At 53.9% G+C, this 70,240-nt stretch overlaps 3 long non-coding RNA genes across 3 annotated transcripts; all 3 read right to left on the bottom strand.

Annotated features, from left to right (window-relative positions):
• Positions 1 to 5,756: 5,756 nt before the first annotated feature.
• LOC134526039 (uncharacterized) lies at positions 5,757 to 9,600 on the bottom strand. Its single transcript, XR_010073881.1, has 2 exons — positions 9,380 to 9,600; positions 5,757 to 7,437 (listed from the first exon to the last, which is right to left on the bottom strand). It is a non-coding gene; the product is annotated as an uncharacterized LOC134526039 (long non-coding RNA).
• Positions 9,601 to 32,318: 22,718 nt separating this feature from the next.
• LOC134526035 (uncharacterized) lies at positions 32,319 to 36,163 on the bottom strand. The gene is made up of 2 exons (XR_010073877.1): positions 35,943 to 36,163; positions 32,319 to 33,999 (listed from the first exon to the last, which is right to left on the bottom strand). It is a non-coding gene; the product is annotated as an uncharacterized LOC134526035 (long non-coding RNA).
• Positions 36,164 to 58,893: 22,730 nt separating this feature from the next.
• LOC134526036 (uncharacterized) lies at positions 58,894 to 62,739 on the bottom strand. The gene is made up of 2 exons (XR_010073878.1): positions 62,519 to 62,739; positions 58,894 to 60,575 (listed from the first exon to the last, which is right to left on the bottom strand). It is a non-coding gene; the product is annotated as an uncharacterized LOC134526036 (long non-coding RNA).
• Between the last annotated feature and the right edge of the window lie 7,501 nt (positions 62,740 to 70,240).

Genomic DNA, 70,240 nt, shown 5'->3' with positions numbered 1-70,240 from the left:
TTAATACCCAAGGAAGGAATCTAATACATCAAGAACTAATAGTGAAAATTTTAAAGGCGTTAAGAAAACCAAAGGAGATAGCAGTGGTACATGTGAGAGGACACCAAAAGGGATTAGATTATCGAACCAGAGGGAATAACCTAGCCGATAGAGAGGCCCAGGAAGCAGCCCTGAGGACTCACATCGCTAAAATTAATGTAGTACAAGTACAAGGAGACATTAGTGAAAAAGAACTAGAGGAGAAAGAAAAGAAATTTACCCCTGAGGAACAGGCAAAATTAGAGAAAATAGGAGCTAAGTTAGAACAGGGAAAATGGATGCTGCCCGACGGGCGAGAGATGTTGCCAAAAGCTTATGCCAGGCAAATATTAGAACGCTTACACACACAAACACATTGGGGTACAAAGGCGATAAGTGATCATTTCCTTAAACAATTTGGCTGTATTGGGATTTTTGAAATAGCAAAGCAAATCAGGCGAGGATGTTTAACTTGTCAAAAAGTAAACAAGAAAGTGTTTCGACAAGCAGCCATGGGAGGAAGGAAAACAGCTTATAGACCTTTTGAAAGAATACGAGTCGATTTTACTGAATTGCCTAAGGTAGGGAGAATAAAATATTTACTAGTACTAGTAGATCATTTAACACAATGGGTAGAAGCTTACCCTGTAGCGCGAGCTACGGCACAGATGGTAGTAAAAATCTTATTAGAACACTTAATACCTAGATATGGGATAATCCAGTATATTGATTCTGATCAGGGCGCACATTTTACTTCTAAAATAATAAAATTATTATGTCAATCATTAGGTATTCAATGGGAATACCACACTCCGTGGCACCCACAAAGCTCAGGGAAAGTAGAAAGAATGAATCAAACAATAAAACAGCAATTGGCTAAATTAATGATTGAGACACAGATGTCCTGGACGAAATGCCTACCATTGGCACTATTAAACATAAGAACTAAGCCACACAGTGAGACTGGATTATCGCCATATGAAATGTTATATGGAATGCCTTACTCCCAAGGGATGCCCCTGGGGAACAATGTGGTTGAAGATTATAGTATCCAAAAATATATAATATCCATTGGAAAAAGGTTAAAAGAACTACGAGAGATTGGGATGATGGCTCAAACACCACCATTAGGATTTGACACATGTGTCGTGAGTGAAAGGTCCAGTGAAGGAGTGGAGAGTCACATCTGAGCCCGGAGAAGCCAAGCTAACCATCAGCCGAACTTAAAGAGACCTTCATCAAGAAGCATAAGCCAAGTTGCTGTGGGAATTTCATTGTAACTACTCCTGTAGAATTAGTGGACAGGGATAAATACCTATTAGGAAAGGTGATTTAGTCCATTGTGTAAACGGTGCTGTTTATTTTTAAGGGCAAAGTGTTCTACATGTTTTAAAATATATCATTTTCCAAAAAAGAAGTCAAGGATCTAGGAAACAGTTTAGAATTTTTGTGCATTCGCTGTGGGGCCACCACTCCCCTATATAACCTACCATGGGTTAGGCTTTATTGTTGTCAATTTAATCAAAGAGTGCTTCTTGATTAAAGGTTACCCCTTAAAAGATTAAGGAAGAGGGCAAGACCGGAGGGGAACGAGTGGTGCGGCTTGAAAGGTCTGCCAAGGGCTGCAACCCCTTCGCGCTGTGACCGCCGATCACTATGGCCCTGACCGGACCGCTTCTGGTCCTCTTTGGGGTAAGCTCCTTGACTCTGGTTATGGCAAACAACTGCAGCCAGTGCGTAGGAACTACTAGGAGGGGACGGGTAAGTTCCCAGACTTTGGTTTATAATATCGAAATAAAAGAAAGAATAAGGGAATCGGTACAGCACAGACTACTATTTAACTCATTTTATCATGAAATAGAAACAGGAGTGGAATATGAAATTCCCACAGTTGCTAAAAATCTCTTTGTAAATCTTGCTGAAAACATTGCTAAGTCATTAAATGTAACTAATTGTTATGTTTGTGGTGGAACAAGCCAAGGTGAACGATGGCCATGGGAGGCTATGGAGAGCAACATTAGTAATCCTCAAATATGGAAAGCAATGCGAGACAAAATACCAAGATGAGAACTGCTTTGTACCAAAATCGCTTAGCCTTGGATTATTTGCTAGCACAAGAGGGAGGTGTTTGTGGGAAGTTTAACCTTAGTAATTGTTGTTTAGAAATTGATGATGAAGGGGAAGCTGTAAATGAACTTGTAAAAGAAATGAAGAAAATTGCACATGTCCCAGTTCAGACTTGGACTGGAGTCGACCTAGAAGGATTCTGGGAAAACTTTACGGGAGGTGATTGGCTTACTAAAATCGGGATTGTTATATTGGGGGCATTTGCAGGATTGTTAATAATTCCATGTTTTATACCTTGTTTTATTAGACTAATACACTCAGTTATACAAGGAACGCAGATGGCTACAGAACCTGTTGATTCAGAACCAGGGAAAGAGAAAACTCTTTCCCTGATGATACTAAAGACAAAAGAAGATTCGAAACTAACACCCATTCGGCAAGTATTAACTCGGTTGGCAACAAAAACACGAATCAATGCCATAGAAAAAGAAAATGGGGGATTGTGAGATGTGCTTAACTGATTCGTGTCAGTGTGGAACAGTGTTAGGGCCACAGGGTGAAGTGTGACCTTTGACTGTTTTGTCTGTCTGGCCGCAGATGAGACGGTGTGTCTGTCGTGTCTGTGTTTTGCAGGAGCCACCTGGCGAACATTCTAGAATACCACCTTAAACTGGTCCTGTTGTTATCTGCATAGTGACCTGTAAGGGGGGGGATACACCCATTTTTGGCAAGGGCCAACCATTTTAGAGGCAGTTATGAATAGGTATTAGTATAGGAGATATAAACCAAAAATGGGGTCTGTAAGGTGTGTGTCTTGGTTGGGCAGGGACCCCAGGCACACCCAGCGCTGTTTGCTTGCCTTTGTTCCTTTAATAAATTATAAATTCTAATTGGAATCCTGTTTGCGATTAAATCATTTATCACAATGGGGTGAAATCCTCTTGGCAGCCGGTCACCAGTGGTGGCCCTCAGGGCTCAGTTTTGGGGCCGGCTTTGTTTAATGTCTTTATCAATGATGTGGATGAGGGGATTGAGTGCACCCTCAGTAAGTTTGCAGATGACACCAGACTGGGTGGGGGTGTTGATCTGCTTGAGGGTAGGAAGGCTCTCCAGAGGGACCTGGACAGGCTGGATCGATGGGCCAAGGCCAACTCTATGAGGTTTAATAAGGCCAAGTGCCGGGTCCTGCATTTCGGTCACAACAACCCACAGCAACGCTACAGGCTTGGGGCAGAGTGGCTGGAAAGCTGCCCGGCAGAAAAGGACCTGGGGGTGCTGGTGGACGGCCAGCTTAACATGAGCCAGCAGTGTGCCCAGGTGGCCAAGAGGGCCAACAGCATTCTGGCTTCTATCAGGAATAGCGTGGCCAGCAGGAGCAGGGAAGTGATGGTGCCTCTGTACTGGGCACTGGTGAGGCCCCACCTCGAGTGCTGTGTTGAGTTCTGGGCCCCTCTGCACAAGAGGGACATTGAGGTGCTGGAGCGTGTCCAGAGGAGAGCTACCAGGCTGGTGAGGGGTCTGGAGACCAGGGCATATGAGGAGAGGCTGCGGGAGCTGGGCATGTTTAGCTTGGAGAAGAGGAGGCTGAGGGGAGACCTCATTGTCCTCTACAACTCCCTGAAAGGAGGGTGGAGAGAGGTGGGGGTTGGCCTCTTCTCCCAGGGGAATAATGACAGGACCAGAGGAAATGGCCTGAACTTGCGGCAGGGGAGGTTTAGGTTAGATATTAGGAAGAATGACTTTACTGCAAGAGTGGTCAGGCACTGGAACAGCCTGCCCAGGGAGGGGGTTGAGTCACCATCCCTAGAGGTGTTTAAGAAATGTCTAGATGTGGCACTTCAGGGCATGCTCTAGTGACAGAGATTGTAGGTTGTTTGGTTGGACTCGATGATCTCCAAGGTCTTTTCCAACCATGAAGATTCTGTGCTTCTAAGATCAGGAGGGGGATGCCCTCAGCGTAGGAGCTTCCTGGGGGAATGGAGATCCTCTAGGGGTCGGGCAGCAGATTCGGTGAGCCCTTTTGGGTGAGGGGACACTGCAGGGTTCAAACAGACCCAGAAGTTTCTGTGGGTTCCTGGGGCCGGCTTCTGAGCACAGCTGCCAGATGTGCCAACAGAGGTGATGCTCACCTGGATCTCCTACATGCAATCAGGGAAAAAAGGATCAGGGCTGTGATAATGGAGTGGCAGCCTTGGCTGCAGTGTCCATGAAGTAGCGGGTTCTCAGCTCCCCAGGGGAGCAAGCAAGGAGAGACACAGAGTGCAGACAGCAGGTCTCAGAGGGGAAGACTCTGAAGTAACAACCGAAAGGCCGCAAGAAGGTCTCCCCGGAGCCTTCTCTGCTCCAGACGGAACAGCCCCAACTCTCTCAGCCCGTCCTCACAGCAGAGGGGTTCCATCCCTCCGATCGTTTCTGTGGCATTCCTCTGGCCCGTTCTGTGAGGCAGCAGCAGGAATGCAGGGAGCTCTGCCTGGGGACAGACAGACTCGGCTGGGAGCTGAGGCGTCAACAGGAGAGGACAGAACAACCTGGGAAACTGGCAGCTTTGTGGCGGGTGAACGTCTGCTCCAGACTTCATACCAACAAACAAGCAACAGCTAGTCAGGGATGTAAAAGCCAGGGCTAAGAAGGTAGAGTTGAGGCTCCTGAGAGAAAGGAAAAAGGCCGAGAGCAGGAGACGTCTGGAGAGCAGGCTTTGGCCTGCTGGGGGACTGGCTTGGAAGAATCCTGTGGGATACGGCCCTGCGGAGAAGCAGGGTGCGGAGGGCTGCTTGAGGATCTCCTCTTCATGCTCCACAATGGCCCGCCTTGACATTCAGAAAGGACGGCGTGGATGAGAAAGAAGCTGCTGACAAAACCCAAGCCTGAAGAGGAAGCACAGAGGAGGTGGAAGCTGGCTGCCTGCCAGCCTCAGGGGTTTTGTGTTTCCATACCGGAGACAGGCAGTTGTGTGTGCGTGTGCTTGTTTATGTGGGGGGAAACTGAGGGATGAGGAGATCCTGGGGCCGGCTTCTGGATAGAGGATGTAAAACCAGCTCCTGGAGGGATCCATTTTCTCTGTGTGTCTCTACAGGTCTGTATTTCCCACTGACGTAGTCTGCCATACAGGCAGCGCACCGTACCAATACCCTCCCTGGTATTTTGGTGATGGTTGTCATGGTACTTCCTACTTGAGTCGGAAATTCTATTGAACTAGTACCTCCTTTAATTGTCTATCGTGGCCTGCAACTCCTCAGGTTATCTTGTGAGAGACAGCACCACCAGGGTGAGCCATCAGCATAGAAACATTGACAGCTGAGCAAATGGATCTTCATTCCAGGGCAATGGAGCTTCACTTCAGGGGAACCGTGAGAAACTCTGGGATATGGCCAAGAGAAACCTCCAGAAGTTTACAAGGAGAAGTGTCCGGTCCTGCACTGAGGGGGAGGAAGGTGCATCAGAGCCCGCTGGGACCTAACGTGCTGAGCAGTGGTCCTGAGGAGAAGGTGCTGGGAACTGGAGTGGCCCCCCAAAGAAAAGTGTCCCCCTGTGTGCAGCTCCCCATTTTGGAGGAGTGGGGAGGAACTGGAGAGTGCCCAGAGGAGGTCTGCCCAGCTGTGGTTCAGCGTATAGTGTCGGAGGATGTCGGAGTGGGAGACGGACCCGGAGTAACGATGGAGTCTCAATATGAGTATGATCGTTCTCCCTTTATTCAAGTTTTCACAGAGTATATATAGACAGGCAATAAGAGCACGCGCTAGCGGCAGCTATATGATTGGCTTACAGTCTCTTTTCACGCGCTGTCCATGCAGTTCATTCACAGATCAGATTGGTTACAAGAATTCACATAGTAAATTGCTTAGTCATTAGCACAACATGTTTTCTACCTTCTCAGTTCCCGTTTTTCCCATGTCCTAATTCCATTTTCTACCACCTGTTTTGCCCTTAATCTAATCTCTCACAGTAGGGAGGCTGGCTCACGTGACCATTTTCTCTCAGACACATTCCTACAATCCCCCCTTTTTCTTCTTGAGCCAGCCAGACCTTATGCATGGCATTTTCTATCATGTCAGTCACTTTGCGGAGAACACATGAGGCTACCATAATCAATAATAATATAACCAACAGTAGCATGAGCCCTTGCTTTAGTAAGTCTGATAACCATCCCGTTATACCCCATGAGTTTGACCAATCATCGAAACCATTTTTGACCGCTTTTAATTTGGACATGTTATCCTTGTTGTGACGCTCTTAGCAGGTTATATACTAAACACAATTAAAAACAGAATCAAAAAGAACCCTGCTAAGGCAATAAATACCTAGATTCCTAAATTTAGCCCAGAAAGCCAATTTCTTTGGATTTACCCACGAGAAATCCTTTTGTAATATTTCAAATACATTGCGGTTGCTGACAGCACGAGCGACCCTGGAAAAACAATCGTGGCAACATTTCGATCATCATAGTTACTGGTTTTGAAAAGGTATGTGACAAAAATACCCACTCTAATGCAGTCAGGCTCTTTGCATCATCCCACTGTCCTATCAGGGCATAAAGTTGAAATTCTTGTAGGAAGGTGTTCAATGTGTCTTGCAGCAGTAGTAGACTATATCTTATCTTTCAACATGCTGTGATGCCTTCGGAGCTGTTGGGGTTAATGAACATAAAACTTACGGGGGGGTGGGGGGGGGGGGCAGACACAGTGCTTCAGGGCATCCCCTGTACCTTCAAAGTGTGCTCATGTCTCTCTCCCCCTCTCTGACCCGAGACAGCCTCCTTATATCCTGCACTGGATTGAGTGGAGAAGTACAGGCTAGAGTCGCTGCATGCATGGCCAGTGCACACAGCGAGTCCCACCAGACTCTCCTGCGCTGGATCGAGTAGAAAAGTACAGGCCAGAGTCGCTGCACACGTGGCCAGTGTATGCAGCGAGTCTCACCAAACTCATGATCCAGCTTTGCTAACAGCAGCTGTCTGATACGTGACTACATTGTTGTAATCCCTTCTTGTTATCTTCTTCTGTGAAGGTCAGGTTCTCATGGATACACACATAGTTTTTAGAGCAACATATTCTACAACTCGTACAAGGATACGATGCAAAGCGGCATTTACAGCTGATCGTATAATGCTTATTAAACACGGCAAACAGCGTACTAAACATAACAGACAAATTCCTTCCACACAGGCAATGAGTATAATTTGCTTCAACCAACCCCACCCCCAAGTCCATCCAGCAAAGAGATTTCACCCCGTGGTCTCCACAAGTTGCTGGTTCGGTCGGTGCAGTTCCTGCAGCTGGGCATGGATGGATGTGGAGTGGTCACTTAGATTCATACAGTACAGTCCTTTAAAATCTTGACAACCATGTCTGTGAGCTGAAAGCAAAAAATCAGTAGCAGTTCTGTTTTGCAACATCGCATATCGAATACTATCTACATCTAGCGATAACTCAGAAATAGCTGTACTAGTAGCATTGTTAAACTTATCCTTGGCAGCAAGAGAGTCCTTGTTATCACGAATCCTTGGCAGCAAAAGAGTCCTTATTAGCAAGAGCGCATGCAGACTCCCTGTTCTTGCTGGTGCTGTGCTTTGATCTTCTTCCACAACAGGCCAAGATTCCCAAGCAGCTGGATAAGGTGTCTGTGAGTCCATTACAGGCTTATGTCATCCAAATGTTTTTCTTGCCAGCACCCGAGACTGAATAACAATTGGTGTGATATCTGTGTTTTCCAGCACCCAGGTGCGAGTCCCTTGAGTGTATTTACAGTCCTCCTCGCCGATTTTCCGTTGCTTTCCCATATTCCACCCCCTTGCTCAAGAGACCGCTTCTGCTGGGTTCATTTTAGTCTCGCAGGGTATAACACAGAGCAATCTACTAAGGCATGCAATAACATAGACACATAGGAAAAAACCAAAAACATATCTCTATGGTACTGCTTTGAACCAGGTGTCCTATTTCTCTTTTTCTGATGCTTTCTCGTAATGTGTAAGGCATACTTTTGTGCTAACGTGGCACATTTCCCATCTAATTGTTCCTGTTTGGTTTCTTTTTTTTTTTTTTTTTTCTTTTTTTTTTTTTCCCATCACTTACGACTGACATAAAAGTCTGCCTTTGCAACAAGAGCTCAGTTTCTCATTTTTCCTTAAGTTTCTCATTTTCATACAGAGCATCCTATAGATTTTGGCTCGACTCCTTTTCCCAATCAACCATGACCTTATAGACAAACAACAAACAACCAGCGATACGCCCTGCATGGGCAAGCCGTTCCCGAGAGTGTAAACGTGTCGGCTCATGAAAACTCCCCCAATATTTCAGGACTTCCATCGGTTCTACAGCCCATCCTGGTGTATCTACCTGGGGTGCGCTCGCCTTACGTCTAAACACTGTGTATATACAAACTTCTTCACTTGATGGAGTGTCAGCCCTAGATGCATACGAAAACAGTACCACACCGGGCAGAACACTTGCTCAAGTGGAGTCACCTAACGACACTGCACACAACAAAAAGCAAACAGTAGCACACATGCTGATCAGCAGGTATAAGCTGGCGCCCACACACACTTACACAGCAGACATACAAAACCAGCACTTCTATCTCAGGGAGACGACTGGGGAGGGGAGGGGGCGAGGCGGGCAATGTCAGGAGCAAACAGCTCCGGCTCTGTCCTTCTCTGCTGACATTCTGCCTCCTCCATCGGCCTCAGGTGGAGCAGAGGGGATCAGCAGGGGATCGTCCCGGACCTTCGGACCTGGCCTGTTCGATCCCCCTCCCATGGGTTGTAATGCTGCAAAAGCCCCGGCTGCTGTGGCTCGCTCCGCGTTCATATCTTGTAAGGTCGATAACACCAACCACCACGTCGTCGCTAACGGTGATGCCTCTTTGTCTCCTTTACTTATCATTTCCCACAGTTTTTTCCCAACAGCCTCCCATATTTCTGGTTTAAAAGCTGTCTGGGGCTCTGGTGCAAATCCGTTCTCTCTGCACCAGGTTAACAACCTTCGGAGCATACGCTCATCGTATTTCACCCCTCTCTTAGAGAGGATATGCAGGAGAAGTCTTAATATAGCCCCTTCTTCTTTTGTTACTTGTTGCCCCATCTCCTGCCCCGGCTTAATCAGTTTGAGCAACAGTTTCGCTGGTGTTTCAATCCCTCCCTTAGAGAGGATCCCAGCGAGTAGTGTGGCCGCAGCTTCTGTTTCCATAGCTGCGCCTGGGAGGTGAGGAGCGACCTCACGCCGTTGTCTGCTCCCGCTGATGCGCCCAAGCAGCACGTCTCCCAGCCGAAGTTTCCCACTCCCCTCCTCTAGCTGCTTACCGCAGTCTCGGAGAACTCAGTCGCGCTGAACCATCCTCTGCTACCAGATGTCGGAGGATGTCGGAGTGGGAGACGGACCCGGAGTAACGATGGAGTCTCAATATGAGTATGATCGTTCTCCCTTTATTCAAGTTTTCACAGAGTATATATAGACAGGCAATAAGAGCACGCGCTAGCGGCAGCTATATGATTGGCTTACAGTCTCTTTTCACGCGCTGTCCATGCAGTTCATTCACAGATCAGATTGGTTACAAGAATTCACATAGTAAATTACTTAGTCATTAGCACAACATGTTTTCTACCTTCTCAGTTCCCGTTTTTCCCATGTCCTAATTCCATTTTCTACCACCTGTTTTGCCCTTAATCTAATCTCTCATAGTAGGGAGGCTGGCTCACGTGACCATTTTCTCTCAGACACATTCCTACAGTATAGTGCACATGCGCTGCGTGGGGAGGCTGAGGAATGTGGGCTTCTTTGCCCCTTTGGCCCCATGGTGGAGAGGCTCTGGGCAGGACAGGGGTTGCTCGAAGGACGGTTTCAGAGATGATGGGGCTTTTCTTCTTCATGGGAGACCGCACGAGAAAGAAAGAATGCCAGAACTTGTAGCTTGGGAGGTTTAAACAGGAAACGGGAGAAAGAAACGTCACTCCAAGGGCAGCGCTGTGGAAAAGGCGGCCATCCAGAAAGAATGTGGATCAGCCCGTGGCTTTGTGTCTAAAGACATATCCCCGAAGGATGGCGAGACTTCAGAAAGCTTAGTGAGTTGCTCAGGCGGGAGCAAGGTGGAGAAGCAGGGGAGACGTCTGCAGCCTGCAGGGAACATGCCCAGGTGTGGAACACAATAGGACAGCCTGCGGTGGTTTCAACAGTGTGGGGCTGTTGAAATGTGAAAAGCCCCCAAGAGATCCAAGGTCTTAATCTCCGTGTCTGTGACTGTCACCTCTGCCACTGATGCCTATAAGGAGTACAAGAGCCTGATGGCCTCCCCGTCCCCACCTGGGAGCCTGGGAGGTGTCCTGCTGTCATTCTGCACGTGTCATTGCACCTCCCTTCCCACATCATCCGCATGGAAGAGCAACTTGGAAGACATCATCCTGTTTATGGAACAGGTCATCCTGAGTGCCATTATGTGGCACATGAAGAACAACCAGGCGATCAGGCACAGTCAGCATGGGTTCATGAGAGGCAGGTCGTGCTTGACAATCCTGATCCCCTTCTAAAACAAGGTGACCCGCTGAGTGGATGAGGGAAAGGCTGTGGATGTTGTTCACCTGGAGTTTAGTAAAGCTTCTTGACACAGTTTCCCACAGCGTTCTCCTGGAGAAATTGGCTGCCCATGGCTTGGATGGGCGTACGCTTCGCTGGGTGAAAAACTGCTGGGACAGCCGGGCCCAATGAGTGGTGGTGAATGGAGCTCAATCCAGTGGGCGGCCGGTCACAAGTGGTGTTCCCCAGGGCTCAGTACGGGGGCCGATTCGCTTTAAAATCTTTATCAATGATCTGGACGATGGGATCGAGTGCACCCTCAGTAAGTTCACAGATGACACCAAGTTGGGTGTGAGTGTCGACCTGCCCAAGGGTAGGAAGGCAGGAGAAGAGGAAACGGCATCAAGTTGCACCAGGGGACGTTTAGATTGGACGTCAGGAAAATTTTTTACACTGAAAGGGTTATTAAGCATTGGAACAGGCTGCCCAGGGAAGTGGTGGAATCACCATCCCTGGAGGTATTTAAAATTAGGCGGGTAGACGTAGTGCTTAGCGACATGGTTTAGTGATGGTTTTTGTCAGTGGTCACATCCCTATATGGTGTATGTAGGTGTTTGCAGCCTTGTGCAGGAGGAGTTGGGCATATTAGAATCCAAGCATCATAGAATGGTTCAGGTTGGAAGGGACCTAAAAGATCATCTAGTCCAACCCCCTGCCGTGAGGAGGGACGTCTTTCACTAGTTCAGGTTGCTCCAAGCTCCTGACCTTGGACACGTCCAGGGATGGGGCATCCACAACTGCTCTGGGCAACCTGTTCCAAGGTCTCACCACGCTCATCATAAAGCATTTCTTCCTTATGGCCAACCTAAATATAACCTCTTCCAGTGTAAAGCCATTGCCCCTTGTTCTGCTATTACAGGCCCTGGTAAAAAGTCTCACTCCATCTTTCTTGGCCTATGACCACTGTGATTTCATCTGCAAACACTGTGGAGAGAGCCCAGAGATCTCCCAAGACAGGGTTTGGAGGCCTCAAGCACTTGACCAGTATCTAGAGGCTGAGAGCCCTGGGCTCAGTGGTTTGGAGACTGGGGACGGTATAGGAGGAGCCTGAGCGTGCTGGAAGGGTGCTTTCAGAGCTGGCGGAGCTTTTCTTCCTAGTGGAAAACAGCCTGAGAAAGAAAGAACTCCCCAACATGCAGGTGGGGAGGTGCAGCCTGGCCACGAGGAGAAAGAAACGTCACTCCAAGGGCAGTGCTGTGGTGCAACACGCCACCCAGAAGGAGTCTGGATCAGCCCAAGGCTTTGTGTTTCAAGGAAGAGCCAGGGAGGATGGAGAGATCTCAGCAAAGGAAGGTGACAGCAAGATGGGGCAGCCGGGTGGATGACTGCAGCCTGCAGGGAAAGAGGCAGAGGTGATGGGACACCGTAGGACAGCCTGTGGTGGAGAAGATAGAGGGATGTGGCAAAGCTGGAAGTCCCCTAACAGAGCCAACCTCTTCATGTCTTGGGCTACGGCTGTTGTCTCTGCCACTGATGCCTCTGAGACAACCAGTCCTTCCAGCACTGGGGTCTCGTTGCCTCCTTGTCCATACTCAGGAGCCTGGGAGGTGTCGTACCATAGTCCTGCCCTTGGCATTGCACATCTCCACATCCCACTGTCCCAGGAAGAGCCCTGAGGAAGGAGTGAGGGAGAGGATCTCCCTTCCTGGGGGCTGGGGGTCAGGCCTTGGCCCTTTGGGCGATGGAGTCAGGGCTTGGCCCTTTGCATTAATGAAACACATCCACGTTTACCCAGCATCAGAGTCACCTTCAACTTGCTTTTCCCGACCTGCCATCGCTGCCTCCAGTTTTCTGCTGTAACCGGACCCTGGGGGCAATTCCTCAGTGGTGTCCCTCAGTGGGACCCATCAACACCACAAGAAACTTTGGAGTTTGAACCCGACTTTGACTCCTTGAGAGGTTCCTTCGACTTCCTCGCAGCGTCGGAGGTTCACGGACTCGGCCTCGAACCCACCAGAGGGGTCATTAAAACTCCTTGGGCTGGTCCTCTGCGTCTGAGCTGGGCTGGGCTCCTGGGATGGAGGGAGCTCACGGCAAGCGGGCAGCGCTGCAGAGAGACAGCTCTGCCCGGGAGCAGCTCCTCTGCCAAGCGCAGCAGGGCTGAGGGCACTGCCAGGGTGTCTCAGGGAGATGAGCAAGGCAGAGAGAGAGCTTGAAGGTGTCAGGATTGGGAGGACGACTGAGAGCTCACTGGAGGAGAAATCTTTGCAGCCCTTGACAGGGTAAGTCTGCGGGTGCAGGGCACTGCAGGCGGAGTTGCTGGAGGCATCTCCTAAAGCTGGCACAGCCACAGCTTACGGGATCTGTACATGTGGGAGCTCTTGTCAGGCACTTTGAATAGCTGTGAAGGTGGGTGTGCAGCCAGGGGTGCCCAGGGCTGTCCTTCAGAGCAGGCTCCCTGCACCCCAGGGGTCTGTGTGCCGGGGCAGGGACTCTGCCACCTGCCAGGGTCAGCTCTCAGCCTGCCTGGGAAGCCCACCACATCACTGTGGGGAGAAGTTCTGCATGGAAGGAGCATCCCCCGGCGGGGCAAGGTCCTGCTGCTGAGAGGGTTCTGCGTGGCTGAGGGCTGCTCACAGCTGCAGATCACTGCAGGACATTCCCTGGAGACTTCCAGAAGCACAGCAAGGAGGGGGCCAATGGTGATGATTTTTGGTCTGGTGTCTTCTAACATCTCATTGGATTCTTTTCCAGCCTAAAGGTTTCAGCAAATCCAGCACCTCATGCTAAGTAGAGCTAAGCAAGCAGCACAAATCACACCGAATGATAATCCTAAATCATTTATTCTACTTAAAACGTATGTATTTATGCTGAACAATTAATATCCCGCAAGGAGAAGGAAGGAGCACAGGGTCTCCCCGCCCTGCTCAGCCCTGGGCAGCCCCAGCATGACGTCAGAGGTGACACCACTGTGAGGTCACAGCTGGCTGCCTGCACAGCGCTGTGGCGTGTGGGGCAGGAGCCCACAGTTGCCCTGTGGCTGCGGCCCTGGACAGGCTCCTGCTGGCTGCGGCGAGAGGCTGCTGCTGGAGCTGGTTTTGGGGACAGGACACGCTGCTGGGGCTCAGCGGGGAGCCTGCCTTTGCCCGAGATGGCGAGGAGAAAGGCCCCCCAGACAAGACGCCCAGGGGCCTCCAAAGGCTCCTTGGGGACCAAGGGAAACCAACGGCCGGCAGGGTGAGAACGGGGCTGCGCTGCCGGGCGGGCTTCCCGGGGCGGGGGACTGCTGCTGCCAGCTCGCCTCCTCTTCTCCCGGGGCAGGCCTGTCCCGCAAAGGGTGGGGAAAGGAGGGGGACCCCAGCCCTGCTGCCCGCTCTCGCTGCTGCTGGGACAGCCCTTCCTCTGGCAGGGGCCTCCGCTCAGGCTACTCCTCCCCGCCTCAGCTCCCGCGGCCTGGGGACGGTGGGCAGCCGGCATTTGTCTTTGTCCTCCCACAGGGACCCGAGCGCTGGCGTGGAGCTGGTGATGCGCCCTTCACCTGCCGGCTCAGCCGCTCAAGGGCCTGCCGAGGGGCGCGACAAGGCCACAGAAATCGCAAGTAAGCTCAGCACTGCTGCTTGCTCCAAAGTCCTCCGGGGTGAACGTGGAGAGCCGCGCTGTGCCAGAGCTCGGGCCAGTTGTCACAAGTGGCAGGAGAATCGTAGAATCATAGAATTGCCTAGGTTGGAAGGGACCTTTCAGACCATCTAGTCCAACCATCAACCTAACTGTGACAAAATTCATCACTAAGCACTATGTCTACGCGTCTTTTAAACACCTCCAGGGATGGTGCCTCAACCACTCCCCTGAGCAGCCTGTTCCAATGCTTAATAACCCCTTCTGTGTAAAAATTTTTCCTAATGTCCAGTTTAAACCTCCCTTGGCACAACTTGATGCCGTTTCCTCTTGTCCTATGGCCTGTTACTTGGGAGAAGAGACCGACCCCCACCTCTCTACACCCTCCTTTCAGGGAGTTGCAGAGAGCGAGGTCTCCCCTCAGCCTCCTTTTCTCCAGGCTAAACAGCCCCAGCTCCCTCAGCCGCCCCTCACAAGACTTGTGCTCCAGACCCCTCAGCGGCTCCGTTGCCCTTCTCTGTGCCTCAATGTCTTTTTTGTGGGGAGGGGCCCAAAACTGGCCACAGCACTTGAGGTGGGGCCTCACCAGTGCTGAGTACAGGGGAATGTTCACTGCCCTAGTCGTACTCACCACACTGCTCCTGATACAGGCCAGGATGCTGTTGTCCTTCTTGGCCACCTGGGCACACTGCTGGCTCATAGTCAGCCGTCTGTCGACCAACACCCCCAGGTCCTTTTTTGCCGGGCAGCTTTCGAGCCACTCCTCCCCAGGCCTGTAGTGCTGCATGGGGTTGTTGTGACCCAAGTGCAGGACCTGGCACTTGGCCTTGTTGAACCTCATGCCATTGGCCTTCAGCCCATCGATCCAGCCTGTCCAGATCCCTCTGCAACGCCTTTCTACCCTCAAGCAGGTCGACACTCCCACCCAACTTGGTGTCACCTGCAAACTTAGTGAGGGTGCATTCCATCCCCTTGTCCAGTGTAGGCTGCCCTGCTCTTTGCCCCGGGGAGGGCGTGCCTGGGACTCGGTGCCCACCTCCCCACACGGAGCTGAAATATGCCTGGCTGGGCATCCTAGAGAAGAGATCTCAAGGGGCAGGCTTAACTTTTCTCTGGTTTCTTTGCCCAGGGACGGTCTTCAGCCTTCCTTGCCTTCTGGCTGTTGCCCTGGTCTCTCTGTGGAGACATCTGCTGAGCATGTGCCTCTTGGCCGCGTACGTACGACATGTTTCTGCTGCGGATGGGGGGTAGAACGGGGGTGTCTGAGGGCCGGTGCCAGCAAAGGGCAGAGCAGAGGGTGCTCCCCAGCCAGCAGCCCGGGGCTCCCAGTGGGGCGCCTCAGCTTGGGCGCTGCTCGTGCTGTGGCCATTCTCAGGGGAGCCAAGAGCAAAGCCCCTCGGCAGCCATTTGCTGCAGCCCCAAGCTTTGGCTGCGGCAGGACAAACTGCCCCGTAGCCAGACGCTCGGGTGCAGAGCCAAGCCTCCGCAGGGCAAGGGTTTTCCCCAGCTCAGGCAAGAGACCACGCCGGTCTGTGGAGGCCTCTGGGAGGAAAGGCGGACAAGGCTCCTGCGCTTCCCAGCTCTGCGGGAAAACACTTGCCCTAAGAGGGATGTGTGTGATGGCAAGGGAGAACAGGCCTGCTTCCTCAGCCAGAGGGAGAGCAAGGTCCGCACCAGAAAGACTGCTGGAAAGCACTCTTCGTGTGCTCGACGTCTTTGCTTCCTGGGATGATCTTCCTGGAGACCTTCCTTTGGGGAAGAGCTGCCGGCAGCGCTGAACGATGTGGACAGAAATCGTGTTCCTGCTGGACGCTGCTCTGTCAGTTCTCTGTCAGCAGCAGGCTTCCAAAACGGTGTCTGTTTGGCCTGAAAAGGGAAATCCGCCTGTGAAGGGGTTTGTCCAAGGCTTGGATCATGACAGCACCAGGACTCCCTCTTTTTCAGGCAAAAGATGGCCCTGCAGAAGAAGGCGTTCTTGCAAGTCTTCTTGTTGCTCCCCCTGGCTCTTGGTGAGTTTTCATGAGCAACCATCTGAGAGCGACAGCCTGGCTGGGCTGGACGCCACCTTTCCTTTTGGGCCAGTATGTGCGGAAACTCCCGTGGCCCAAGTGCTTCCCAGGCAAGTCCTTGAGTGGGACTGCCTTCTGGGCTCCCAGTAAGACTGGTAGCCTCCCAGTCACACTGCTGCCCTGCCTACCGGACCACAGGGCTCACTTAGTCGGCACCTCTGCGAGAGACGGGGGTAGCTCTTTGCAAGCCTGACCTGGGGATTCCCAGAGGGCAGGGGCCATGCAGGGGGACCGATGGAGAGGTACCTCTCCTCGCCCAGCAGCCTGGTCTCGGTGCTCACTGGGGCAGTGAGGGGAAATGGGGAATAGCTCTGGGGCACCGAGCACACCTGAAGATCACGGCTGCGCAGTCCGCTCAAGCCCGGGCTGATGGCCCCCGGTCAGAGGTGTGTCCTCTCCCTGCACCCCACGTCCCCCGCCTCCTCAGCTCACCTGCTGCCCCAGCCCCAAGGCAACAGGGACAGACAACGCCACTGCAGGCATCGCCAGCACCCCCGGTAAAATAACTGTCTCTTGCTGATGTGAATTGCAGCTGCTGTTTACTGCGGGACCTCGCTGCCAGGCCTGAAGCCCCTGAGGTAAGCGATGTTTCCTGAGCTGGAATTGGGTCTGTGCAGAAGGGTCAGACGACCTCGTGTCCCTGCACCCATTTGCCTGAGAGCCGGGGCTCCCGCACGGCCCTTCCTGCCTTTGCCTCTTGCACCAGCTGCTGCGGAAGGGAAGCGCTGGCAAAGCAGGGAACGCACGCGTGTCTCTCCTCCTTGCTGAGCTCAGAGGCTCCCAGTGGGGTGGGCAGCTCTCTGACAACATCTGCTTTCCTGGTTCCTGCAGGAACTGCCCGGTTTTAATGGCGCAGCAAACTCAAAAGATGCAGCTAATGCTGGAGGAGGTGGCTCGGCTGAGGGCAGAGATCAGCAGCGTGAAGCAGGTGCTGCGGCGTGTTGGGGAAGGAGGCTTGGCTGGGCAGAAGCCCTTGGGGCTGTGGGTGTGTGGGACTGCTGACTGCAGTCAGCCAGCCTTTGCCCCAGGGGCCTCCTGGGCTGCACAGGCCCTTCTCCGGCCCCACTTTCACCGGCCGCTTCAGGCAGCGCAGGACTCCCTTGGCACGCCAGCACCTCTGGCTGCTCTGGCTGGGCTCCTCAGGCAGGGGTGGGACCCAGGCACGCTCACGGGGGGCCAGCCATCGCTGGCAGGGCTTGAGTCCACCTTCCACCTGCCCTGGAGAGTGTGGAGGATGGGGACGAGGGTGTGGGGACCCTCATCAACCCACCTCGGGGCCGTGGCCATGGCTGTGGACACAGACACTGTTCCTCAGTCCTGCAGCTCCGTGGAGAGGGTTTGCCTTGCCTTTCTGACAGTGGCCCTTTGCCGCTCCGGGCGCTAGTAGCCACGCTGAACGTTGATGTGCTCCTTTTCTCTGTTTGTTTATGGCGTTCCCAGGAAGTCGAGGAAATGAAGCAGGCAGCATCTGAGAGGGCTTTGGAAGCCTACGTGGAGATGTCTGACTGGGCCCTGCAAAGCTCTGGTATGGACACAAGCAGCCCCGTCTCCTTGCCCTGCGCTTGTCTGCAGCCCTCCCCAAAGGCGCCTGCGCTCCAGGCGCTGCTCTCCAAAGTGGGGGAGCTGAAATGCTTGGGGGGTCCCAGGGCAAGGCTGTGGCAGAGCAGCTCTCTCAGACTCCCTCCCAACCCTGCCCTCGGCATCCTCACGCTGCCTCTGGCGCTGCCCCCGCACGTGTTCCTGTGCGGACGGAGGGGCTCTCTTCCTCTCCTCAGCATTGGAAAAGGAGATGGCCGGGCCGTCCTTGGCTGCCCACGCAGCAAGCCCTCAGCTTGGGTCTGCTGCCATTCACATGGGCACCGTCTGTCTCCCAGAACCCTCAGACCTTCTCCTGCTGGCGCTGGGAGTGCAGCAGTCACCAGGCACGTGGCCGCTGTCATTCCCCTGCGCGGCTGGGCAGCCGGGCAGCCCACCAGCCTGGGACGAGGACAGGACTGACAGAGGCGCAGCTGGCCGGCGGTGTCAGAAATAGTGTCTGAGCACCAAGCCCTCCTCGTCTGTGGCCTCTTGCAGTCGTCTGCTTTCCCTTCCCTGCAGGTGCCAGCATTGACCTGCAGAGAACTTCGGAGACCTACACCTGCAAAAACGACTGGTTCTGGAGGTTTATTGAGTTCTTTTGCACTCCCCGCAGTCCCGATCGCATTTTGCAGGTATTGTAGCAGAAATCGAGAGGGAATTCTTTCCTTTCTTCCTGTGAAGTTGGAGACTGACCTCAGGGCTCTCCCTTCGGTCCAGTGTTGCGCCGTCTTGGGGGTGGGAGGCGAGAGGTGGGGGGTGCCCTGCAGAGCCCCTGGGCAGGGATGTGTTTCTGCAAGGCCCTGACTAGAGTGGTTTCGTAACCGCTGTTCTCCTCTGCTCCATAATACTGACAGCCCTGGCAAAGGTCGGTCAGGGAAGGAGGCCTCCTGCTTCTGTCCACTTCCTCACACACACCTCATCTTCAAGCTGAAATAGACCCCACAGACACACCGGTGCCTACGCTTCAAGCTACGTGGGCAGTTGTCTTGGCCCCAACACTCTCTCACGCTTCATTGCTCTGGCTTTCTGGTTGCAGCCGGATGTTTCCCCGGGAAACTGCTGGCCTTTCCCAGGGCATCAGGGCCAGGTGGTCATCAGGTTGCCAGCGCGAGTCCACCTGACTGCCATCACTGTGCAGCACATCTCCAAAGAAGTCTCTCCATCTGGGACTGTCACCAGCGCCCCCAGGGACATCGCTGTCTTTGTAAGTCTCTGCTGGGTGCTTCTGGTGCGGATCTGGTCCTGGGGGAAAGCCATGACAGGGTCTTCCTTGCTTTTGTGCCTCCTCTGAGGTTGGAGTCCCGGTCTCCTGAGCACTGCAGGGCCCTGGTGAGGCTCTAGGAGTCTCCTCCTAAGGGCTCTAGAGGTCTCCTCCCTCTTAAGACTTGTTCTGGCCAAGCAGCTCAGGGTTCTTGACTAAAACTCAAGCGGAGCCTGAGCTCCACCGTAACCAGGGCTAGACTAGGGCTAGAGCCCCAGGGGAGGGTGGGTAGGTAACAGGGCTGACCCAGCACCTACGTTCCCTCTTTGTCGGGACGAGTCTGAGCTGCTCTCCTTGTGCTTTGCCCCACAGGGAGTGGATGTGGACGGAGAAGAGGAAACTCTCCTGGTGACCTTCATGTACGATGTGGCAAAAGAGGCCATTCAGACCTTCCCTCTGAAGGTGCGATGCACGCACGGTGTTGGGGGAAGATGCCAGGGAGCAAAGCAGGTTTGCCTGCAGGGCCATGGCAGGAGGAGCGTGAATGCTTTCTCCCTGGGCAGAGGGGGCCTGGGTCACCGCCAGGAGAGAGCTGGTGGGGTTGGGAGGGCTGAGTGGCACGCGGTGGTGCTAGCAAAAGGAAAGTGAGGGCAAGGTCAGGCCCGTGGGAGCATGAGTCCCAAGAGATCCCTGGCTGCCTTCAGCAGAGCCCGCTGCACACGCAGCCACTGCACCCGAGCAACGTCTTTGTGCCGTGGAGAAACAGGGACGCCCGCTGGAGAAAGCCGTCGGGGAGCGCCCTGGCTCCATCCCGTGGCCTGCTGGCAGGCTGGACGGTGTCCTCTCCTCCCAGCATAGCATGCCCCTTCTCTCCCGCTGCTCTCACGCCTGCCCGCAGGAAAGCGGGCAGAGCAGACAGCGGGAGCTCGGGGGGGTGTCACACCAGCTGCCCCACGCAAAGGAGCACCTCCCCGGCCTCTCTGCCGGCACAGAGCGAGGCGCAGAAGAAGAGGCAGAGGGGAGGGAGGCTGAGCCCCAGCCGGGCCCATGCAGAGGGTGCCAGGTGCCTTCCCCCTCCCCGTGTCCCCAGCCTCCCCAGCACCCCGCTACCAGAGCCAGCCTCAGGTTTCCACAGCCGCTCCCACCCACTGTCAGGAGCTTGCTCCTGAGCAGGAGCAGGGCTGGTGGGGGGAGATACCTTGACTGCATTGTGGCTCTTAACACCTCCGATTCCTCTTCCCTCTTTTCCTCGCAGAACGCCCCGCATCCCAGAGCCTTCTCCTATCTCAAACTCCTTGTGAAGAGCAACTGGGGAAACCCAAAGTACACATGCATTTACCGAGTGCAGGTTCATGGGAAGATGGCAAAACCAAACAGCCTCAACTGAAACCAGAGACAGAAAAAGGACAAACATAAAAAAGAAGAAAAAGAATAATGTTGCTGCGACTCAGATTGGTGTAGAAGATTTGTCTCCTAAGTTGGGTGCACAATAAGGTCCATTGCAGGGAGGGCAGTCGTGGGAAAGCAACAGAAGATCGGTGAGGAGGATTGTTAATACGCTCAAGTGACTCACAGCTGGGTGCTGGAAAACACATATATCACACTAATTGTTATTCAGTCTCGGACGCTTGCAAGAAAAACACTTGCACTTCGATAACATAAACCTGTGATGGACTCAGGGACACCTTATCCAGCCACTTGAGAATCCTGGCCTGGTGCTGAAGAAGATCAAAGCACAGTGGGAAAACGATGCCTGTTTGAACCCTTTAAATGCCAGGCAGAACAGGGAGTCCGTGCGTGCTCTTGCTCACAAGGACTCTCTCGCTGCCAAGGGCTCTTGCTAACAAGGACTCTCTCTCACTCCACGGTGCCCGCAGTCCCTGCTTCCGTGCCTCTGCCCGGGTGTTGCTTCGGAGATTCCCTGGTCTGTGAGGTATCGAGAAGAAACTTGTTCTTTGCCTTTCATCCGTGGTTTTGTGGTTGTTCCTGCGTCCTGCCCGCATCGGCTCACACAGCGGGGTTACAACCAGGGACTGAGTCTGGTAAATAGGTAAACGTAGCTCCTTGTGAAGAACAAACAGCGAAGAATACCACATCCCCGAAGAGACTGGAGGGACCGATAACAAGCTCGCAAAATAAATGGGGGAGTTGCAAAAGCTGCTGCATTTATCTTCCCCAGTCCACACAAAGAGATTCCTCTATTATCAGCTCAAACCAGCCACCGTACACCACTAGGAACCACCCAAGACCTACCATGAAGCCCCTAACGGAGCTAATGTGCATGTGCCAAGGGGATGTGAATATGGAGATGAGTTCTGGAAATGTAATGAACGTGGCAATGAGTGCTGAGACATGTAACGACCACGCATATTCTGTATGGATGTAAGTCTCTGTGAATCTCACATTCAGTGGACATGTCAGGTGGAGAGATCCCCCACGTCCCCGGTGCTGAATAAAAGAATGCCTGCTTCTTAAGACTACATCGGTGTTAAGAAGTTCATTCCCGATTTCGGTGACAGTTTCTGGCGACCCAGATGGGACTCTGCCTCTGAATCTCGACAGATCCTTGGAATTGCAGGGCCTCCATCCGGCACCAAGGGATTCTCAGGGAGAACCTCCGATCCCCGGACCAAAGAGCTCCGAGCAAGGCCCCTGGAAAGGCAGACAGCTGTGTAATGTCCTCAGTCCCTCCAGCTGCTATACCAACAGCCCACCGATACGCTTTCGGGTCTTTGAAATACCCTCTCTTGAGCAAGTCTACGCCAAGGATGCACGCAGCGTCTGGGCCACTCACAATGGAGCGCTTCCGCCATTTATTCCCAGTTCGGCTCACTTTGGCCGAAGTACAGTCAGTTCTTGAGACCTGTCACACCAGAATCAGCAACAGATTTTGTCCCTTTATGAGTCAATGGCAATAGGGTACACTGTGCACCGCTGTCCACCATGTCTTTATGCTTTTGTGGCTCTAATACACGAGGACATCGAATCCACACAGCCCAATAAACTCGGTTATCCCTCTCCCCCTCCTGGCTGGAGGCAGGGCACCTCTAATGTTGAGGACAACATCTACAGTTAGCAGATGAGTTCCGACCCGGACCAGAGAACTGCTCCCTGGGCACTGGAGCAGCCACCCTCCTGGAAGAATTCTTTCTTCTATCTGTTTTACCTTGCAACTAGTGCCTGTAGGGCCAAGGTAGGTCCTTCATCCCACTTACTCAGGTCCTCTCCATAGGCACCGAGGTAAAACCACAAGGTGTCTCGTAGTGTCTTCTTTTCCTTCCAAGTCGGTCTCGTAGGAGGGCATCTTCTCCTAATGGCTGCGACATGGGTCCATGCAGGGGAAAAGCGGGATGTTTCTTCCATCCTAGACAGTTTCTCAAACAGTGTCTCCTTTTTCTCAATCATCTTCTCAGTTTTATCAGCTTCCCCGCTGCTGAGCCGGCCGGGGGCGGCGGCCAGGGAGTGGGGCTGCCGAGGGCAGCAGGGCCGGGGCAGGCGGCATGCCTGTGCGCTGCGGGGCCGAGCGGCACGCGCTCCCTGCCCGGCTGCGGCCCGAGGGCCCTGGGCCAGGCGCCCCAGGAAGGACGGGTTTGGGGGTGGATGGAGAGGGCCAGAGGGGCTGGAGACCGTCCAGCAGCAGCCTCAGCAGCATCCTCAGCAGGTCGGCCAGGAGGCTGGGCTCACAGGACAGCGTGTTCCACGTGGCCCTGGCAGTGCTGCAGAGCCAGAGCACACTGTCAGCAGGGCCACCTCGGCCACCACCCCTTCTGCCTGGGCAGGCCCCGGAGGTCCTGAGCTGCCCCTGAGGCTGACGGGCCACATACTTGTCACAGGGCCGGGAAACCCTCAGCAGGCCAGTGACCACCTCATAACTGTCGATGTCGGCCAGCCAGGGAAGGGTGAACGTCAGGATGTCCTGGAGCAGCATCCTGCTGACGCAGACCAGGTGCCTATCGATGACCTCCACGAGGTCGTTGACCTACTGGAGACAGCGGGCTGGAGCACAGCTATGGCCCCTGCTGACACCAAGAGCTGCTGCCCTCCTGCTGCCCTTTGCTGGCCTCAAGGGATGCCCGTCAGGTGCTGCAAGCCCTGGCCTCGGGGCGGGGGGAACGGCCCCCGCAGGGCACGCGCACAGGGCAACCCGGCTGCACACTGCCTACCCCGTATAGCTCTGAGCACGAGCCTCTCAAGACCAGCTCCAGCACCCTGCCAACCAGCAGGGTGTCAGAGACCCTTGGGTCTGCCATGTTTTTCAAGATGGCAAGGACAAAGTCGTTCATCTCAGACGGGAAGAAGGGGCTCCCAAGTAGCTGAGGGAGAGAGGGAGGGAAAAAGCGTCACACTGAGCGCCCTGGCTGCAGGGACCGTGAGCTCTGCCGGCAACCAGAGCTCGCCGGTGGCCAGAATGGCCAGAGCTGCTGTGCTGACGCTGGGCTAAAGCCTTGGACTACTCCCTGCAGAGAGCTGGTGGCTCCCCGCAGCCTGATGGGCGGGAGGCCGTGCCATCCCCCGCCGCGGCTGATGGGCTGGTTCATCCCAAGCCTCCCGCCAGCCCCACGGCCAAGTAGCTGAGGGAGAGAGGGAGGGAAAAGGTGTCGCACTGAGTGCTCTGGCATGGGTAGCGCTGGCTCTGCCCCATCCAGAAGAGATACCATCTGCCTCGCCCTAAAAGAACGGCCCCATTCTCTCTGTCCCTGAAACAGCCTTCTTCGCCTTTGTTACTCAGGAGAGAACTGAAACTTTCTCTTAGAAACGTAGGTCTTTCTTCAGGAAAGATGCAATGTGTCCGGGAGGATTCCAAAGGACAAACATTTTACAGAAGTAAGATGTTCCACCCGTCGTCTTTTCATTTTTTGCTTCTTCCTGTTCTGCTCGTGGCTTTAGGCCGACACGCCTGTACGCAGGGAGGTCAAAGGCCTGGCAGGGGAATGGCCGCCCGCAGCCAAGGCAGACCGTCAGCCCCCGCCCGGACCTAACAGCGCAACCCCCGTCTTTCTGCTCGGGGCCGGCGCCGGGCGCTGCCGTGAGCGGAGCGGGCGGGGCCGGGCCTGGCGGCGGGAAGGGCCTCCCCTCAGGGAACGGCGGGCCCGCGGAGCGTTCTGGGAGCCGTAGTCTCCCCGGGGCGGTAGGCCGGGCGCCATCTTGTGCGCGGCGGCAGGCCCGGCGGCGCGGCTCCCACGCCAGCCCCCACCGGCGGTAGGGAGCGGCAGCATTCCCGGGGGGAGCGGGCGCTGTTCCCCGTCACCTGTCGGGACCGGGTGCCTGGGCAGCGGAGACCCTCCCGCCATGGCGACGCCCGCACGCCCAGCTCCTCCTCGACCTTCCTCCCGTCATGCACCGCGCGTCTCCGCCTGTTCCGGCCCAGCGCCGCGCGGTGATTGGCCTCTCGGGCGTCCTACCCGGAAGCGGGCGCCGCGGCAAGAGATTTGAACGGCAGCGGCCGCCCCGGGAGGCGGCTGCCGAGCCGGTGAGTGTAGCCTCCGGGCCCCGCTGCCCCGCAGCCCGTTAGCGGCTCCCGGCGGGTCTGCTGGCGGCAGGACTCTGGGGGGGCTGGGCGCCTTTCGCCGGGCCGCGCGGGCGGGCCCGCGAAAGGAGGCGGCGGCGGCGGCGTCTCCTTGGGTCTCGTTCGTTGCCCCGCGGAGGATACCGCCGGGTCGGGCGTGCTTGCCTCTTCGGCAGCGCAGTCGCCCGCTCTCGCTGGCAAGCGTTAGCCAGGAGCCCCCGTCAGACGGTAGCCGCCTGTGCCCGGGGCCTGCGGGCGCTCGGGCTGCCCCGTCTGGTGAATTTCCCGCTGGGGGTGTAGCGCTTGGTCATCAGCGCAGGTCGCCCCCCGCCCCGGCCCGCGCTGGGCTGCAGTAAATGCGTTTTCCGTTCCAGAGTCTGCTCAGCGTGGAGAAGCCCAAAGGCCGGCTGCAGTTTCTCCTCGCAGGGGCTGAGAAGAATTGCCAGGTCCCCGTTGCTCTCAGAATGGCTTTAGGTGATTATGAGGAAATTCTCAAGTGCTACGAATCACATGAAAGGACTGGGACAGGTAGGCCTGATCCGTGGGCACAACCCGCTGCGCGCGCCCTGTCTGACCGCTCTCGTGCTTCCCTAAGCACACGTTAACTGTTGCTGTGGAATGCACGGGGCACGTTTCTGTTGTGTGTTTTGCGTGGCAGAGCTCTGGCAGTGTCACTGGAGGTGGGTGTCAGTGGTCGCTTCTTGCTCTAGTGAAGACGCTGCCCGCTGTGCGCGTGACACATTCGCTGCCCCTGTGAGATTACAGGCAAGAAAACACGTCCTCACGCTGAGCTTTCAAGGTCTCTTTTTCCGGTTCTAGGTGGGTTTGCTGATTATTTCGATGTTCTTCGGTGGCTCGACTCATGGGTGTGTGGGCACCTACGTGATGTACTTTCACCACTAGTTTCCCCAGCGGGTCAGCAATATCTTGCCATACTTGAGCAGCCCAGAGGGGTTTACCTCTGGGTTTGCCTGTGCTGCCAGTTGCTCTGCTTCCAGTGCCTCTGGCCTTCTTGTGGGGCTGCCACCACTGGTGGGGCCACTCTCCACCCCTCCCGGCGCCCCGAGCGTGCCTGGGGGAGGAACTGCCGCTCTGCTCAGCAGCAGAAGGCCCCACTGGGCCTTCCGTGGGGCCCTGCGAGGCCCGGGAGAGGCCCTGGGGCTCTTGGTGGGGACCGCTTGGCCCAGCTCATGCTCCTGAGAGGGCCGGAGAAGCCCTGGGGTTGCCTGGAGGGCAGCAGGGCCCTGCCCGTGCCCCAGACAAGCCCGGCTGCTGCGTCCGGGTATGGAATTGGCCATGTCCACCAGCTATCCCCAGGGTGTTCAGCCTCCTGAGCTGGGAGATAAGGATGGAGAGCAGAACAACCCACCCATAACCCAGGAGGAAGTAGCCAATGACCTGCTTCTGCACCCAGACGCACAGAAGTCTATGGGGCCGGATGGGATTCACCCAAGAGTACTCAGGGAGCTGGCGGGAGAGCTCACCAAGCCTCTCTCCATCGTTTATCAACAATCCTGGTCAACAGGGCAGGTCCCAGATGCCTGGAGGGTGGCTAATGTGACGCCCATCTACAAGAAGGGTCGGAAGGAGGATCCGGGGAACTACAGGCCTGTCAGCCTGACCTCGGTACCAGGAAAGATCATGGAGAGGATCATCTTGAGTGAGCTCTCACGGCAAGCGCAGGGCAGCCAAGGGATCGGGGCCAGCCAGCATGGCTTTAGGAAAGGGAGGTGCTGCTTAACCAACCTGATCGCTTTCTGTGACCATGTTACCCGCCTTCTGGATGCGGGGAAGGCTGTGGACGTTGTCTGTCTGGACTTTGGCAAGGCCTTTGACACCGTCCCCCACAGCATTCTCCTGGAGAAGCTGGCGATCCATGGCATAGACGAGTGTACTCTTTGCTGGGTTAAAAACTGGCTGGCTGGCTGTGCCCAGAGAGTTGGGATTCTAAATATGCGTATGGAGTAGTCCACACTTTTGGAAAAATTTGGGAGGAAAGAGGTTTAATTAATACCCAAGGAAGGAATCTAATACATCAAGAACTAATAGTGAAAATTTTAAAGGCGTTAAGAAAACCAAAGGAGATAGCAGTGGTACATGTGAGAGGACACCAAAAGGGATTAGATTATCGAACCAGAGGGAATAACCTAGCCGATAGAGAGGCCCAGGAAGCAGCCCTGAGGACTCACGTCGCTAAAATTAATGTAGTACAAGTACAAGGAGACATTAGTGAAAAAGAACTAGAGGAGAAAGAAAAGAAATTTACCCCTGAGGAACAGGCAAAATTAGAGAAAATAGGAGCTAAGTTAGAACAGGGAAAATGGATGCTGCCCGACGGGCGAGAGATGTTGCCAAAAGCTTATGCCAGGCAAATATTAGAACGCTTACACACACAAACACATTGGGGTACAAAGGCGATAAGTGATCATTTCCTTAAACAATTTGGCTGTATTGGGATTTTTGAAATAGCAAAGCAAATCAGGCGAGGATGTTTAACTTGTCAAAAAGTAAACAAGAAAGTGTTTCGACAAGCAGCCATGGGAGGAAGGAAAACAGCTTATAGACCTTTTGAAAGAATACGAGTCGATTTTACTGAATTGCCTAAGGTAGGGAGAATAAAATATTTACTAGTACTAGTAGATCATTTAACACAATGGGTAGAAGCTTACCCTGTAGCGCGAGCTACGGCACAGATGGTAGTAAAAATCTTATTAGAACACTTAATACCTAGATATGGGATAATCCAGTATATTGATTCTGATCAGGGCGCACATTTTACTTCTAAAATAATAAAATTATTATGTCAATCATTAGGTATTCAATGGGAATACCACACTCCGTGGCACCCACAAAGCTCAGGGAAAGTAGAAAGAATGAATCAAACAATAAAACAGCAATTGGCTAAATTAATGATTGAGACACAGATGTCCTGGACGAAATGCCTACCATTGGCACTATTAAACATAAGAACTAAGCCACACAGTGAGACTGGATTATCGCCATATGAAATGTTATATGGAATGCCTTACTCCCAAGGGATGCCCCTGGGGAACAATGTGGTTGAAGATTATAGTATCCAAAAATATATAATATCCATTGGAAAAAGGTTAAAAGAACTACGAGAGATTGGGATGATGGCTCAAACACCACCATTAGGATTTGACACATGTGTCGTGAGTGAAAGGTCCAGTGAAGGAGTGGAGAGTCACATCTGAGCCCGGAGAAGACAAGCTAACCATCAGCCGAACTTAAAGAGACCTTCATCAAGAAGCATAAGCCAAGTTGCTGTGGGAATTTCATTGTAACTACTCCTGTAGAATTAGTGGACAGGGATAAATACCTATTAGGAAAGGTGATTTAGTCCATTGTGTAAACGGTGCTGTTTATTTTTAAGGGCAAAGTGTTCTACATGTTTTAAAATATATCATTTTCCAAAAAAGAAGTCAAGGATCTAGGAAACAGTTTAGAATTTTTGTGCATTCGCTGTGGGGCCACCACTCCCCTATATAACCTACCATGGGTTAGGCTTTATTGTTGTCAATTTAATCAAAGAGTGCTTCTTGATTAAAGGTTACCCCTTAAAAGATTAAGGAAGAGGGCAAGACCGGAGGGGAACGAGTGGTGCGGCTTGAAAGGTCTGCCAAGGGCTGCAACCCCTTCGCGCTGTGACCGCCGATCACTATGGCCCTGACCGGACCGCTTCTGGTCCTCTTTGGGGTAAGCTCCTTGACTCTGGTTATGGCAAACAACTGCAGCCAGTGCGTAGGAACTACTAGGAGGGGACGGGTAAGTTCCCAGACTTTGGTTTATAATATCGAAATAAAAGAAAGAATAAGGGAATCGGTACAGCACAGACTACTATTTAACTCATTTTATCATGAAATAGAAACAGGAGTGGAATATGAAATTCCCACAGTTGCTAAAAATCTCTTTGTAAATCTTGCTGAAAACATTGCTAAGTCATTAAATGTAACTAATTGTTATGTTTGTGGTGGAACAAGCCAAGGTGAACGATGGCCATGGGAGGCTATGGAGAGCAACATTAGTAATCCTCAAATATGGAAAACAATGCGAGACAAAATACCAAGATGAGAACTGCTTTGTACCAAAATCGCTTAGCCTTGGATTATTTGCTAGCACAAGAGGGAGGTGTTTGTGGGAAGTTTAACCTTAGTAATTGTTGTTTAGAAATTGATGATGAAGGGGAAGCTGTAAATGAACTTGTAAAAGAAATGAAGAAAATTGCACATGTCCCAGTTCAGACTTGGACTGGAGTCGACCTAGAAGGATTCTGGGAAAACTTTACGGGAGGTGATTGGCTTACTAAAATCGGGATTGTTATATTGGGGGCATTTGCAGGATTGTTAATAATTCCATGTTTTATACCTTGTTTTATTAGACTAATACACTCAGTTATACAAGGAACGCAGATGGCTACAGAACCTGTTGATTCAGAACCAGGGAAAGAGAAAACTCTTTCCCTGATGATACTAAAGACAAAAGAAGATTCGAAACTAACACCCATTCGGCAAGTATTAACTCGGTTGGCAACAAAAACACGAATCAATGCCATAGAAAAAGAAAATGGGGGATTGTGAGATGTGCTTAACTGATTCGTGTCAGTGTGGAACAGTGTTAGGGCCACAGGGTGAAGTGTGACCTTTGACTGTTTTGTCTGTCTGGCCGCAGATGAGACGGTGTGTCTGTCGTGTCTGTGTTTTGCAGGAGCCACCTGGCGAACATTCTAGAATACCACCTTAAACTGGTCCTGTTGTTATCTGCATAGTGACCTGTAAGGGGGGGGATACACCCATTTTTGGCAAGGGCCAACCATTTTAGAGGCAGTTATGAATATGTATTAGTATAGGAGATATAAACCAAAAATGGGGTCTGTAAGGTGTGTGTCTTGGTTGGGCAGGGACCCCAGGCACACCCAGCGCTGTTTGCTTGCCTTTGTTCCTTTAATAAATTATAAATTCTAATTGGAATCCTGTTTGCGATTAAATCATTTATCACAATGGGGTGAAATCCTCTTGGCGGCCGGTCACCAGTGGTGGCCCTCAGGGCTCAGTTTTGGGGCCGGCTTTGTTTAATGTCTTTATCAATGATGTGGATGAGGGGATTGAGTGCACCCTCAGTAAGTTTGCAGATGACACCAGACTGGGTGGGGGTGTTGATCTGCTTGAGGGTAGGAAGGCTCTCCAGAGGGACCTGGACAGGCTGGATCGATGGGCCAAGGCCAACTCTATGAGGTTTAATAAGGCCAAGTGCCGGGTCCTGCATTTCGGTCACAACAACCCACAGCAACGCTACAGGCTTGGGGCAGAGTGGCTGGAAAGCTGCCCGGCAGAAAAGGACCTGGGGGTGCTGGTGGACGGCCAGCTTAACATGAGCCAGCAGTGTGCCCAGGTGGCCAAGAGGGCCAACAGCATTCTGGCTTCTATCAGGAATAGCGTGGCCAGCAGGAGCAGGGAAGTGATGGTGCCTCTGTACTGGGCACTGGTGAGGCCCCACCTCGAGTGCTGTGTTGAGTTCTGGGCCCCTCTGCACAAGAGGGACATTGAGGTGCTGGAGCGTGTCCAGAGGAGAGCTACCAGGCTGGTGAGGGGTCTGGAGACCAGGGCATATGAGGAGAGGCTGCGGGAGCTGGGCATGTTTAGCTTGGAGAAGAGGAGGCTGAGGGGAGACCTCATTGTCCTCTACAACTCCCTGAAAGGAGGGTGGAGAGAGGTGGGGGTTGGCCTCTTCTCCCAGGGGAATAATGACAGGACCAGAGGAAATGGCCTGAACTTGCGGCAGGGGAGGTTTAGGTTAGATATTAGGAAGAATGACTTTACTGCAAGAGTGGTCAGGCACTGGAACAGCCTGCCCAGGGAGGGGGTTGAGTCACCATCCCTAGAGGTGTTTAAGAAATGTCTAGATGTGGCACTTCAGGGCATGCTCTAGTGACAGAGATTGTAGGTTGTTTGGTTGGACTCGATGATCTCCAAGGTCTTTTCCAACCATGAAGATTCTGTGCTTCTAAGATCAGGAGGGGGATGCCCTCAGCGTAGGAGCTTCCTGGGGGAATGGAGATCCTCTAGGGGTCGGGCAGCAGATTCGGTGAGCCCTTTTGGGTGAGGGGACACTGCAGGGTTCAAACAGACCCAGAAGTTTCTGTGGGTTCCTGGGGCCGGCTTCTGAGCACAGCTGCCAGATGTGCCAACAGAGGTGATGCTCACCTGGATCTCCTACATGCAATCAGGGAAAAAAGGATCAGGGCTGTGATAATGGAGTGGCAGCCTTGGCTGCAGTGTCCATGAAGTAGCGGGTTCTCAGCTCCCCAGGGGAGCAAGCAAGGAGAGACACAGAGTGCAGACAGCAGGTCTCAGAGGGGAAGACTCTGAAGTAACAACCGAAAGGCCGCAAGAAGGTCTCCCCGGAGCCTTCTCTGCTCCAGACGGAACAGCCCCAACTCTCTCAGCCCGTCCTCACAGCAGAGGGGTTCCATCCCTCCGATCGTTTCTGTGGCATTCCTCTGGCCCGTTCTGTGAGGCAGCAGCAGGAATGCAGGGAGCTCTGCCTGGGGACAGACAGACTCGGCTGGGAGCTGAGGCGTCAACAGGAGAGGACAGAACAACCTGGGAAACTGGCAGCTTTGTGGCGGGTGAACGTCTGCTCCAGACTTCATACCAACAAACAAGCAACAGCTAGTCAGGGATGTAAAAGCCAGGGCTAAGAAGGTAGAGTTGAGGCTCCTGAGAGACAGGAAAAAGGCCGAGAGCAGGAGACGTCTGGAGAGCAGGCTTTGGCCTGCTGGGGGACTGGCTTGGAAGAATCCTGTGGGATACGGCCCTGCGGAGAAGCAGGGTGCGGAGGGCTGCTTGAGGATCTCCTCTTCACGCTCCACAATGGCCCGCCTTGACATTCAGAAAGGACGGCGTGGATGAGAAAGAAGCTGCTGACAAAACCCAAGCCTGAAGAGGAAGCACAGAGGAGGTGGAAGCTGGCTGCCTGCCAGCCTCAGGGGTTTTGTGTTTCCATACCGGAGACAGGCAGTTGTGTGTGCGTGTGCTTGTTTATGTGGGGGGAAACTGAGGGATGAGGAGATCCTGGGGCCGGCTTCTGGATAGAGGATGTAAAACCAGCTCCTGGAGGGATCCATTTTCTCTGTGTGTCTCTACAGGTCTATATTTCCCACTGACGTAGTCTGCCATACAGGCAGCGCACCGTACCAATACCCTCCCTGGTATTTTGGTGATGGTTGTCATGGTACTTCCTACTTGAGTCGGAAATTCTATTGAACTAGTACCTCCTTTAATTGTCTATCGTGGCCTGCAACTCCTCAGGTTATCTTGTGAGAGACAGCACCACCAGGGTGAGCCATCAGCATAGAAACATTGACAGCTGAGCAAATGGATCTTCATTCCAGGGCAATGGAGCTTCACTTCAGGGGAACCGTGAGAAACTCTGGGATATGGCCAAGAGAAACCTCCAGAAGTTTACAAGGAGAAGTGTCCGGTCCTGCACTGAGGGGGAGGAAGGTGCATCAGAGCCCGCTGGGACCTAACGTGCTGAGCAGTGGTCCTGAGGAGAAGGTGCTGGGAACTGGAGTGGCCCCCCAAAGAAAAGTGTCCCCCTGTGTGCAGCTCCCCATTTTGGAGGAGTGGGGAGGAACTGGAGAGTGCCCAGAGGAGGTCTGCCCAGCTGTGGTTCAGCGTATAGTGTCGGAGGATGTCGGAGTGGGAGACGGACCCGGAGTAACGATGGAGTCTCAATATGAGTATGATCGTTCTCCCTTTATTCAAGTTTTCACAGAGTATATATAGACAGGCAATAAGAGCACGCGCTAGCGGCAGCTATATGATTGGCTTACAGTCTCTTTTCACGCGCTGTCCATGCAGTTCATTCACAGATCAGATTGGTTACAAGAATTCACATAGTAAATTGCTTAGTCATTAGCACAACATGTTTTCTACCTTCTCAGTTCCCGTTTTTCCCATGTCCTAATTCCATTTTCTACCACCTGTTTTGCCCTTAATCCAATCTCTCACAGTAGGGAGGCTGGCTCACGTGACCATTTTCTCTCAGACACATTCCTACAATCCCCCCTTTTTCTTCTTGAGCCAGCCAGACCTTATGCATGGCATTTTCTATCATGTCAGTCACTTTGCGGAGAACACATGAGGCTACCATAATCAATAATAATATAACCAACAGTAGCATGAGCCCTTGCTTTAGTAAGTCTGATAACCATCCCGTTATACCCCATGAGTTTGACCAATCATCGAAACCATTTTTGACCGCTTTTAATTTGGACATGTTATCCTTGTTGTGACGCTCTTAGCAGGTTATATACTAAACACAATTAAAAACAGAATCAAAAAGAACCCTGCTAAGGCAATAAATACCCAGATTCCTAAATTTAGCCCAGAAAGCCAATTTCTTTGGATTTACCCACGAGAAATCCTTTTGTAATATTTCAAATACATTGCGGTTGCTGACAGCACGAGCGACCCTGGAAAAACAATCGTGGCAACATTTCGATCATCATAGTTACTGGTTTTGAAAAGGTATGTGACAAAAATACCCACTCTAATGCAGTCAGGCTCTTTGCATCATCCCACTGTCCTATCAGGGCATAAAGTTGAAATTCTTGTAGGAAGGTGTTCAATGTGTCTTGCAGCAGTAGTAGACTATATCTTATCTTTCAACATGCTGTGATGCCTTCGGAGCTGTTGGGGTTAATGAACATAAAACTTACGGGGGGGGCGGGGGGGGGGGCAGACACAGTGCTTCAGGGCATCCCCTGTACCTTCAAAGTGTGCTCATGTCTCTCTCCCCCTCTCTGACCCGAGACAGCCTCCTTATATCCTGCACTGGATTGAGTGGAGAAGTACAGGCTAGAGTCGCTGCATGCATGGCCAGTGCACACAGCGAGTCCCACCAGACTCTCCTGCGCTGGATCGAGTAGAAAAGTACAGGCCAGAGTCGCTGCACACGTGGCCAGTGTATGCAGCGAGTCTCACCAAACTCATGATCCAGCTTTGCTAACAGCAGCTGTCTGATACGTGACTACATTGTTGTAATCCCTTCTTGTTATCTTCTTCTGTGAAGGTCAGGTTCTCATGGATACACACATAGTTTTTAGAGCAACATATTCTACAACTCGTACAAGGATACGATGCAAAGCGGCATTTACAGCTGATCGTATAATGCTTATTAAACACGGCAAACAGCGTACTAAACATAACAGACAAATTCCTTCCACACAGGCAATGAGTATAATTTGCTTCAACCAACCCCACCCCCAAGTCCATCCAGCAAAGAGATTTCACCCCGTGGTCTCCACAAGTTGCTGGTTCGGTCGGTGCAGTTCCTGCAGCTGGGCATGGATGGATGTGGAGTGGTCACTTAGATTCATACAGTACAGTCCTTTAAAATCTTGACAACCATGTCTGTGAGCTGAAAGCAAAAAATCAGTAGCAGTTCTGTTTTGCAACATCGCATATCGAATACTATCTACATCTAGCGATAACTCAGAAATAGCTGTACTAGTAGCATTGTTAAACTTATCCTTGGCAGCAAGAGAGTCCTTGTTATCACGAATCCTTGGCAGCAAAAGAGTCCTTATTAGCAAGAGCGCATGCAGACTCCCTGTTCTTGCTGGTGCTGTGCTTTGATCTTCTTCCACAACAGGCCAAGATTCCCAAGCAGCTGGATAAGGTGTCTGTGAGTCCATTACAGGCTTATGTCATCCAAATGTTTTTCTTGCCAGCACCCGAGACTGAATAACAATTGGTGTGATATCTGTGTTTTCCAGCACCCAGGTGCGAGTCCCTTGAGTGTATTTACAGTCCTCCTCGCCGATTTTCCGTTGCTTTCCCATATTCCACCCCCTTGCTCAAGAGACCGCTTCTGCTGGGTTCATTTTAGTCTCGCAGGGTATAACACAGAGCAATCTACTAAGGCATGCAATAACATAGACACATAGGAAAAAACCAAAAACATATCTCTATGGTACTGCTTTGAACCAGGTGTCCTATTTCTCTTTTTCTGATGCTTTCTCGTAATGTGTATGGCATACTTTTGTGCTAACGTGGCACATTTCCCATCTAATTGTTCCTGTTTGGTTTCTTTTTTTTTTTTTTTTTTTCTTTTTTTTTTTTTCCCATCACTTACGACTGACATAAAAGTCTGCCTTTGCAACAAGAGCTCAGTTTCTCATTTTTCCTTAAGTTTCTCATTTTCATACAGAGCATCCTATAGATTTTGGCTCGACTCCTTTTCCCAATCAACCATGACCTTATAGACAAACAACAAACAACCAGCGATACGCCCTGCATGGGCAAGCCGTTCCCGAGAGTGTAAACGTGTCGGCTCATGAAAACTCCCCCAATATTTCAGGACTTCCATCGGTTCTACAGCCCATCCTGGTGTATCTACCTGGGGTGCGCTCGCCTTACGTCTAAACACTGTGTATATACAAACTTCTTCACTTGATGGAGTGTCAGCCCTAGATGCATACGAAAACAGTACCACACCGGGCAGAACACTTGCTCAAGTGGAGTCACCTAACGACACTGCACACAACAAAAAGCAAACAGTAGCACACATGCTGATCAGCAGGTATAAGCTGGCGCCCACACACACTTACACAGCAGACATACAAAACCAGCACTTCTATCTCAGGGAGACGACTGGGGAGGGGAGGGGGCGAGGCGGGCAATGTCAGGAGCAAACAGCTCCGGCTCTGTCCTTCTCTGCTGACATTCTGCCTCCTCCATCGGCCTCAGGTGGAGCAGAGGGGATCAGCAGGGGATCGTCCCGGACCTTCGGACCTGGCCTGTTCGATCCCCCTCCCATGGGTTGTAATGCTGCAAAAGCCCCGGCTGCTGTGGCTCGCTCCGCGTTCATATCTTGTAAGGTCGATAACACCAACCACCACGTCGTCGCTAACGGTGATGCGTCTTTGTCTCCTTTACTTATCATTTCCCACAGTTTTTTCCCAACAGCCTCCCATATTTCTGGTTTAAAAGCTGTCTGGGGCTCTGGTGCAAATCCGTTCTCTCTGCACCAGGTTAACAACCTTCGGAGCATACGCTCATCGTATTTCACCCCTCTCTTAGAGAGGATATGCAGGAGAAGTCTTAATATAGCCCCTTCTTCTTTTGTTACTTGTTGCCCCATCTCCTGCCCCGGCTTAATCAGTTTGAGCAACAGTTTCGCTGGTGTTTCAATCCCTCCCTTAGAGAGGATCCCAGCGAGTAGTGTGGCCGCAGCTTCTGTTTCCATAGCTGCGCCTGGGAGGTGAGGAGCGACCTCACGCCATTGTCTGCTCCCGCTGATGCGCCCAAGCAGCACGTCTCCCAGCCGAAGTTTCCCACTCCCCTCCTCTAGCTGCTTACCGCAGTCTCGGAGAACTCAGTCGCGCTGAACCATCCTCTGCTACCAGATGTCGGAGGATGTCGGAGTGGGAGACGGACCCGGAGTAACGATGGAGTCTCAATATGAGTATGATCGTTCTCCCTTTATTCAAGTTTTCACAGAGTATATATAGACAGGCAATAAGAGCACGCGCTAGCGGCAGCTATATGATTGGCTTACAGTCTCTTTTCACGCGCTGTCCATGCAGTTCATTCACAGATCAGATTGGTTACAAGAATTCACATAGTAAATTACTTAGTCATTAGCACAACATGTTTTCTACCTTCTCAGTTCCCGTTTTTCCCATGTCCTAATTCCATTTTCTACCACCTGTTTTGCCCTTAATCTAATCTCTCATAGTAGGGAGGCTGGCTCACGTGACCATTTTCTCTCAGACACATTCCTACAGTATAGTGCACATGCGCTGCGTGGGGAGGCTGAGGAATGTGGGCTTCTTTGCCCCTTTGGCCCCATGGTGGAGAGGCTCTGGGCAGGACAGGGGTTGCTCGAAGGACGGTTTCAGAGATGATGGGGCTTTTCTTCTTCATGGGAGACCGCACGAGAAAGAAAGAATGCCAGAACTTGTAGCTTGGGAGGTTTAAACAGGAAACGGGAGAAAGAAACGTCACTCCAAGGGCAGCGCTGTGGAAAAGGCGGCCATCCAGAAAGAATGTGGATCAGCCCGTGGCTTTGTGTCTAAAGACATATCCCCGAAGGATGGCGAGACTTCAGAAAGCTTAGTGAGTTGCTCAGGCGGGAGCAAGGTGGAGAAGCAGGGGAGATGTCTGCAGCCTGCAGGGAACATGCCCAGGTGTGGAACACAATAGGACAGCCTGCGGTGGTTTCAACAGTGTGGGGCTGTTGAAATGTGAAAAGCCCCCAAGAGATCCAAGGTCTTAATCTCCGTGTCTGTGACTGTCACCTCTGCCACTGATGCCTATAAGGAGTACAAGAGCCTGATGGCCTCCTCGTCCCCACCTGGGAGCCTGGGAGGTGTCCTGCTGTCATTCTGCACGTGTCATTGCACCTCCCTTCCCACATCATCCGCATGGAAGAGCAACTTGGAAGACATCATCCTGTTTATGGAACAGGTCATCCTGAGTGCCATTATGTGGCACATGAAGAACAACCAGGCGATCAGGCACAGTCAGCATGGGTTCATGAGAGGCAGGTCGTGCTTGACAATCCTGATCCCCTTCTAAAACAAGGTGACCCGCTGAGTGGATGAGGGAAAGGCTGTGGATGTTGTTCACCTGGAGTTTAGTAAAGCTTCTTGACACAGTTTCCCACAGCGTTCTCCTGGAGAAATTGGCTGCCCATGGCTTGGATGGGCGTACGCTTCGCTGGGTGAAAAACTGCTGGGACAGCCGGGCCCAATGAGTGGTGGTGAATGGAGCTCAATCCAGTGGGCGGCCGGTCACAAGTGGTGTTCCCCAGGGCTCAGTACGGGGGCCGATTCGCTTTAAAATCTTTATCAATGATCTGGACGATGGGATCGAGTGCACCCTCAGTAAGTTCACAGATGACACCAAGTTGGGTGTGAGTGTCGACCTGCCCAAGGGTAGGAAGGCAGGAGAAGAGGAAACGGCATCAAGTTGCACCAGGGGACGTTTAGATTGGACGTCAGGAAAATTTTTTACACTGAAAGGGTTATTAAGCATTGGAACAGGCTGCCCAGGGAAGTGGTGGAATCACCATCCCTGGAGGTATTTAAAATTAGGCGGGTAGACGTAGTGCTTAGCGACATGGTTTAGTGATGGTTTTTGTCAGTGGTCACATCCCTATATGGTGTATGTAGGTGTTTGCAGCCTTGTGCAGGAGGAGTTGGGCATATTAGAATCCAAGCATCATAGAATGGTTCAGGTTGGAAGGGACCTAAAAGATCATCTAGTCCAACCCCCTGCCGTGAGGAGGGACGTCTTTCACTAGTTCAGGTTGCTCCAAGCTCCTGACCTTGGACACGTCCAGGGATGGGGCATCCACAACTGCTCTGGGCAACCTGTTCCAAGGTCTCACCACGCTCATCATAAAGCATTTCTTCCTTATGGCCAACCTAAATATAACCTCTTCCAGTGTAAAGCCATTGCCCCTTGTTCTGCTATTACAGGCCCTGGTAAAAAGTCTCACTCCATCTTTCTTGGCCTATGACCACTGTGATTTCATCTGCAAACACTGTGGAGAGAGCCCAGAGATCTCCCAAGACAGGGTTTGGAGGCCTCAAGCACTTGACCAGTATCTAGAGGCTGAGAGCCCTGGGCTCAGTGGTTTGGAGACTGGGGACGGTATAGGAGGAGCCTGAGCGTGCTGGAAGGGTGCTTTCAGAGCTGGCGGAGCTTTTCTTCCTAGTGGAAAACAGCCTGAGAAAGAAAGAACTCCCCAACATGCAGGTGGGGAGGTGCAGCCTGGCCACGAGGAGAAAGAAACGTCACTCCAAGGGCAGTGCTGTGGTGCAACACGCCACCCAGAAGGAGTCTGGATCAGCCCAAGGCTTTGTGTTTCAAGGAAGAGCCAGGGAGGATGGAGAGATCTCAGCAAAGGAAGGTGACAGCAAGATGGGGCAGCCGGGTGGATGACTGCAGCCTGCAGGGAAAGAGGCAGAGGTGATGGGACACCGTAGGACAGCCTGTGGTGGAGAAGATAGAGGGATGTGGCAAAGCTGGAAGTCCCCTAACAGAGCCAACCTCTTCATGTCTTGGGCTACGGCTGTTGTCTCTGCCACTGATGCCTCTGAGACAACCAGTCCTTCCAGCACTGGGGTCTCGTTGCCTCCTTGTCCATACTCAGGAGCCTGGGAGGTGTCGTACCATAGTCCTGCCCTTGGCATTGCACATCTCCACATCCCACTGTCCCAGGAAGAGCCCTGAGGAAGGAGTGAGGGAGAGGATCTCCCTTCCTGGGGGCTGGGGGTCAGGCCTTGGCCCTTTGGGCGATGGAGTCAGGGCTTGGCCCTTTGCATTAATGAAACACATCCACGTTTACCCAGCATCAGAGTCACCTTCAACTTGCTTTTCCCGACCTGCCATCGCTGCCTCCAGTTTTCTGCTGTAACCGGACCCTGGGGGCAATTCCTCAGTGGTGTCCCTCAGTGGGACCCATCAACACCACAAGAAACTTTGGAGTTTGAACCCGACTTTGACTCCTTGAGAGGTTCCTTCGACTTCCTCGCAGCGTCGGAGGTTCACGGACTCGGCCTCGAACCCACCAGAGGGGTCATTAAAACTCCTTGGGCTGGTCCTCTGCGTCTGAGCTGGGCTGGGCTCCTGGGATGGAGGGAGCTCACGGCAAGCGGGCAGCGCTGCAGAGAGACAGCTCTGCCCAGGAGCAGCTCCTCTGCCAAGCGCAGCAGGGCTGAGGGCACTGCCAGGGTGTCTCAGGGAGATGAGCAAGGCAGAGAGAGAGCTTGAAGGTGTCAGGATTGGGAGGACGACTGAGAGCTCACTGGAGGAGAAATCTTTGCAGCCCTTGACAGGGTAAGTCTGCGGGTGCAGGGCACTGCAGGCGGAGTTGCTGGAGGCATCTCCTAAAGCTGGCACAGCCACAGCTTACGGGATCTGTACATGTGGGAGCTCTTGTCAGGCACTTTGAATAGCTGTGAAGGTGGGTGTGCAGCCAGGGGTGCCCAGGGCTGTCCTTCAGAGCAGGCTCCCTGCACCCCAGGGGTCTGTGTGCCGGGGCAGGGACTCTGCCACCTGCCAGGGTCAGCTCTCAGCCTGCCTGGGAAGCCCACCACATCACTGTGGGGAGAAGTTCTGCATGGAAGGAGCATCCCCCGGCGGGGCAAGGTCCTGCTGCTGAGAGGGTTCTGCGTGGCTGAGGGCTGCTCACAGCTGCAGATCACTGCAGGACATTCCCTGGAGACTTCCAGAAGCACAGCAAGGAGGGGGCCAATGGTGATGATTTTTGGTCTGGTGTCTTCTAACATCTCATTGGATTCTTTTCCAGCCTAAAGGTTTCAGCAAATCCAGCACCTCATGCTAAGTAGAGCTAAGCAAGCAGCACAAATCACACCGAATGATAATCCTAAATCATTTATTCTACTTAAAACGTATGTATTTATGCTGAACAATTAATAGCCCGCAAGGAGAAGGAAGGAGCACAGGGTCTCCCCGCCCTGCTCAGCCCTGGGCAGCCCCAGCATGACGTCAGAGGTGACACCACTGTGAGGTCACAGCTGGCTGCCTGCACAGCGCTGTGGCGTGTGGGGCAGGAGCCCACAGTTGCCCTGTGGCTGCGGCCCTGGACAGGCTCCTGCTGGCTGCGGCGAGAGGCTGCTGCTGGAGCTGGTTTTGGGGACAGGACACGCTGCTGGGGCTCAGCGGGGAGCCTGCCTTTGCCCGAGATGGCGAGGAGAAAGGCCCCCCAGACAAGACGCCCAGGGGCCTCCAAAGGCTCCTTGGGGACCAAGGGAAACCAACGGCCGGCAGGGTGAGAACGGGGCTGCGCTGCCGGGCGGGCTTCCCGGGGCGGGGGACTGCTGCTGCCAGCTCGCCTCCTCTTCTCCCGGGGCAGGCCTGTCCCGCAAAGGGTGGGGAAAGGAGGGGGACCCCAGCCCTGCTGCCCGCTCTCGCTGCTGCTGGGACAGCCCTTCCTCTGGCAGGGGCCTCCGCTCAGGCTACTCCTCCCCGCCTCAGCTCCCGCGGCCTGGGGACGGTGGGCAGCCGGCATTTGTCTTTGTCCTCCCACAGGGACCCGAGCGCTGGCGTGGAGCTGGTGATGCGCCCTTCACCTGCCGGCTCAGCCGCTCAAGGGCCTGCCGAGGGGCGCGACAAGGCCACAGAAATCGCAAGTAAGCTCAGCACTGCTGCTTGCTCCAAAGTCCTCCGGGGTGAACGTGGAGAGCCGCGCTGTGCCAGAGCTCGGGCCAGTTGTCACAAGTGGCAGGAGAATCGTAGAATCATAGAATTGCCTAGGTTGGAAGGGACCTTTCAGACCATCTAGTCCAACCATCAACCTAACTGTGACAAAATTCATCACTAAGCACTATGTCTACGCGTCTTTTAAACACCTCCAGGGATGGTGCCTCAACCACTCCCCTGAGCAGCCTGTTCCAATGCTTAATAACCCCTTCTGTGTAAAAATTTTTCCTAATGTCCAGTTTAAACCTCCCTTGGCACAACTTGATGCCGTTTCCTCTTGTCCTATGGCCTGTTACTTGGGAGAAGAGACCGACCCCCACCTCTCTACACCCTCCTTTCAGGGAGTTGCAGAGAGCGAGGTCTCCCCTCAGCCTCCTTTTCTCCAGGCTAAACAGCCCCAGCTCCCTCAGCCGCCCCTCACAAGACTTGTGCTCCAGACCCCTCAGCGGCTCCGTTGCCCTTCTCTGTGCCTCAATGTCTTTTTTGTGGGGAGGGGCCCAAAACTGGCCACAGCACTTGAGGTGGGGCCTCACCAGTGCTGAGTACAGGGGAATGTTCACTGCCCTAGTCGTACTCACCACACTGCTCCTGATACAGGCCAGGATGCTGTTGTCCTTCTTGGCCACCTGGGCACACTGCTGGCTCATAGTCAGCCGTCTGTCGACCAACACCCCCAGGTCCTTTTTTGCCGGGCAGCTTTCGAGCCACTCCTCCCCAGGCCTGTAGTGCTGCATGGGGTTGTTGTGACCCAAGTGCAGGACCTGGCACTTGGCCTTGTTGAACCTCATGCCATTGGCCTTCAGCCCATCGATCCAGCCTGTCCAGATCCCTCTGCAACGCCTTTCTACCCTCAAGCAGGTCGACACTCCCACCCAACTTGGTGTCACCTGCAAACTTAGTGAGGGTGCATTCCATCCCCTTGTCCAGTGTAGGCTGCCCTGCTCTTTGCCCCGGGGAGGGCGTGCCTGGGACTCGGTGCCCACCTCCCCACACGGAGCTGAAATATGCCTGGCTGGGCATCCTAGAGAAGAGATCTCAAGGGGCAGGCTTAACTTTTCTCTGGTTTCTTTGCCCAGGGACGGTCTTCAGCCTTCCTTGCCTTCTGGCTGTTGCCCTGGTCTCTCTGTGGAGACATCTGCTGAGCATGTGCCTCTTGGCCGCGTACGTACGACATGTTTCTGCTGCGGATGGGGGGTAGAACGGGGGTGTCTGAGGGCCGGTGCCAGCAAAGGGCAGAGCAGAGGGTGCTCCCCAGCCAGCAGCCCGGGGCTCCCAGTGGGGCGCCTCAGCTTGGGCGCTGCTCGTGCTGTGGCCATTCTCAGGGGAGCCAAGAGCAAAGCCCCTCGGCAGCCATTTGCTGCAGCCCCAAGCTTTGGCTGCGGCAGGACAAACTGCCCCGTAGCCAGACGCTCGGGTGCAGAGCCAAGCCTCCGCAGGGCAAGGGTTTTCCCCAGCTCAGGCAAGAGACCACGCCGGTCTGTGGAGGCCTCTGGGAGGAAAGGCGGACAAGGCTCCTGCGCTTCCCAGCTCTGCGGGAAAACACTTGCCCTAAGAGGGATGTGTGTGATGGCAAGGGAGAACAGGCCTGCTTCCTCAGCCAGAGGGAGAGCAAGGTCCGCACCAGAAAGACTGCTGGAAAGCACTCTTCGTGTGCTCGACGTCTTTGCTTCCTGGGATGATCTTCCTGGAGACCTTCCTTTGGGGAAGAGCTGCCGGCAGCGCTGAACGATGTGGACAGAAATTGTGTTCCTGCTGGACGCTGCTCTGTCAGTTCTCTGTCAGCAGCAGGCTTCCAAAACGGTGTCTGTTTGGCCTGAAAAGGGAAATCCGCCTGTGAAGGGGTTTGTCCAAGGCTTGGATCATGACAGCACCAGGACTCCCTCTTTTTCAGGCAAAAGATGGCCCTGCAGAAGAAGGCGTTCTTGCAAGTCTTCTTGTTGCTCCCCCTGGCTCTTGGTGAGTTTTCATGAGCAACCATCTGAGAGCGACAGCCTGGCTGGGCTGGACGCCACCTTTCCTTTTGGGCCAGTATGTGCGGAAACTCCCGTGGCCCAAGTGCTTCCCAGGCAAGTCCTTGAGTGGGACTGCCTTCTGGGCTCCCAGTAAGACTGGTAGCCTCCCAGTCACACTGCTGCCCTGCCTACCGGACCACAGGGCTCACTTAGTCGGCACCTCTGCGAGAGACGGGGGTAGCTCTTTGCAAGCCTGACCTGGGGATTCCCAGAGGGCAGGGGCCATGCAGGGGGACCGATGGAGAGGTACCTCTCCTCGCCCAGCAGCCTGGTCTCGGTGCTCACTGGGGCAGTGAGGGGAAATGGGGAATAGCTCTGGGGCACCGAGCACACCTGAAGATCACGGCTGCGCAGTCCGCTCAAGCCCGGGCTGATGGCCCCCGGTCAGAGGTGTGTCCTCTCCCTGCACCCCACGTCCCCCGCCTCCTCAGCTCACCTGCTGCCCCAGCCCCAAGGCAACAGGGACAGACAACGCCACTGCAGGCATCGCCAGCACCCCCGGTAAAATAACTGTCTCTTGCTGATGTGAATTGCAGCTGCTGTTTACTGCGGGACCTCGCTGCCAGGCCTGAAGCCCCTGAGGTAAGCGATGTTTCCTGAGCTGGAATTGGGTCTGTGCAGAAGGGTCAGACGACCTCGTGTCCCTGCACCCATTTGCCTGAGAGCCGGGGCTCCCGCACGGCCCTTCCTGCCTTTGCCTCTTGCGCCAGCTGCTGCGGAAGGGAAGCGCTGGCAAAGCAGGGAACGCACGCGTGTCTCTCCTCCTTGCTGAGCTCAGAGGCTCCCAGTGGGGTGGGCAGCTCTCTGACAACATCTGCTTTCCTGGTTCCTGCAGGAACTGCCCGGTTTTAATGGCGCAGCAAACTCAAAAGATGCAGCTAATGCTGGAGGAGGTGGCTCGGCTGAGGGCAGAGATCAGCAGCGTGAAGCAGGTGCTGCGGCGTGTTGGGGAAGGAGGCTTGGCTGGGCAGAAGCCCTTGGGGCTGTGGGTGTGTGGGACTGCTGACTGCAGTCAGCCAGCCTTTGCCCCAGGGGCCTCCTGGGCTGCACAGGCCCTTCTCCGGCCCCACTTTCACCGGCCGCTTCAGGCAGCGCAGGACTCCCTTGGCACGCCAGCACCTCTGGCTGCTCTGGCTGGGCTCCTCAGGCAGGGGTGGGACCCAGGCACGCTCACGGGGGGCCAGCCATCGCTGGCAGGGCTTGAGTCCACCTTCCACCTGCCCTGGAGAGTGTGGAGGATGGGGACGAGGGTGTGGGGACCCTCATCAACCCACCTCGGGGCCGTGGCCATGGCTGTGGACACAGACACTGTTCCTCAGTCCTGCAGCTCCGTGGAGAGGGTTTGCCTTGCCTTTCTGACAGTGGCCCTTTGCCGCTCCGGGCGCTAGTAGCCACGCTGAACGTTGATGTGCTCCTTTTCTCTGTTTGTTTATGGCGTTCCCAGGAAGTCGAGGAAATGAAGCAGGCAGCATCTGAGAGGGCTTTGGAAGCCTACGTGGAGATGTCTGACTGGGCCCTGCAAAGCTCTGGTATGGACACAAGCAGCCCCGTCTCCTTGCCCTGCGCTTGTCTGCAGCCCTCCCCAAAGGCGCCTGCGCTCCAGGCGCTGCTCTCCAAAGTGGGGGAGCTGAAATGCTTGGGGGGTCCCAGGGCAAGGCTGTGGCAGAGCAGCTCTCTCAGACTCCCTCCCAACCCTGCCCTCGGCATCCTCACGCTGCCTCTGGCGCTGCCCCCGCACGTGTTCCTGTGCGGACGGAGGGGCTCTCTTCCTCTCCTCAGCATTGGAAAAGGAGATGGCCGGGCTGTCCTTGGCTGCCCACGCAGCAAGCCCTCAGCTTGGGTCTGCTGCCATTCACATGGGCACCGTCTGTCTCCCAGAACCCTCAGACCTTCTCCTGCTGGCGCTGGGAGTGCAGCAGTCACCAGGCACGTGGCCGCTGTCATTCCCCTGCGCGGCTGGGCAGCTGGGCAGCCCACCAGCCTGGGACGAGGACAGGACTGACAGAAGCGCAGCTGGCCGGCGGTGTCAGAAATAGTGTCTGAGCACCAAGCCCTCCTCGTCTGTGGCCTCTTGCAGTCGTCTGCTTTCCCTTCCCTGCAGGTGCCAGCATTGACCTGCAGAGAACTTCGGAGACCTACACCTGCAAAAACGACTGGTTCTGGAGGTTTATTGAGTTCTTTTGCACTCCCCGCAGTCCCGATCGCATTTTGCAGGTATTGTAGCAGAAATCGAGAGGGAATTCTTTCCTTTCTTCCTGTGAAGTTGGAGACTGACCTCAGGGCTCTCCCTTCGGTCCAGTGTTGCGCCGTCTTGGGGGTGGGAGGCGAGAGGTGGGGGGTGCCCTGCAGAGCCCCTGGGCAGGGATGTGTTTCTGCAAGGCCCTGACTAGAGTGGTTTCGTAACCGCTGTTCTCCTCTGCTCCATAATACTGACAGCCCTGGCAAAGGTCGGTCAGGGAAGGAGGCCTCCTGCTTCTGTCCACTTCCTCACACACACCTCATCTTCAAGCTGAAATAGACCCCACAGACACACCGGTGCCTACGCTTCAAGCTACGTGGGCAGTTGTCTTGGCCCCAACACTCTCTCACGCTTCATTGCTCTGGCTTTCTGGTTGCAGCCGGATGTTTCCCCGGGAAACTGCTGGCCTTTCCCAGGGCATCAGGGCCAGGTGGTCATCAGGTTGCCAGCGCGAGTCCACCTGACTGCCATCACTGTGCAGCACATCTCCAAAGAAGTCTCTCCATCTGGGACCGTCACCAGCGCCCCCAGGGACATCGCTGTCTTTGTAAGTCTCTGCTGGGTGCTTCTGGTGCGGATCTGGTCCTGGGGGAAAGCCATGACAGGGTCTTCCTTGCTTTTGTGCCTCCTCTGAGGTTGGAGTCCCGGTCTCCTGAGCACTGCAGGGCCCTGGTGAGGCTCTAGGAGTCTCCTCCTAAGGGCTCTAGAGGTCTCCTCCCTCTTAAGACTTGTTCTGGCCAAGCAGCTCAGGGTTCTTGACTAAAACTCAAGCGGAGCCTGAGCTCCACCGTAACCAGGGCTAGACTAGGGCTAGAGCCCCAGGGGAGGGTGGGTAGGTAACAGGGCTGACCCAGCACCTACGTTCCCTCTTTGTCGGGACGAGTCTGAGCTGCTCTCCTTGTGCTTTGCCCCACAGGGAGTGGATGTGGACGGAGAAGAGGAAACTCTCCTGGTGACCTTCATGTACGATGTGGCAAAAGAGGCCATTCAGACCTTCCCTCTGAAGGTGCGATGCACGCACGGTGTTGGGGGAAGATGCCAGGGAGCAAAGCAGGTTTGCCTGCAGGGCCATGGCAGGAGGAGCGTGAATGCTTTCTCCCTGGGCAGAGGGGGCCTGGGTCACCGCCAGGAGAGAGCTGGTGGGGTTGGGAGGGCTGAGTGGCACGCGGTGGTGCTAGCAAAAGGAAAGTGAGGGCAAGGTCAGGCCCGTGGGAGCATGAGTCCCAAGAGATCCCTGGCTGCCTTCAGCAGAGCCCGCTGCACACGCAGCCACTGCACCCGAGCAACGTCTTTGTGCCGTGGAGAAACAGGGACGCCCGCTGGAGAAAGCCGTCGGGGAGCGCCCTGGCTCCATCCCGTGGCCTGCTGGCAGGCTGGACGGTGTCCTCTCCTCCCAGCATAGCATGCCCCTTCTCTCCCGCTGCTCTCACGCCTGCCCGCAGGAAAGCGGGCAGAGCAGACAGCGGGAGCTCGGGGGGGTGTCACACCAGCTGCCCCACGCAAAGGAGCACCTCCCCGGCCTCTCTGCCGGCACAGAGCGAGGCGCAGAAGAAGAGGCAGAGGGGAGGGAGGCTGAGCCCCAGCCGGGCCCATGCAGAGGGTGCCAGGTGCCTTCCCCCTCCCCGTGTCCCCAGCCTCCCCAGCACCCCGCTACCAGAGCCAGCCTCAGGTTTCCACAGCCGCTCCCACCCACTGTCAGGAGCTTGCTCCTGAGCAGGAGCAGGGCTGGTGGGGGGAGATACCTTGACTGCATTGTGGCTCTTAACACCTCCGATTCCTCTTCCCTCTTTTCCTCGCAGAACGCCCCGCATCCCAGAGCCTTCTCCTATCTCAAACTCCTTGTGAAGAGCAACTGGGGAAACCCAAAGTACACATGCATTTACCGAGTGCAGGTTCATGGGAAGATGGCAAAACCAAACAGCCTCAACTGAAACCAGAGACAGAAAAAGGACAAACATAAAAAAGAAGAAAAAGAATAATGTTGCTGCGACTCAGATTGGTGTAGAAGATTTGTCTCCTAAGTTGGGTGCACAATAAGGTCCATTGCAGGGAGGGCAGTCGTGGGAAAGCAACAGAAGATCGGTGAGGAGGATTGTTAATACGCTCAAGTGACTCACAGCTGGGTGCTGGAAAACACATATATCACACTAATTGTTATTCAGTCTCGGACGCTTGCAAGAAAAACACTTGCACTTCGATAACATAAACCTGTGATGGACTCAGGGACACCTTATCCAGCCACTTGAGAATCCTGGCCTGGTGCTGAAGAAGATCAAAGCACAGTGGGAAAACGATGCCTGTTTGAACCCTTTAAATGCCAGGCAGAACAGGGAGTCCGTGCGTGCTCTTGCTCACAAGGACTCTCTCGCTGCCAAGGGCTCTTGCTAACAAGGACTCTCTCTCACTCCACGGTGCCCGCAGTCCCTGCTTCCGTGCCTCTGCCCGGGTGTTGCTTCGGAGATTCCCTGGTCTGTGAGGTATCGAGAAGAAACTTGTTCTTTGCCTTTCATCCGTGGTTTTGTGGTTGTTCCTGCGTCCTGCCCGCATCGGCTCACACAGCGGGGTTACAACCAGGGACTGAGTCTGGTAAATAGGTAAACGTAGCTCCTTGTGAAGAACAAACAGCGAAGAATACCACATCCCCGAAGAGACTGGAGGGACCGATAACAAGCTCGCAAAATAAATGGGGGAGTTGCAAAAGCTGCTGCATTTATCTTCCCCAGTCCACACAAAGAGATTCCTCTATTATCAGCTCAAACCAGCCACCGTACACCACTAGGAACCACCCAAGACCTACCATGAAGCCCCTAACGGAGCTAATGTGCATGTGCCAAGGGGATGTGAATATGGAGATGAGTTCTGGAAATGTAATGAACGTGGCAATGAGTGCTGAGACATGTAACGACCACGCATATTCTGTATGGATGTAAGTCTCTGTGAATCTCACATTCAGTGGACATGTCAGGTGGAGAGATCCCCCACGTCCCCGGTGCTGAATAAAAGAATGCCTGCTTCTTAAGACTACATCGGTGTTAAGAAGTTCATTCCCGATTTCGGTGACAGTTTCTGGCGACCCAGATGGGACTCTGCCTCTGAATCTCGACAGATCCTTGGAATTGCAGGGCCTCCATCCGGCACCGAGGGATTCTCAGGGAGAACCTCCGATCCCCGGACCAAAGAGCTCCGAGCAAGGCCCCTGGAAAGGCAGACAGCTGTGTAATGTCCTCAGTCCCTCCAGCTGCTATACCAACAGCCCACCGATACGCTTTCGGGTCTTTGAAATACCCTCTCTTGAGCAAGTCTACGCCAAGGATGCATGCAGCGTCTGGGCCACTCACAATGGAGCGCTTCCGCCATTTATTCCCAGTTCGGCTCACTTTGGCCGAAGTACAGTCAGTTCTTGAGACCTGTCACACCAGAATCAGCAACAGATTTTGTCCCTTTATGAGTCAATGGCAATAGGGTACACTGTGCACCGCTGTCCACCATGTCTTTATGCTTTTGTGGCTCTAATACACGAGGACATCGAATCCACACAGCCCAATAAACTCGGTTATCCCTCTCCCCCTCCTGGCTGGAGGCAGGGCACCTCTAATGTTGAGGACAACATCTACAGTTAGCAGATGAGTTCCGACCCGGACCAGAGAACTGCTCCCTGGGCACTGGAGCAGCCACCCTCCTGGAAGAATTCTTTCTTCTATCTGTTTTACCTTGCAACTAGTGCCTGTAGGGCCAAGGTAGGTCCTTCATCCCACTTACTCAGGTCCTCTCCATAGGCACCGAGGTAAAACCACAAGGTGTCTCGTAGTGTCTTCTTTTCCTTCCAAGTCGGTCTCGTAGGAGGGCATCTTCTCCTAATGGCTGCGACATGGGTCCATGCAGGGGAAAAGCGGGATGTTTCTTCCATCCTAGACAGTTTCTCAAACAGTGTCTCCTTTTTCTCAATCATCTTCTCAGTTTTATCAGCTTCCCCGCTGCTGAGCCGGCCGGGGGCGGCGGCCAGGGAGTGGGGCTGCCGAGGGCAGCAGGGCCGGGGCAGGCGGCATGCCTGTGCGCTGCGGGGCCGAGCGGCACGCGCTCCCTGCCCGGCTGCGGCCCGAGGGCCCTGGGCCAGGCGCCCCAGGAAGGACGGGTTTGGGGGTGGATGGAGAGGGCCAGAGGGGCTGGAGACCGTCCAGCAGCAGCCTCAGCAGCATCCTCAGCAGGTCGGCCAGGAGGCTGGGCTCACAGGACAGCGTGTTCCACGTGGCCCTGGCAGTGCTGCAGAGCCAGAGCACACTGTCAGCAGGGCCACCTCGGCCACCACCCCTTCTGCCTGGGCAGGCCCCGGAGGTCCTGAGCTGCCCCTGAGGCTGACGGGCCACATACTTGTCACAGGGCCGGGAAACCCTCAGCAGGCCAGTGACCACCTCATAACTGTCGATGTCGGCCAGCCAGGGAAGGGTGAACGTCAGGATGTCCTGGAGCAGCATCCTGCTGACGCAGACCAGGTGCCTATCGATGACCTCCACGAGGTCGTTGACCTACTGGAGACAGCGGGCTGGAGCACAGCTATGGCCCCTGCTGACACCAAGAGCTGCTGCCCTCCTGCTGCCCTTTGCTGGCCTCAAGGGATGCCCGTCAGGTGCTGCAAGCCCTGGCCTCGGGGCGGGGGGAACGGCCCCCGCAGGGCACGCGCACAGGGCAACCCGGCTGCACACTGCCTACCCCGTATAGCTCTGAGCACGAGCCTCTCAAGACCAGCTCCAGCACCCTGCCAACCAGCAGGGTGTCAGAGACCCTTGGGTCTGCCATGTTTTTCAAGATGGCAAGGACAAAGTCGTTCATCTCAGACGGGAAGAAGGGGCTCCCAAGTAGCTGAGGGAGAGAGGGAGGGAAAAAGCGTCACACTGAGCGCCCTGGCTGCAGGGACCGTGAGCTCTGCCGGCAACCAGAGCTCGCCGGTGGCCAGAATGGCCAGAGCTGCTGTGCTGACGCTGGGCTAAAGCCTTGGACTACTCCCTGCAGAGAGCTGGTGGCTCCCCGCAGCCTGATGGGCGGGAGGCCGTGCCATCCCCCGCCGCGGCTGATGGGCTGGTTCATCCCAAGCCTCCCGCCAGCCCCACGGCCAAGTAGCTGAGGGAGAGAGGGAGGGAAAAGGTGTCGCACTGAGTGCTCTGGCATGGGTAGCGCTGGCTCTGCCCCATCCAGAAGAGATACCATCTGCCTCGCCCTAAAAGAACGGCCCCATTCTCTCTGTCCCTGAAACAGCCTTCTTCGCCTTTGTTACTCAGGAGAGAACTGAAACTTTCTCTTAGAAACGTAGGTCTTTCTTCAGGAAAGATGCAATGTGTCCGGGAGGATTCCAAAGGACAAACATTTTACAGAAGTAAGATGTTCCACCCGTCGTCTTTTCATTTTTTGCTTCTTCCTGTTCTGCTCGTGGCTTTAGGCCGACACGCCTGTACGCAGGGAGGTCAAAGGCCTGGCAGGGGAATGGCCGCCCGCAGCCAAGGCAGACCGTCAGCCCCCGCCCGGACCTAACAGCGCAACCCCCGTCTTTCTGCTCGGGGCCGGCGCCGGGCGCTGCCGTGAGCGGAGCGGGCGGGGCCGGGCCTGGCGGCGGGAAGGGCCTCCCCTCAGGGAACGGCGGGCCCGCGGAGCGTTCTGGGAGCCGTAGTCTCCCCGGGGCCGTAGGCCGGGCGCCATCTTGTGCGCGGCGGCAGGCCCGGCGGCGCGGCTCCCACGCCAGCCCCCACCGGCGGTAGGGAGCGGCAGCATTCCCGGGGGGAGCGGGCGCTGTTCCCCGTCACCTGTCGGGACCGGGTGCCTGGGCAGCGGAGACCCTCCCGCCATGGCGACGCCCGCACGCCCAGCTCCTCCTCGACCTTCCTCCCGTCATGCACCGCGCGTCTCCGCCTGTTCCGGCCCAGCGCCGCGCGGTGATTGGCCTCTCGGGCGTCCTACCCGGAAGCGGGCGCCGCGGCAAGAGATTTGAACGGCAGCGGCCGCCCCGGGAGGCGGCTGCCGAGCCGGTGAGTGTAGCCTCCGGGCCCCGCTGCCCCGCAGCCCGTTAGCGGCTCCCGGCGGGTCTGCTGGCGGCAGGACTCTGGGGGGGCTGGGCGCCTTTCGCCGGGCCGCGCGGGCGGGCCCGCGAAAGGAGGCGGCGGCGGCGGCGGCGGCGGCGGCGTCTCCTTGGGTCTCGTTCGTTGCCCCGCGGAGGATACCGCCGGGTCGGGCGTGCTTGCCTCTTCGGCAGCGCAGTCGCCCGCTCTCGCTGGCAAGCGTTAGCCAGGAGCCCCCGTTAGACGGTAGCCGCCTGTGCCCGGGGCCTGCGGGCGCTCGGGCTGCCCCGTCTGGTGAATTTCCCGCTGGGGGTGTAGCGCTTGGTCATCAGCGCAGGTCGCCCCCCGCCCCGGCCCGCGCTGGGCTGCAGTAAATGCGTTTTCCGTTCCAGAGTCTGCTCAGCGTGGAGAAGCCCAAAGGCCGGCTGCAGTTTCTCCTCGCAGGGGCCGAGAAGAATTGCCAGGTCCCCGTTGCTCTCAGAATGGCTTTAGGTGATTATGAGGAAATTCTCAAGTGCTACGAATCCCATGAAAGGACTGGGACAGGTAGGCCTGATCCGTGGGCACAACCCGATGCGCGCGCCCTGTCTGACCGCTCTCGTGCTTCCCTAAGCACACGTTAACTGTTGCTGTCGAATGCACGGGGCACGTTTCTGTTGTGTGTTTTGCGTGGCAGAGCTCTGGCAGTGTCACTGGAGGTGGGTGTCAGTGGTCGCTTCTTGCTCTAGTGAAGACGCTGCCCGCTGTGCGCGTGACACATTCGCTGCCCCTGTGAGATTACAGGCAAGAAAACACGTCCTCACGCTGAGCTTTCAAGGTCTCTTTTTCCGGTTCTAGGTGGGTTTGCTGATTATTTCGATGTTCTTCGGTGGCTCGACTCATGGGTGTGTGGGCACCTACGTGATGTACTTTCACCACTAGTTTCCCCAGCGGGTCAGCAATATCTTGCCATACTTGAGCAGCCCAGAGGGGTTTACCTCTGGGTTTGCCTGTGCTGCCAGTTGCTCTGCTTCCAGTGCCTCTGGCCTTCTTGTGGGGCTGCCACCACTGGTGGGGCCACTCTCCACCCCTCCCGGCGCCCCGAGCGTGCCTGGGGGAGGAACTGCCGCTCTGCTCAGCAGCAGAAGGCCCCACTGGGCCTTCCGTGGGGCCCTGCGAGGCCCGGGAGAGGCCCTGGGGCTCTTGGTGGGGACCGCTTGGCCCAGCTCATGCTCCTGAGAGGGCCGGAGAAGCCCTGGGGTTGCCTGGAGGGCAGCAGGGCCCTGCCCGTGCCCCAGACAAGCCCGGCTGCTGCGTCCGGGTATGGAATTGGCCATGTCCACCAGCTATCCCCAGGGTGTTCAGCCCCCTGAGCTGGGAGATAAGGATGGAGAGCAGAACAACCCACCCATAACCCAGGAGGAAGTAGCCAATGACCTGCTTCTGCACCCAGACGCACAGAAGTCTATGGGGCCGGATGGGATTCACCCAAGAGTACTCAGGGAGCTGGCGGGAGAGCTCACCAAGCCTCTCTCCATCGTTTATCAACAATCCTGGTCAACAGGGCAGGTCCCAGATGCCTGGAGGGTGGCTAATGTGACGCCCATCTACAAGAAGGGTCGGAAGGAGGATCCGGGGAACTACAGGCCTGTCAGCCTGACCTCGGTACCAGGAAAGATCATGGAGAGGATCATCTTGAGTGAGCTCTCACGGCAAGCGCAGGGCAGCCAAGGGATCGGGGCCAGCCAGCATGGCTTTAGGAAAGGGAGGTGCTGCTTAACCAACCTGATCGCTTTCTGTGACCATGTTACCCGCCTTCTGGATGCGGGGAAGGCTGTGGACGTTGTCTGTCTGGACTTTGGCAAGGCCTTTGACACCGTCCCCCACAGCATTCTCCTGGAGAAGCTGGCGATCCATGGCATAGACGAGTGTACTCTTTGCTGGGTTAAAAACTGGCTGGCTGGCCGTGCCCAGAGAGTTGGGATTCTAAATATGCGTATGGAGTAGTCCACACTTTTGGAAAAATTTGGGAGGAAAGAGGTTTAATTAATACCCAAGGAAGGAATCTAATACATCAAGAACTAATAGTGAAAATTTTAAAGGCGTTAAGAAAACCAAAGGAGATAGCAGTGGTACATGTGAGAGGACACCAAAAGGGATTAGATTATCGAACCAGAGGGAATAACCTAGCCGATAGAGAGGCCCAGGAAGCAGCCCTGAGGACTCACGTCGCTAAAATTAATGTAGTACAAGTACAAGGAGACATTAGTGAAAAAGAACTAGAGGAGAAAGAAAAGAAATTTACCCCTGAGGAACAGGCAAAATTAGAGAAAATAGGAGCTAAGTTAGAACAGGGAAAATGGATGCTGCCCGACGGGCGAGAGATGTTGCCAAAAGCTTATGCCAGGCAAATATTAGAACGCTTACACACACAAACACATTGGGGTACAAAGGCGATAAGTGATCATTTCCTTAAACAATTTGGCTGTATTGGGATTTTTGAAATAGCAAAGCAAATCAGGCGAGGATGTTTAACTTGTCAAAAAGTAAACAAGAAAGTGTTTCGACAAGCAGCCACGGGAGGAAGGAAAACAGCTTATAGACCTTTTGAAAGAATACGAGTCGATTTTACTGAATTGCCTAAGGTAGGGAGAATAAAATATTTACTAGTACTAGTAGATCATTTAACACAATGGGTAGAAGCTTACCCTGTAGCGCGAGCTACGGCACAGATGGTAGTAAAAATCTTATTAGAACACTTAATACCTAGATATGGGATAATCCAGTATATTGATTCTGATCAGGGCGCACATTTTACTTCTAAAATAATAAAATTATTATGTCAATCATTAGGTATTCAATGGGAATACCACACTCCGTGGCACCCACAAAGCTCAGGGAAAGTAGAAAGAATGAATCAAACAATAAAACAGCAATTGGCTAAATTAATGATTGAGACACAGATGTCCTGGACGAAATGCCTACCATTGGCACTATTAAACATAAGAACTAAGCCACACAGTGAGACTGGATTATCGCCATATGAAATGTTATATGGAATGCCTTACTCCCAAGGGATGCCCCTGGGGAACAATGTGGTTGAAGATTATAGTATCCAAAAATATATAATATCCATTGGAAAAAGGTTAAAAGAACTATGAGAGATTGGGATGATGGCTCAAACACCACCATTAGGATTTGACACATGTGTCGTGAGTGAAAGGTCCAGTGAAGGAGTGGAGAGTCACATCTGAGCCCGGAGAAGCCAAGCTAACCATCAGCCGAACTTAAAGAGACCTTCATCAAGAAGCATAAGCCAAGTTGCTGTGGGAATTTCATTGTAACTACTCCTGTAGAATTAGTGGACAGGGATAAATACCTATTAGGAAAGGTGATTTAGTCCATTGTGTAAACGGTGCTGTTTATTTTTAAGGGCAAAGTGTTCTACATGTTTTAAAATATATCATTTTCCAAAAAAGAAGTCAAGGATCTAGGAAACAGTTTAGAATTTTTGTGCATTCGCTGTGGGGCCACCACTCCCCTATATAACCTACCATGGGTTAGGCTTTATTGTTGTCAATTTAATCAAAGAGTGCTTCTTGATTAAAGGTTACCCCTTAAAAGATTAAGGAAGAGGGCAAGACCGGAGGGGAACGAGTGGTGCGGCTTGAAAGGTCTGCCAAGGGCTGCAACCCCTTCGCGCTGTGACCGCCGATCACTATGGCCCTGACCGGACCGCTTCTGGTCCTCTTTGGGGTAAGCTCCTTGACTCTGGTTATGGCAAACAACTGCAGCCAGTGCGTAGGAACTACTAGGAGGGGACGGGTAAGTTCCCAGACTTTGGTTTATAATATCGAAATAAAAGAAAGAATAAGGGAATCGGTACAGCACAGACTACTATTTAACTCATTTTATCATGAAATAGAAACAGGAGTGGAATATGAAATTCCCACAGTTGCTAAAAATCTCTTTGTAAATCTTGCTGAAAACATTGCTAAGTCATTAAATGTAACTAATTGTTATGTTTGTGGTGGAACAAGCCAAGGTGAACGATGGCCATGGGAGGCTATGGAGAGCAACATTAGTAATCCTCAAATATGGAAAACAATGCGAGACAAAATACCAAGATGAGAACTGCTTTGTACCAAAATCGCTTAGCCTTGGATTATTTGCTAGCACAAGAGGGAGGTGTTTGTGGGAAGTTTAACCTTAGTAATTGTTGTTTAGAAATTGATGATGAAGGGGAAGCTGTAAATGAACTTGTAAAAGAAATGAAGAAAATTGCACATGTCCCAGTTCAGACTTGGACTGGAGTCGACCTAGAAGGATTCTGGGAAAACTTTACGGGAGGTGATTGGCTTACTAAAATCGGGATTGTTATATTGGGGGCATTTGCAGGATTGTTAATAATTCCATGTTTTATACCTTGTTTTATTAGACTAATACACTCAGTTATACAAGGAACGCAGATGGCTACAGAACCTGTTGATTCAGAACCAGGGAAAGAGAAAACTCTTTCCCTGATGATACTAAAGACAAAAGAAGATTCGAAACTAACACCCATTCGGCAAGTATTAACTCGGTTGGCAACAAAAACACGAATCAATGCCATAGAAAAAGAAAATGGGGGATTGTGAGATGTGCTTAACTGATTCGTGTCAGTGTGGAACAGTGTTAGGGCCACAGGGTGAAGTGTGACCTTTGACTGTTTTGTCTGTCTGGCCGCAGATGAGACGGTGTGTCTGTCGTGTCTGTGTTTTGCAGGAGCCACCTGGCGAACATTCTAGAATACCACCTTAAACTGGTCCTGTTGTTATCTGCATAGTGACCTGTAAGGGGGGGGATACACCCATTTTTGGCAAGGGCCAACCATTTTAGAGGCAGTTATGAATATGTATTAGTATAGGAGATATAAACCAAAAATGGGGTCTGTAAGGTGTGTGTCTTGGTTGGGCAGGGACCCCAGGCACACCCAGCGCTGTTTGCTTGCCTTTGTTCCTTTAATAAATTATAAATTCTAATTGGAATCCTGTTTGCGATTAAATCATTTATCACAATGGGGTGAAATCCTCTTGGCGGCCGGTCACCAGTGGTGGCCCTCAGGGCTCAGTTTTGGGGCCGGCTTTGTTTAATGTCTTTATCAATGATGTGGATGAGGGGATTGAGTGCACCCTCAGTAAGTTTGCAGATGACACCAGACTGGGTGGGGGTGTTGATCTGCTTGAGGGTAGGAAGGCTCTCCAGAGGGACCTGGACAGGCTGGATCGATGGGCCAAGGCCAACTCTATGAGGTTTAATAAGGCCAAGTGCCGGGTCCTGCATTTCGGTCACAACAACCCACAGCAACGCTACAGGCTTGGGGCAGAGTGGCTGGAAAGCTGCCCGGCAGAAAAGGACCTGGGGGTGCTGGTGGACGGCCAGCTTAACATGAGCCAGCAGTGTGCCCAGGTGGCCAAGAGGGCCAACAGCATTCTGGCTTCTATCAGGAATAGCGTGGCCAGCAGGAGCAGGGAAGTGATGGTGCCTCTGTACTGGGCACTGGTGAGGCCCCACCTCGAGTGCTGTGTTGAGTTCTGGGCCCCTCTGCACAAGAGGGACATTGAGGTGCTGGAGCGTGTCCAGAGGAGAGCTACCAGGCTGGTGAGGGGTCTGGAGACCAGGGCATATGAGGAGAGGCTGCGGGAGCTGGGCATGTTTAGCTTGGAGAAGAGGAGGCTGAGGGGAGACCTCATTGTCCTCTACAACTCCCTGAAAGGAGGGTGGAGAGAGGTGGGGGTTGGCCTCTTCTCCCAGGGGAATAATGACAGGACCAGAGGAAATGGCCTGAACTTGCGGCAGGGGAGGTTTAGGTTAGATATTAGGAAGAATGACTTTACTGCAAGAGTGGTCAGGCACTGGAACAGCCTGCCCAGGGAGGGGGTTGAGTCACCATCCCTAGAGGTGTTTAAGAAATGTCTAGATGTGGCACTTCAGGGCATGCTCTAGTGACAGAGATTGTAGGTTGTTTGGTTGGACTCGATGATCTCCAAGGTCTTTTCCAACCATGAAGATTCTGTGCTTCTAAGATCAGGAGGGGGATGCCCTCAGCGTAGGAGCTTCCTGGGGGAATGGAGATCCTCTAGGGGTCGGGCAGCAGATTCGGTGAGCCCTTTTGGGTGAGGGGACACTGCAGGGTTCAAACAGACCCAGAAGTTTCTGTGGGTTCCTGGGGCCGGCTTCTGAGCACAGCTGCCAGATGTGCCAACAGAGGTGATGCTCACCTGGATCTCCTACATGCAATCAGGGAAAAAAGGATCAGGGCTGTGATAATGGAGTGGCAGCCTTGGCTGCAGTGTCCATGAAGTAGCGGGTTCTCAGCTCCCCAGGGGAGCAAGCAAGGAGAGACACAGAGTGCAGACAGCAGGTCTCAGAGGGGAAGACTCTGAAGTAACAACCGAAAGGCCGCAAGAAGGTCTCCCCGGAGCCTTCTCTGCTCCAGACGGAACAGCCCCAACTCTCTCAGCCCGTCCTCACAGCAGAGGGGTTCCATCCCTCCGATCGTTTCTGTGGCATTCCTCTGGCCCGTTCTGTGAGGCAGCAGCAGGAATGCAGGGAGCTCTGCCTGGGGACAGACAGACTCGGCTGGGAGCTGAGGCGTCAACAGGAGAGGACAGAACAACCTGGGAAACTGGCAGCTTTGTGGCGGGTGAACGTCTGCTCCAGACTTCATACCAACAAACAAGCAACAGCTAGTCAGGGATGTAAAAGCCAGGGCTAAGAAGGTAGAGTTGAGGCTCCTGAGAGACAGGAAAAAGGCCGAGAGCAGGAGACGTCTGGAGAGCAGGCTTTGGCCTGCTGGGGGACTGGCTTGGAAGAATCCTGTGGGATACGGCCCTGCGGAGAAGCAGGGTGCGGAGGGCTGCTTGAGGATCTCCTCTTCACGCTCCACAATGGCCCGCCTTGACATTCAGAAAGGACGGCGTGGATGAGAAAGAAGCTGCTGACAAAACCCAAGCCTGAAGAGGAAGCACAGAGGAGGGGGAAGCTGGCTGCCTGCCAGCCTCAGGGGTTTTGTGTTTCCATACCGGAGACTGGCAGTTGTGTGTGCGTGTGCTTGTTTATGTGGGGGGGAACTGAGGGATGAGGAGATCCTGGGGCCGGCTTCTGGATAGAGGATGTAAAACCAGCTCCTGGAGGGATCCATTTTCTCTGTGTGTCTCTACAGGTCTGTATTTCCCACTGACGTAGTCTGCCATACAGGCAGCGCACCGTACCAATACCCTCCCTGGTATTTTGGTGATGGTTGTCACGGTACTTCCTACTTGAGTCGGAAATTCTATTGAACTAGTACCTCCTTTAATTGTCTATCATGGCCTGCAACTCCTCAGGTTATCTTGTGAGAGACAGCACCACCAGGGTGAGCCATCAGCATAGAAACATTGACAGCTGAGCAAATGGATCTTCATTCCAGGGCAATGGAGCTTCACTTCAGGGGAACCGTGAGAAACTCTGGGATATGGCCAAGAGAAACCTCCAGAAGTTTACAAGGAGAAGTGTCCGGTCCTGCACTGAGGGGGAGGAAGGTGCATCAGAGCCCGCTGGGACCTAACGTGCTGAGCAGTGGTCCTGAGGAGAAGGTGCTGGGAACTGGAGTGGCCCCCCAAAGAAAAGTGTCCCCCTGTGTGCAGCTCCCCATTTTGGAGGAGTGGGGAGGAACTGGAGAGTGCCCAGAGGAGGTCTGCCCAGCTGTGGTTCAGCGTATAGTGTCGGAGGATGTCGGAGTGGGAGACGGACCCGGAGTAACGATGGAGTCTCAATATGAGTATGATCGTTCTCCCTTTATTCAAGTTTTCACAGAGTATATATAGACAGGCAATAAGAGCACGCGCTAGCGGCAGCTATATGATTGGCTTACAGTCTCTTTTCACGCGCTGTCCATGCAGTTCATTCACAGATCAGATTGGTTACAAGAATTCACATAGTAAATTGCTTAGTCATTAGCACAACATGTTTTCTACCTTCTCAGTTCCCGTTTTTCCCATGTCCTAATTCCATTTTCTACCACCTGTTTTGCCCTTAATCCAATCTCTCACAGTAGGGAGGCTGGCTCACGTGACCATTTTCTCTCAGACACATTCCTACAATCCCCCCTTTTTCTTCTTGAGCCAGCCAGACCTTATGCATGGCATTTTCTATCATGTCAGTCACTTTGCGGAGAACACATGAGGCTACCATAATCAATAATAATATAACCAACAGTAGCATGAGCCCTTGCTTTAGTAAGTCTGATAACCATCCCGTTATACCCCATGAGTTTGACCAATCATCGAAACCATTTTTGACCGCTTTTAATTTGGACATGTTATCCTTGTTGTGACGCTCTTAGCAGGTTATATACTAAACACAATTAAAAACAGAATCAAAAAGAACCCTGCTAAGGCAATAAATACCCAGATTCCTAAATTTAGCCCAGAAAGCCAATTTCTTTGGATTTACCCACGAGAAATCCTTTTGTAATATTTCAAATACATTGCGGTTGCTGACAGCACGAGCGACCCTGGAAAAACAATCGTGGCAACATTTCGATCATCATAGTTACTGGTTTTGAAAAGGTATGTGACAAAAATACCCACTCTAATGCAGTCAGGCTCTTTGCATCATCCCACTGTCCTATCAGGGCATAAAGTTGAAATTCTTGTAGGAAGGTGTTCAATGTGTCTTGCAGCAGTAGTAGACTATATCTTATCTTTCAACATGCTGTGATGCCTTCGGAGCTGTTGGGGTTAATGAACATAAAACTTACGGGGGGGGCGGGGGGGGGGGGCAGACACAGTGCTTCAGGGCATCCCCTGTACCTTCAAAGTGTGCTCATGTCTCTCTCCCCCTCTCTGACCCGAGACAGCCTCCTTATATCCTGCACTGGATTGAGTGGAGAAGTACAGGCTAGAGTCGCTGCATGCATGGCCAGTGCACACAGCGAGTCCCACCAGACTCTCCTGCGCTGGATCGAGTAGAAAAGTACAGGCCAGAGTCGCTGCACACGTGGCCAGTGTATGCAGCGAGTCTCACCAAACTCATGATCCAGCTTTGCTAACAGCAGCTGTCTGATACGTGACTACATTGTTGTAATCCCTTCTTGTTATCTTCTTCTGTGAAGGTCAGGTTCTCATGGATACACACATAGTTTTTAGAGCAACATATTCTACAACTCGTACAAGGATACGATGCAAAGCGGCATTTACAGCTGATCGTATAATGCTTATTAAACACGGCAAACAGCGTACTAAACATAACAGACAAATTCCTTCCACACAGGCAATGAGTATAATTTGCTTCAACCAACCCCACCCCCAAGTCCATCCAGCAAAGAGATTTCACCCCGTGGTCTCCACAAGTTGCTGGTTCGGTCGGTGCAGTTCCTGCAGCTGGGCATGGATGGATGTGGAGTGGTCACTTAGATTCATACAGTACAGTCCTTTAAAATCTTGACAACCATGTCTGTGAGCTGAAAGCAAAAAATCAGTAGCAGTTCTGTTTTGCAACATCGCATATCGAATACTATCTACATCTAGCGATAACTCAGAAATAGCTGTACTAGTAGCATTGTTAAACTTATCCTTGGCAGCAAGAGAGTCCTTGTTATCACGAATCCTTGGCAGCAAAAGAGTCCTTATTAGCAAGAGCGCATGCAGACTCCCTGTTCTTGCTGGTGCTGTGCTTTGATCTTCTTCCACAACAGGCCAAGATTCCCAAGCAGCTGGATAAGGTGTCTGTGAGTCCATTACAGGCTTATGTCATCCAAATGTTTTTCTTGCCAGCACCCGAGACTGAATAACAATTGGTGTGATATCTGTGTTTTCCAGCACCCAGGTGCGAGTCCCTTGAGTGTATTTACAGTCCTCCTCGCCGATTTTCCGTTGCTTTCCCATATTCCACCCCCTTGCTCAAGAGACCGCTTCTGCTGGGTTCATTTTAGTCTCGCAGGGTATAACACAGAGCAATCTACTAAGGCATGCAATAACATAGACACATAGGAAAAAACCAAAAACATATCTCTATGGTACTGCTTTGAACCAGGTGTCCTATTTCTCTTTTTCTGATGCTTTCTCGTAATGTGTATGGCATACTTTTGTGCTAACGTGGCACATTTCCCATCTAATTGTTCCTGTTTGGTTTCTTTTTTTTTTTTTTTTTTTCTTTTTTTTTTTTTCCCATCACTTACGACTGACATAAAAGTCTGCCTTTGCAACAAGAGCTCAGTTTCTCATTTTTCCTTAAGTTTCTCATTTTCATACAGAGCATCCTATAGATTTTGGCTCGACTCCTTTTCCCAATCAACCATGACCTTATAGACAAACAACAAACAACCAGCGATACGCCCTGCATGGGCAAGCCGTTCCCGAGAGTGTAAACGTGTCGGCTCATGAAAACTCCCCCAATATTTCAGGACTTCCATCGGTTCTACAGCCCATCCTGGTGTATCTACCTGGGGTGCGCTCGCCTTACGTCTAAACACTGTGTATATACAAACTTCTTCACTTGATGGAGTGTCAGCCCTAGATGCATACGAAAACAGTACCACACCGGGCAGAACACTTGCTCAAGTGGAGTCACCTAACGACACTGCACACAACAAAAAGCAAACAGTAGCACACATGCTGATCAGCAGGTATAAGCTGGCGCCCACACACACTTACACAGCAGACATACAAAACCAGCACTTCTATCTCAGGGAGACGACTGGGGAGGGGAGGGGGCGAGGCGGGCAATGTCAGGAGCAAACAGCTCCGGCTCTGTCCTTCTCTGCTGACATTCTGCCTCCTCCATCGGCCTCAGGTGGAGCAGAGGGGATCAGCAGGGGATCGTCCCGGACCTTCGGACCTGGCCTGTTCGATCCCCCTCCCATGGGTTGTAATGCTGCAAAAGCCCCGGCTGCTGTGGCTCGCTCCGCGTTCATATCTTGTAAGGTCGATAACACCAACCACCACGTCGTCGCTAACGGTGATGCGTCTTTGTCTCCTTTACTTATCATTTCCCACAGTTTTTTCCCAACAGCCTCCCATATTTCTGGTTTAAAAGCTGTCTGGGGCTCTGGTGCAAATCCGTTCTCTCTGCACCAGGTTAACAACCTTCGGAGCATACGCTCATCGTATTTCACCCCTCTCTTAGAGAGGATATGCAGGAGAAGTCTTAATATAGCCCCTTCTTCTTTTGTTACTTGTTGCCCCATCTCCTGCCCCGGCTTAATCAGTTTGAGCAACAGTTTCGCTGGTGTTTCAATCCCTCCCTTAGAGAGGATCCCAGCGAGTAGTGTGGCCGCAGCTTCTGTTTCCATAGCTGCGCCTGGGAGGTGAGGAGCGACCTCACGCCATTGTCTGCTCCCGCTGATGCGCCCAAGCAGCACGTCTCCCAGCCGAAGTTTCCCACTCCCCTCCTCTAGCTGCTTACCGCAGTCTCGGAGAACTCAGTCGCGCTGAACCATCCTCTGCTACCAGATGTCGGAGGATGTCGGAGTGGGAGACGGACCCGGAGTAACGATGGAGTCTCAATATGAGTATGATCGTTCTCCCTTTATTCAAGTTTTCACAGAGTATATATAGACAGGCAATAAGAGCACGCGCTAGCGGCAGCTATATGATTGGCTTACAGTCTCTTTTCACGCGCTGTCCATGCAGTTCATTCACAGATCAGATTGGTTACAAGAATTCACATAGTAAATTACTTAGTCATTAGCACAACATGTTTTCTACCTTCTCAGTTCCCGTTTTTCCCATGTCCTAATTCCATTTTCTACCACCTGTTTTGCCCTTAATCTAATCTCTCATAGTAGGGAGGCTGGCTCACGTGACCATTTTCTCTCAGACACATTCCTACAGTATAGTGCACATGCGCTGCGTGGGGAGGCTGAGGAATGTGGGCTTCTTTGCCCCTTTGGCCCCATGGTGGAGAGGCTCTGGGCAGGACAGGGGTTGCTCGAAGGACGGTTTCAGAGATGATGGGGCTTTTCTTCTTCATGGGAGACCGCATGAGAAAGAAAGAATGCCAGAACTTGTAGCTTGGGAGGTTTAAACAGGAAACGGGAGAAAGAAACGTCACTCCAAGGGCAGCGCTGTGGAAAAGGCGGCCATCCAGAAAGAATGTGGATCAGCCCGTGGCTTTGTGTCTAAAGACATATCCCTGAAGGATGGCGAGACTTCAGAAAGCTTAGTGAGTTGCTCAGGCGGGAGCAAGGTGGAGAAGCAGGGGAGACGTCTGCAGCCTGCAGGGAACATGCCCAGGTGTGGAACACAATAGGACAGCCTGCGGTGGTTTCAACAGTGTGGGGCTGTTGAAATGTGAAAAGCCCCCAAGAGATCCAAGGTCTTAATCTCCGTGTCTGTGACTGTCACCTCTGCCACTGATGCCTATAAGGAGTACAAGAGCCTGATGGCCTCCTCGTCCCCACCTGGGAGCCTGGGAGGTGTCCTGCTGTCATTCTGCACGTGTCATTGCACCTCCCTTCCCACATCATCCGCATGGAAGAGCAACTTGGAAGACATCATCCTGTTTATGGAACAGGTCATCCTGAGTGCCATTATGTGGCACATGAAGAACAACCAGGCGATCAGGCACAGTCAGCATGGGTTCATGAGAGGCAGGTCGTGCTTGACAATCCTGATCCCCTTCTAAAACAAGGTGACCCGCTGAGTGGATGAGGGAAAGGCTGTGGATGTTGTTCACCTGGAGTTTAGTAAAGCTTCTTGACACAGTTTCCCACAGCGTTCTCCTGGAGAAATTGGCTGCCCATGGCTTGGATGGGCGTACGCTTCGCTGGGTGAAAAACTGCTGGGACAGCCGGGCCCAATGAGTGGTGGTGAATGGAGCTCAATCCAGTGGGCGGCCGGTCACAAGTGGTGTTCCCCAGGGCTCAGTACGGGGGCCGATTCGCTTTAAACTCTTTATCAATGATCTGGACGATGGGATCGAGTGCACCCTCAGTAAGTTCACAGATGACACCAAGTTGGGTGTGAGTGTCGACCTGCCCAAGGGTAGGAAGGCAGGAGAAGAGGAAACGGCATCAAGTTGCACCAGGGGACGTTTAGATTGGACGTCAGGAAAATTTTTTACACTGAAAGGGTTATTAAGCATTGGAACAGGCTGCCCAGGGAAGTGGTGGAATCACCATCCCTGGAGGTATTTAAAATTAGGCGGGTAGACGTAGTGCTTAGCGACATGGTTTAGTGATGGTTTTTGTCAGTGGTCACATCCCTATATGGTGTATGTAGGTGTTTGCAGCCTTGTGCAGGAGGAGTTGGGCATATTAGAATCCAAGCATCATAGAATGGTTCAGGTTGGAAGGGACCTAAAAGATCATCTAGTCCAACCCCCTGCCGTGAGGAGGGACGTCTTTCACTAGTTCAGGTTGCTCCAAGCTCCTGACCTTGGACACGTCCAGGGATGGGGCATCCACAACTGCTCTGGGCAACCTGTTCCAAGGTCTCACCACGCTCATCATAAAGCATTTCTTCCTTATGGCCAACCTAAATATAACCTCTTCCAGTGTAAAGCCATTGCCCCTTGTTCTGCTATTACAGGCCCTGGTAAAAAGTCTCACTCCATCTTTCTTGGCCTATGACCACTGTGATTTCATCTGCAAACACTGTGGAGAGAGCCCAGAGATCTCCCAAGACAGGGTTTGGAGGCCTCAAGCACTTGACCAGTATCTAGAGGCTGAGAGCCCTGGGCTCAGTGGTTTGGAGACTGGGGACGGTATAGGAGGAGCCTGAGCGTGCTGGAAGGGTGCTTTCAGAGCTGGCGGAGCTTTTCTTCCTAGTGGAAAACAGCCTGAGAAAGAAAGAACTCCCCAACATGCAGGTGGGGAGGTGCAGCCTGGCCACGAGGAGAAAGAAACGTCACTCCAAGGGCAGTGCTGTGGTGCAACACGCCACCCAGAAGGAGTCTGGATCAGCCCAAGGCTTTGTGTTTCAAGGAAGAGCCAGGGAGGATGGAGAGATCTCAGCAAAGGAAGGTGACAGCAAGATGGGGCAGCCGGGTGGATGACTGCAGCCTGCAGGGAAAGAGGCAGAGGTGATGGGACACCGTAGGACAGCCTGTGGTGGAGAAGATAGAGGGATGTGGCAAAGCTGGAAGTCCCCTAACAGAGCCAACCTCTTCATGTCTTGGGCTACGGCTGTTGTCTCTGCCACTGATGCCTCTGAGACAACCAGTCCTTCCAGCACTGGGGTCTCGTTGCCTCCTTGTCCATACTCAGGAGCCTGGGAGGTGTCGTACCATAGTCCTGCCCTTGGCATTGCACATCTCCACATCCCACTGTCCCAGGAAGAGCCCTGAGGAAGGAGTGAGGGAGAGGATCTCCCTTCCTGGGGGCTGGGGGTCAGGCCTTGGCCCTTTGGGCGATGGAGTCAGGGCTTGGCCCTTTGCATTAATGAAACACATCCACGTTTACCCAGCATCAGAGTCACCTTCAACTTGCTTTTCCCGACCTGCCATCGCTGCCTCCAGTTTTCTGCTGTAACCGGACCCTGGGGGCAATTCCTCAGTGGTGTCCCTCAGTGGGACCCATCAACACCACAAGAAACTTTGGAGTTTGAACCCGACTTTGACTCCTTGAGAGGTTCCTTCGACTTCCTCGCAGCGTCGGAGGTTCACGGACTCGGCCTCGAACCCACCAGAGGGGTCATTAAAACTCCTTGGGCTGGTCCTCTGCGTCTGAGCTGGGCTGGGCTCCTGGGATGGAGGGAGCTCACGGCAAGCGGGCAGCGCTGCAGAGAGACAGCTCTGCCCGGGAGCAGCTCCTCTGCCAAGCGCAGCAGGGCTGAGGGCACTGCCAGGGTGTCTCAGGGAGATGAGCAAGGCAGAGAGAGAGCTTGAAGGTGTCAGGATTGGGAGGACGACTGAGAGCTCACTGGAGGAGAAATCTTTGCAGCCCTTGACAGGGTAAGTCTGCGGGTGCAGGGCACTGCAGGCGGAGTTGCTGGAGGCATCTCCTAAAGCTGGCACAGCCACAGCTTACGGGATCTGTACATGTGGGAGCTCTTGTCAGGCACTTTGAATAGCTGTGAAGGTGGGTGTGCAGCCAGGGGTGCCCAGGGCTGTCCTTCAGAGCAGGCTCCCTGCACCCCAGGGGTCTGTGTGCCGGGGCAGGGACTCTGCCACCTGCCAGGGTCAGCTCTCAGCCTGCCTGGGAAGCCCACCACATCACTGTGGGGAGAAGTTCTGCATGGAAGGAGCATCCCCCGGCGGGGCAAGGTCCTGCTGCTGAGAGGGTTCTGCGTGGCTGAGGGCTGCTCACAGCTGCAGATCACTGCAGGACATTCCCTGGAGACTTCCAGAAGCACAGCAAGGAGGGGGCCAATGGTGATGATTTTTGGTCTGGTGTCTTCTAACATCTCATTGGATTCTTTTCCAGCCTAAAGGTTTCAGCAAATCCAGCACCTCATGCTAAGTAGAGCTAAGCAAGCAGCACAAATCACACCGAATGATAATCCTAAATCATTTATTCTACTTAAAACGTATGTATTTATGCTGAACAATTAATATCCCGCAAGGAGAAGGAAGGAGCACAGGGTCTCCCCGCCCTGCTCAGCCCTGGGCAGCCCCAGCATGACGTCAGAGGTGACACCACTGTGAGGTCACAGCTGGCTGCCTGCACAGCGCTGTGGCGTGTGGGGCAGGAGCCCACAGTTGCCCTGTGGCTGCGGCCCTGGACAGGCTCCTGCTGGCTGCGGCGAGAGGCTGCTGCTGGAGCTGGTTTTGGGGACAGGACACGCTGCTGGGGCTCAGCGGGGAGCCTGCCTTTGCCCGAGATGGCGAGGAGAAAGGCCCCCCAGACAAGACGCCCAGGGGCCTCCAAAGGCTCCTTGGGGACCAAGGGAAACCAACGGCCGGCAGGGTGAGAACGGGGCTGCGCTGCCGGGCGGGCTTCCCGGGGCGGGGGACTGCTGCTGCCAGCTCGCCTCCTCTTCTCCCGGGGCAGGCCTGTCCCGCAAAGGGTGGGGAAAGGAGGGGGACCCCAGCCCTGCTGCCCGCTCTCGCTGCTGCTGGGACAGCCCTTCCTCTGGCAGGGGCCTCCGCTCAGGCTACTCCTCCCCGCCTCAGCTCCCGCGGCCTGGGGACGGTGGGCAGCCGGCATTTGTCTTTGTCCTCCCACAGGGACCCGAGCGCTGGCGTGGAGCTGGTGATGCGCCCTTCACCTGCCGGCTCAGCCGCTCAAGGGCCTGCCGAGGGGCGCGACAAGGCCACAGAAATCGCAAGTAAGCTCAGCACTGCTGCTTGCTCCAAAGTCCTCCGGGGTGAACGTGGAGAGCCGCGCTGTGCCAGAGCTCGGGCCAGTTGTCACAAGTGGCAGGAGAATCGTAGAATCATAGAATTGCCTAGGTTGGAAGGGACCTTTCAGACCATCTAGTCCAACCATCAACCTAACTGTGACAAAATTCATCACTAAGCACTATGTCTACGCGTCTTTTAAACACCTCCAGGGATGGTGCCTCAACCACTCCCCTGAGCAGCCTGTTCCAATGCTTAATAACCCCTTCTGTGTAAAAATTTTTCCTAATGTCCAGTTTAAACCTCCCTTGGCACAACTTGATGCCGTTTCCTCTTGTCCTATGGCCTGTTACTTGGGAGAAGAGACCGACCCCCACCTCTCTACACCCTCCTTTCAGGGAGTTGCAGAGAGCGAGGTCTCCCCTCAGCCTCCTTTTCTCCAGGCTAAACAGCCCCAGCTCCCTCAGCCGCCCCTCACAAGACTTGTGCTCCAGACCCCTCAGCGGCTCCGTTGCCCTTCTCTGTGCCTCAATGTCTTTTTTGTGGGGAGGGGCCCAAAACTGGCCACAGCACTTGAGGTGGGGCCTCACCAGTGCTGAGTACAGGGGAATGTTCACTGCCCTAGTCGTACTCACCACACTGCTCCTGATACAGGCCAGGATGCTGTTGTCCTTCTTGGCCACCTGGGCACACTGCTGGCTCATAGTCAGCCGTCTGTCGACCAACACCCCCAGGTCCTTTTTTGCCGGGCAGCTTTCGAGCCACTCCTCCCCAGGCCTGTAGTGCTGCATGGGGTTGTTGTGACCCAAGTGCAGGACCTGGCACTTGGCCTTGTTGAACCTCATGCCATTGGCCTTCAGCCCATTGATCCAGCCTGTCCAGATCCCTCTGCAACGCCTTTCTACCCTCAAGCAGGTCGACACTCCCACCCAACTTGGTGTCACCTGCAAACTTAGTGAGGGTGCATTCCATCCCCTTGTCCAGTGTAGGCTGCCCTGCTCTTTGCCCCGGGGAGGGCGTGCCTGGGACTCGGTGCCCACCTCCCCACACGGAGCTGAAATATGCCTGGCTGGGCATCCTAGAGAAGAGATCTCAAGGGGCAGGCTTAACTTTTCTCTGGTTTCTTTGCCCAGGGACGGTCTTCAGCCTTCCTTGCCTTCTGGCTGTTGCCCTGGTCTCTCTGTGGAGACATCTGCTGAGCATGTGCCTCTTGGCCGCGTACGTACGACATGTTTCTGCTGCGGATGGGGGGTAGAACGGGGGTGTCTGAGGGCCGGTGCCAGCAAAGGGCAGAGCAGAGGGTGCTCCCCAGCCAGCAGCCCGGGGCTCCCAGTGGGGCACCTCAGCTTGGGCGCTGCTCGTGCTGTGGCCATTCTCAGGGGAGCCAAGAGCAAAGCCCCTCGGCAGCCATTTGCTGCAGCCCCAAGCTTTGGCTGCGGCAGGACAAACTGCCCCGTAGCCAGACGCTCGGGTGCAGAGCCAAGCCTCCGCAGGGCAAGGGTTTTCCCCAGCTCAGGCAAGAGACCACGCCGGTCTGTGGAGGCCTCTGGGAGGAAAGGCGGACAAGGCTCCTGCGCTTCCCAGCTCTGCGGGAAAACACTTGCCCTAAGAGGGATGTGTGTGATGGCAAGGGAGAACAGGCCTGCTTCCTCAGCCAGAGGGAGAGCAAGGTCCGCACCAGAAAGACTGCTGGAAAGCACTCTTCGTGTGCTCGACGTCTTTGCTTCCTGGGATGATCTTCCTGGAGACCTTCCTTTGGGGAAGAGCTGCCGGCAGCGCTGAACGATGTGGACAGAAATCGTGTTCCTGCTGGACGCTGCTCTGTCAGTTCTCTGTCAGCAGCAGGCTTCCAAAACGGTGTCTGTTTGGCCTGAAAAGGGAAATCCGCCTGTGAAGGGGTTTGTCCAAGGCTTGGATCATGACAGCACCAGGACTCCCTCTTTTTCAGGCAAAAGATGGCCCTGCAGAAGAAGGCGTTCTTGCAAGTCTTCTTGTTGCTCCCCCTGGCTCTTGGTGAGTTTTCATGAGCAACCATCTGAGAGCGACAGCCTGGCTGGGCTGGACGCCACCTTTCCTTTTGGGCCAGTATGTGCGGAAACTCCCGTGGCCCAAGTGCTTCCCAGGCAAGTCCTTGAGTGGGACTGCCTTCTGGGCTCCCAGTAAGACTGGTAGCCTCCCAGTCACACTGCTGCCCTGCCTACCGGACCACAGGGCTCACTTAGTCGGCACCTCTGCGAGAGACGGGGGTAGCTCTTTGCAAGCCTGACCTGGGGATTCCCAGAGGGCAGGGGCCATGCAGGGGGACCGATGGAGAGGTACCTCTCCTCGCCCAGCAGCCTGGTCTCGGTGCTCACTGGGGCAGTGAGGGGAAATGGGGAATAGCTCTGGGGCACCGAGCACACCTGAAGATCACGGCTGCGCAGTCCGCTCAAGCCCGGGCTGATGGCCCCCGGTCAGAGGTGTGTCCTCTCCCTGCACCCCACGTCCCCCGCCTCCTCAGCTCACCTGCTGCCCCAGCCCCAAGGCAACAGGGACAGACAACGCCACTGCAGGCATCGCCAGCACCCCCGGTAAAATAACTGTCTCTTGCTGATGTGAATTGCAGCTGCTGTTTACTGCGGGACCTCGCTGCCAGGCCTGAAGCCCCTGAGGTAAGCGATGTTTCCTGAGCTGGAATTGGGTCTGTGCAGAAGGGTCAGACGACCTCGTGTCCCTGCACCCATTTGCCTGAGAGCCGGGGCTCCCGCACGGCCCTTCCTGCCTTTGCCTCTTGCGCCAGCTGCTGCGGAAGGGAAGCGCTGGCAAAGCAGGGAACGCACGCGTGTCTCTCCTCCTTGCTGAGCTCAGAGGCTCCCAGTGGGGTGGGCAGCTCTCTGACAACATCTGCTTTCCTGGTTCCTGCAG

Source organism: Chroicocephalus ridibundus, chromosome 21 (assembly GCF_963924245.1).
Source record: "Chroicocephalus ridibundus chromosome 21, bChrRid1.1, whole genome shotgun sequence".
NCBI lineage: Eukaryota > Metazoa > Chordata > Aves > Charadriiformes > Laridae > Chroicocephalus > Chroicocephalus ridibundus.
Note: the sequence above shows the minus strand (reverse complement) of the source record. Positions and strands in the feature narration are given on the sequence as shown.